Consider the following 57,562-nt stretch of genomic DNA (forward strand, 5'->3'; position numbering starts at 1 on the left):
CCATGAGAACTTTTTTGATGGAAGGGTGACCTATGATGCTTTGCTAGACATGTTGTCAATTGGGCAGCTGAACTTTCCAAACTATAGCTGTGGTAAACAGACTAACTTACTGGCTGTTCTCGAAGGGTCCGACTCTCAAAACTCCATCCAGATTTCAAACGTGTTGGGCATCTATAAAATCCCACAGGTAGGAATGGAGAGAGGTATAATAGCATTATGATATTGGCAGTCTTATTTTCAGCTACCCTCCTGTTGATCCCTAGCATCAAATTTGCCTTCTTTACGGCTGCCACAACCTTCAAGGAAATCACTGTTCCCACCAAAGGGTCCTTGCACTAGACCTTCCTCCTTCCTAAGACCTTCCCAATCTCATGTTGGGCTTAGAAATATTGAGGCTTTGATCTGAAATCAAACAAGATACAAATCTTCCTTCTCTTCCCAGGTCACTTATGCTTTTGTCTCTCATGTTCTGAATGATAAGAGGCATTTCCCTTTTTTCTATCGGATGGTCCCCAAAGAAGAAGCCCTGTACCCAGGGATTGTCAAGCTGCTCCAGCACTTCCGATGGACCTTGATTGGCCTCCTTGCACCAGACACCGACAATGGAGAGAGGTTCCTGAAGAGCTTGACACCCATGCTCATCAAGAGCGGAGTCTGTGTTGTCATCTCACAAAGCATCCAAGGACTGACTAAAAATGGAGTATACATGCCTCGTCTTCCATTCCGCAAGTGGAGGCAAGTGCATGTATTTGTGTACTACGGGGAAATGACTTATTTCTTAGATGGACTACTCATTATACAACAGTTTTTTGACATAGGGATGAAATCCATTGTTGGGAAAATCTTCATCACAACAGTTTTGTGGGATGTCGCCCTGGAGCTGATGTATAATTACATATCTTTCCAACACATCCATGGTATATTTTCCTTCTTCACTGAGACAAGTAAAGGGGCAAAATACGGTGATTTTCCACCCTTTTTCTCTGGTATTAAGAAGTTTTGGGAGGGTGCTTTTAATTGTTACTATTTAAAGCATGCATTCTCAGTGAAAGGCCGGACAAGATGCAGAGAGAGAGGGAAACTGGAGAGGCTTCCCCAAGATGATCTGGAAAGAATCCTCTCTCTAGACAGCTACAGGATCTACAACACTGTGCAAGCCGTGGCTCGTGCCTTAAATGCTGCATATTCATCTAGATCTAAGCAGAGGGGAACTGAGAGAATGGGACTTCAAAGGCTACAGCCATGGCAGGTATTTTCTTTCCCTTCATAGACATCACATCTGAGCATGACAATCAATGTAGTGTTGCAGATATTGAATATTGTGCAGTTTGAAACGATTGGAAGCATAAGAACTGGAAGCATTCATTTCCTTTTGGAAATGAATTATCATCCAGGCCCATAGAAATATTATTCACTCTTTACTCGCAGAACTCTTTATAACAGAATGAGAACATCATTCTGTCCAGCACTGGCTCGGGATCTCTCTCTTTTTCTCTTTTTCTCTCTTCCTCTCTCCCTCTCTCCCTCTCTCCCTCCCTCTCTCTCTCCTGCCTTTCAGCCTCCAGGCTGTTTGCTTTACCTTCAGGAGAGCTTCCTTTACATATTGACTCTATTGAGTTTTGGAGCCAAAGACAAAAAGGCAACTCCCTTCAAAAAGGAGATTTTGCAACCCAATACCTTCATCACTTGATCTAAGGTTACAACACTTGAATGCTAGCTAGCAGAGAAGAGCAACCAGTTAGTTAATCTTAATCTCAGCAAGAGCCCAGAGCCCTTTAGAAAAAAACTACTATGGAAAAAACCCAAAGTTTGCAAAACACATTATCCATTTTCCATTTTAAAGCTGCCTTAATACATTTACTGTTTTCATTTCTGTTTGCTTTTCTTACTCTTGCCTCATTGCACAGCTCCCCAAGCAACTGCTCCCATCATGTGCCCAATTCTCTTTTCCCCATAAATTGGAATTATTTTTGGCAGGGGAGATGACATTGATCAGGCTGTCTCTAATCTCTATTCGTTTCACACCCGCTTGACTCTGCTCTGGCTCTCTGCTCCCTCCACTCCCTCCACCAAGCTCCTGCCTTTCCCTGCTGAAGCCCATATTAGAGATTTCATTCAGTTTGCCGTGAAAGGAAAAACAAACCTAATTCACTCTTTCTGAAACAATCCAAGGGGGGAGCATCCTTCAAAAACATGCTTACTAGGAGAAAATCACACAGAAATGCTGAAGAATTCAGATGAGCTTTTTTTATTATTTAAAAAATCCTTCAGAAATGTGGAGAACTGAATTTAAGATTGGGGTCTGTGTGTGAGAGAGAAAACAGTATGAACCAAAAGTGACAAGATCCCTCCATTTCTATTTGAGTCTGCAACCATCCCTAAGCAAAGGGGAAGTGGATTGTCAGTATGCTTCTATTATTATTATTATTATTATTATTATTATTATTATATAATTGTAATTAAATTTTCAATCTAACAATTCCAAATAAACATTTTACAAACTCTAAAATATCCGATGACTTCCCTTCTTCTCTTTCCATGGTTCATTTTACATCTTATACACCCCTGTATATTTTGCTATAACCATTCAAATCAGTTTTCTCCTTTTACACCCATCAAACATTATTTACGGGATTGAATTTGTCTTAATGCTGCCACCGTTTTCAGCTGTATACTGTTATTTTCCATATATTCAATTGTAGGGATATCGCGGAGTGGGGAGTGGGGTCCGGAGGGAGCACACTTCCCCACCAGCAGGCAGCCACGGTCTGCCTGCACGCGTGACCTTGGGGTGCAGGGAAACCCCCCCCCCCAGACAAGCCACAGCTGTCTGGTACATCGTTCCACCTCTGCATGACCTTTCGCGATCTCAGCAGTTTGCGGTGTCCTGTCTGTAATCCTTTTCCATGAGACTTTTGTCTCCTACGTCATACACTGTGCAAGGGGAAAATGACGCTGTGGAACAGGTGCCAAAATAGCTTCGTACCACCCCACAATCTCGAGACGGAAGATGTGTAAAGGTCACAGCCCAAAAATGTATCTGCCTGGGTGCATATTTGTCTCAATAAAAAGAGGCTCCACAGGAATGGTGGTAGCTCGCTCGCTCGCTTCAGACCACCTGTGCGCAGCTCACATCATGATCAACACCTGTCTTGGGCCTTCACTTCATTCAATAAATGCTTTCCACTCTTCTTTCAATGTATCTTCTTCTTGCTCTCTTATTCTGTATGTTAAATCTGCAATTTCTGCATATTCCGTCCACTTAAGTTGCCAATCCTCTTTAGCTGGGACCTCGCTGACTTTCCATTTCTGGGATAGCAAAACAGGGGCCTATGCTTCCCTTTATTCTAAATGCTCTCATCTTTGCTTCTGTTCCAGCTCCACCCTTTCCTAGGAAACACCCAGTTCTACAATTCTTCCATGGACAGAGTGTATTTGGATGAGAACGGGGAGCTGGCAGCCGACTTGGACATTGTGAACTGGGTGGTGTTCCCCAATAAATCCGTCCTCAGAGTGAAGTTTGGGAGTATCGACAGACAGGGATCCCCAGACCTGAGGTGCACCATCGACCCGGAGGCCATTGTGTGGCCCAAGTGGCTCAATCAGGTGACGGGGAGTGGGAATGATGCCTGTCATTTTGCTGTCTTTTCTATGAGCTCTAACAAGTGCTCCCTGTTCTGTGGGCTGCTGCCCTCAGTTGCCTGTCAACTCCAGCACTGGGCCGTTGTTCCAGATAGTACCTACAGCTCCTCTGCTCAGCTGGGTGCCAAAGAAGGCTTCCTGCTAAACTGTGTGAATGGGGAAAGGGGGGGTTCCTTGCTTTTCGGTTGTTACATGAATTTTATTAGTAGTGAATAGCTCATGACCCATATACAGAACTTTATTTAATGGAGGTCCTTTGTTTTTTTCTGAATTTTATCATGAATCATTCATGTAATGGACAGTGATGGGAAATGCTGAGTTTCAAGCTATAGTCTAGATGCTACAGCAGATGGCAACATACTATGCCTCAAAGAACAATTCTCATTGACACTCTTCGTCTTTGTGCCTAGACCCTTCCTACTTCCAGGTGTGTGGAAAGCTGTCGCCCTGGATCCGTCAAGGTGATCCAGGAAGGGAAGCCTCTTTGCTGTTATGAATGTCTTCCCTGTGCAGAAGGGACCATCTCCACTCAGGAAGGTGGGTGACTCCAAGGGAAAGGCTTGCCTTGGGGAAGACAGAAGGGTTCAGTCAGGAATCTCTCAAAACCATTTCTGGGCAGGATCAGGCTGGTATGCTTCATGTGTGGGAGAGAACTGGGTGGTTCAAATCATCATCATCATCAATCTCTTTTTATGATTATAGTTTGTGATATTGTTCTAAAATGTATCATCATCATTATATATATATGTGTGTGTGTGTGTGTGTGTGTGTGTGTGTGTGTGTAGTAAGCTGATTGGGAAAGGAGGATATAAACATGTCAATCACTAAATGCCTGCCCACCCATTTCCCACTTCTTAGCCCTACTATTCATCCTTACTCCAAAAAATGCCTTTGGTCAAATGTGAAGGAGGGAGGTCTAAACCACGGAGCCTCTTGGTCTTGCTGATCGGAAGGTCAGCAGTTTGAAACGGGGCTGAGGTCCCGTTTCTCTGTCTCAGCTTCTTCCATCCTAGCAGTTTGAAAGCACACCAGTGCAAGTAGATGGATAGTTGTCACTGCAGTGGGAAGGTAAACGGTGTTTCCGTGCGCTCTGGCATTTGTCATGGTGCCCCTTTGCACCAGAAGCGGTTTAGTCATGCTGGCCACATGACCCAGAAAGCTGTCTGTGGACAAACACCAGCTCCCTTGGCCTGAAGCAAGATGAATGCTGCACCCCATAGTTGTCTTTGACTAGACTTAACTGTCCTGGGGTCCTTGAGGAGGGAGATTGTTATGGACCTAGGATAGATATTAGACTTCTGCACAGACCCCTGATTCTCCTTTTGGCCCTGGTATAGGGGGCTCCAAGCAGCCCAACCTGCCAGAGGCCAAGCTGGGAATCTCCAGCCCTGGAATCTGTCCCACATTTCTTCGGGGTAGAGCTAATGTTTAGAAAAACCTAATTAAATACCTGTAGTGATCTGTGGCTGTGCCAGACTGACTTGGTCTACAAGGATTCTAAATTTCAAATAGAAATAATAAATAATGAATATAAAATCCTATCCAAAATGTATAAGATATTGTTGGAATGGCATACAAAGGATGAAGAAGTTAAATCAGTTATGATGAAATGGGCCAGAGATATTGGACATAATATACAATTTAACGATTGGATAAAACTATGGAATGAAAGTATTAAATTTACTGCATGTACTGCATTAAAGGAAAATGTTATGAAAATGATATATAGATGGTATATTACACCAGTAAAACTTGCAAAAATGTAGAAAACATGTAAGAAGTGTTGGAAATGTAAAGAAAAAGATGGTATATTTTTTCATATGTGGTGGGAATGCAAGAAAGTGAAAAGCTTCTGGGAGTTGATATATAATGAGCTGAAAAAAATGTTGAAATATACATTTGTTAAGAAACCAGAGGCTTTTCTCTTAGGAATTAAAACAATTTTTTTTCCCCTTCCAGTAGCACCTTAAAGACCAACTAAGTTCTTGGTATGAGCTTTCGTGTGAATGCACACTTCTTTAGATACCAAAGTGTGCATGCACACGAAAGCTCATACCAAGAACTAACTTAGTTGGTCTTTAAGGTGCTACTGGAAGGGGAAAAAAATTTTGTTTTGACTATGGCAGACCAACACGGCTACCTATCTCTTAGGAATTGTTGGTAATGAAATAAATAGAAAGGACTACAAAATTTTCCAATATGCAGTGACAGCGGCAAGAATACTACTGGCCCAGAAATGGAAACAAGAACAAATACCAATGTTGGAGGAATGGAGAACGAAGCTGATGGACTATGCAGAACTTGATAAACTGACTGGGAAGATTAGATATCAACGAGACCAAAAATTGATTGAGGACTGGAGAAAATTAGCAGAATACTGGGAATGTATAAGTGATAACGGAATAACGTTAGTGGCATTTAAAGAAGCTCTGTAACAGAATAAGAAATATTGTAAAAAAGCAAAATATAAGAGGGGGGTAGGTATAAAGGCAATACTAAAATTTGGAAATGTGTATTTAAAAAAATTAGAATTTGAATGATTGGCAGAGAAGCCGAAGGAAGTCAAAAAATCGAAAAGTTTAATGCAAATTGTTAATGTGGTATAAATGTATGGAAAACTAATAAAATATATTTTTTTTTAAAAAAGACTTGGTCTACAACTGAATCCCTCCCCAGAGGCTAGATACTGCTCAGGGCTTGGCTGAATCCAGAGTAGTAGACATTACTCTTTCTCTCTCTCTTTTGCAGATGCAGACCATTGCAAAAAATGCCCAGAAAATCAGCATCCAAACATGAACCGAGATCAATGTGTGTTCAAGCATATCACCTTCCTAGCCTATGAAGAATCTCTGGGGGTTGTCCTACTTTCCCTTGCCCTCCTGGGGTCCTTAGCCACAAGCTTTGATTTAGGAATCTTTATTAAATACAACGAAACTCCCATAGTCAAAGCCAACAACCGGGACCTCTCCTACATCCTCCTCGTCTCCCTCCTGCTTTCCTTTTTGTCCTCCTTCCTGTTCATTGGGAGGCCAAGGAAAGGGACCTGCCTTCTCCGACAAACAGCCTTCAGCATCATCTTCTCTGTTGCTGTTTCTTCTGTCTTGGCAAAAACCATCACTGTGGTTCTGGCCTTCCTGGCCACCAAGCCAGGGAACTCAGTGAGGAGATGGCTGGGGAAGAGTCTGGCCAACTCCATTGTCATTTCCTGTTCCTGTGTCCAAGTTGTCATCTGCATGATCTGGCTGGGGATCTCACCACCATTCCCAGACTCTGACATGCACTCCCAGCCTGGGGAGATCATCCTGCAATGCAACGAAGGGTCTGTGGCCATGTTCTATGGTGCCCTTGGCTACATGGGCTTCCTGGCGGCCATCTGCTTCACGGTGGCTTTCCTAGCCAGGAATCTGCCTGGGGCCTTCAATGAAGCCAAGCTGATCACCTTCAGCATGCTGGTCTTCTGCAGTGTTTGGGTGTCCTTTGTGCCCACCTACCTGAGCACCAAGGGGAAGTACATGGTAGCCGTTCAGGTCTTCTCCATCTTGGCCTCCAGTGCTGGGCTTCTGGGCTGCATCTTCATTCCCAAATGCTACATTATTTTGCTGAGACCTGATCTGAACACAAAGGAGCACCTGACAGCAAAAACTAAAAATAGCATCTGATTCTTAAAATATTATTTTTCAAGAAGTTAGGGAAGTGAGATTCTTGAAAAATGATGTTTCAGTTTAAAAAATCGTTACCCTCGTTTGATCATGTAGAACCAACCAACTTAATGGAAGTAGTTATGAAATTTGGATCTGGCTGAAAATTTGTTAAAACTTTGGAAGATATAGATCACATAGATCACAGGGAATTCACATTACCAAAATTTTGGAATTATTCTTGGAAGGGAACAAGGATGTCCACTGTCCCTCCTGTTATTTCTCCCAGTGAATCTCCAGCCCCCGGCTCTCTCACTTCCTCATTCATCATCACCTCCTCTGCAGGTGCTGCTAAGTACCCTCTGTCTTTGAGCTCTTTGCTCTCCTACTTTTAAGGCTCGCTGGGTTCTGGGAGATGGTGGGTCTAGAATGCTTTCTAATGACATGTCAGCCAGGTGTTGCTCTGGCTCTCCCATGATTTCCCAACTTTCCCCCTCATCTGCCTCTGAGCCGTGACTTCCCTCAAACCCCTGTTGTAAATCTATACTGTCTTCTTCCTCTTCCTCCTCCCTGGGAGGGTCAGGATGGAGAGGTGGCCTCCCCCATTCCTCCCCGGCCCTTGGTCATCTTGGTCACTCTCCACCCCATACCTGCCAACTCATCAATCTCTTCCTTAATTTATGGTGCCCAGAACTGGACACCGTATTCCAGGTGTGGTCTGACCAAGGCGGAATAGAGTGGGACTATTACGTCCCTTGATCTGGACACTATACTTCTGTTGAAGCAGACTAAGATTTCACTTTTATAAACTTTATAGAACTGTTTAGAACTTTTACAGCTGCCTGGAACTTCCAAAACTGTGTTGGAGAATCACGGGAGGCGGGAGCCATCCGTACTCCAGGCACCAAGAAGCAATCAGGGTGCGTAGCGCAATCAAAGTGGTGCGGGAACTTTATGATCCTTGTGTTCAGGACCCTTGTGTTTCTGGGACCCATAGATGGCTGTGGGGACATGCAACAGACCACGCTTATAGAGAGTTTGCATGAAACCCACAAAAATGTTTAGCTCCACTGGGCCCTTAATTTTAAAAAAGGGGGGAGTTTCAGGGAGCATGTGGAAGATTGGGGGAAATCAAAACCCATTCCTCCTGATCAGAATTCATGAGTTGATGACCACTGTAAGCAGATGAAAACATTAGCAAGATTGCAATAACACTTGTAATGTAGCAATTGCTATGGAGAAAATGGAGTGATGTAAAATATGGACTATTGAACAGTATGCAGTTGAACCCATGGAGGGAAAGCTGCGAAGTCCAAAGATTTGGAGAGATCTTTAAATATAGATATGTATGGCTGTATTGTTATAATCTTATACTTGCAAAATCAAATAAAAACTATTAAAAGAAAAGAATTGAAGAGTTGGTTGTGTTGAGTGCTCACAGCCCATCCCAAGCAAAACATTCAGGTTCATTGGGCCCTTAATCCAAAATGGGGGCTGAAGGGGCCACACAGGTCAGGGGGACTTGAAACCCATTCCCTGTGACCAAGAACAAGAGGAAATTCACATAGGGGGTCCAAGCAACCCACCCTGAAAACAATATTAGGTTCATCCCTTTCTTAAACCAAAATAGGATTTCAGGGGCCACTTGGAAGTTTGGGGCGCTCTAACACAACCCTTGGGACTGCAGGGGGATGAGATGGTTGTGCACAACCTGCCACCCTCAAAAATATGTTTGTGGTGACATTTAAAACTAGCCCGTTTGGGGTGTCCTAAAAGCACGAGGGAAAGAAGGAAGAGCACAGCCACTTTTCATTTGTGATGTAGGCTTTTTGCTCTATCCCTCTCACTGTCTGCAGCTGTTTAGGGAATTGACAAGACAGGGGATATTTTATGCACCAGACTTTTCAGACTCAGTGCGAGAAATTATGAATCTCTGGAGAAATCCCTGGGAAAAATAAGAATATTTATGAGGCGGGGAAGCATCGCCCTGGCAACCTTCTGGAGTCTCTCTGTGGCTTGAGGAGCAGATGCAGAGCTGGAGAAAACATGTTTGCAAGAACACAGAGAAGCAGCTGCCCTGTTTGGACATGGGCCGGCATAGGGTGGAAAGGTCAGCTTGGATTTTAAATAGCAATGCACTTTTCGTTGGGATCAGGACCTATATATTCTTTTAGGATGTATGCAAATATATACACGCTCTACATAGAGTACCTACATCTGAGCCCTGTGAACTCATGAAACCCATTCCCTTTACAAGGAGATTCTTAATCTTATTATTTTTTATTTATTGAGTTTATATACTGTTGTATACATAGAGGTTTCAGGGGAGTTCACAGAAAAGATCACAACATATATAACCAGAATAAAAACAACAACCCAATAACACCCACCCCCCGAAAGGAGCCACATTTTAAAAGGGTATAGGATGTCAGTCAGGTCAACCAAAGGCCTGGTTAAAGAGGAAGGTTTTTACCCGGTGCCTAAAGGTGTACAATGAAGGCGCCAGGCAAACTTCCCTGGCAAGAGCATTCCACAGACAGGGAGCCACTGCAGAGAAGGCCCCGTTCTCGTGTTGCTGCCCTACAGACCTCTTGAGGAGGAGGCACACGAAGGAGGGCCTCAGAAGATGATCTCAGGGTCCCAGTAGGTTTATATGGGAAGAGGCGGTCCTTGAGGTATTGCAGTCCTGAGATCATTCTGACATGCTTGGATCTCCACATCCCCAAGGCCATCTTCCCCCTTACCAGACACATTCTCCACTAACAACCTTCCGCACCATCTGAATTATCACAGAAACTTTGCCTACTTGCACATTCTCTGAGGTTTACAAAGAACTCCAAGGATTTTCAGTCATCCCCACCAAACAGAACTTTATTTCTCCAATACAACACAACTTAAGTACAGGCAACTCGCCGTTTGGGTCATCGCACAGCAGCAGTCATGCAAAAGCCCATTTTGCCCCCCCTTGTCTTCTGGGTCCGAAAATGACGTGTGGGTTGCACACGCACGTCAATCTATCGCTCGCACGATGGTTTCCACCTCCATAAGAAAAAATTCTTGCTAAAATACTGAATTTCATAGCGTAAGTTAATACCTGCTTATCTCCCATACAGCCGTAACATATAATTCATCTCTAACAGCAACAGCTTGGAAGGAAAAGGAGGGGGGAATCAATGATGAAGTATTTAAATTACATCTTTAAATATTCCCTCATTGCGAGAAGTGAGGTTACAGGGAACCAGGCAGAGGGCCTTCTCGGTAGTGGCGCCTGCCCTGTGGAATGCCCTCCCTTCAGATGTGAAGGAAATAAGTAGCTATCTTATCTTTAAAAGACATCTGAAGCCAGCCCTGTTTAGGGAAGCTTTTAATATTTAACGCTGTATTGTTTTTAACACTCGATTGGAAGCTGCCCAGAGAGGCTGGGGAAACTCAGCCAGATGGGCGGGGTATAAATATTAATAATAATAATAATAATAATAATAATAATAATCAAAATTATGTATAAGTAAGGCATCTTTTCTATCTACACCGATGTCCCTATGATGAGCTTTCTACCTGAACAATCTTCCAAATTTTCTACGCTAACATCGTTCTGAAGATTTCTTCTTCTCTAGTAGGATTTCTGTTTATCACTGAAACTTTTTTCCATCCTTCGTGGGCTTAGTTCGTTCAGGGAATCATAGAGTCGGAAGGGCCTGGATGGTAATCTAGTCCAAACCCCTGCGATGGGAGAATCTTAACTAAAGCATTCATGACAGGTGGCTGTCCAACACTCCAAGGAAGGAGAGTCCACAATCTTCCAAGGTGAGGGAGTCCGTTCCACTGTCAAACATCTCTTACTGTCGGAAAGTTCTTCCTGACATTTAGTCAGAATCTCCTTCCTTGGAACTTGAATCCATTGGATCTGATCCTACCCTCCAGAGCAAGAGAAAACAAGCTTGCTCCATCTTCCATGGGACAGACTTTTAGATATTTAAGTTGCTCTATCACATCTCCTCTCAGTTTCCTCTTTTCCAGGCTACACATACCCAACTCCTTCAACCGTTCCTGAGACTTGTTTCCAGACCCTTCATCATCTTGGTCGGTCTCCTCTGCGCATACAATCTTCTTCAATTGTGGTGCCCAGAACTGGACACAGTATTCCATGTGACTGCTGACCGAGGCTAAATAGAGCAGTACTATTCAGCCTTGGTCAGACCACACCTAGAATATTGTGTCCAGTTCTGGGCACCACAATTTAAGAAAGCCTCTCCTCCTTACAGAGGGGAGGAGTTGTGAGCGGGAGCTGTTTCCCGTGTCGGCAGGGGGCGTTCCGGCCCCTGCCCAGCTGGCCCGGCTGCCACATCGCGCCCCCTGGTAGCCAACCAGTCAGGTGGAGGCTTGGGGGTGGGGTTTAGCCGCTCAAATGCTGCAGCGGCAATGCTTCCCTTTCATTGCGCTGCTGGTTTTCGTCAGATCAGCCACACACCATAGCTTGGTTCTTGACCTTGCTATGGACCTGTGGTTGGTTGCCTTGGTTGCCGAACTGGCTAATTGGCACCAGCCACTTGGTTTTTCTCCTACCTCGTAGCAAATCGTCACAACTTTTTGGATATTGGCGGTTAGGCATTGGAATATGTTTGCGAATTGGAGGGCAGGGTGTGGCCATCGCCTTCCTCTGCACTTTATGGGTAGTCCGCTAAAGGAATCTGGCGGTCGTGGATCCTGTCCGACGCCCTTGTGGTGGCTAGGGCCATGGCACGACCCCCGGTGACATCAGGGGGACCTTACAGTTGTATTTGCATCAACAGGCTCCTCCTACTGGTGGTTAACCCTTGTTAGACTCACCCCTTCCTGTTGTTTTATCCAATGCCTAAGCCAATACCTCTCACATGCTGTAATCAATAAAGTTGTGGCCTTTTTTAGTCCATTAACCTAATAAGGTGAAGGAAAGGATTGGACCCTGATTAATAAAATACACACGAGGCTTGGCCAGCAAGACTCTGGGAGGAAATGCCAATAATAATCTGCCACACCCTGGCCCAGGTCCCTTTTATTAACAGAAGAACTCTTAACACAGCTATTGTAAGAACCAATCAGATTTCCTCTGAGCATTTCAAAAAATCCCCCACGTGGGACAAAGTCAGATCAGAGAAATCCTTTTAACTACAAAGAAACTATTTCCTACTTGAGCATGCATATGTGGTTAAGCTAAATAAACAGGAACCAAGGAGGAATGCATTTAGAAAACCCAGAGATCATAAACCTATAGGAAAGAAAAATAGTATTTACCATCTCCTTGTGGACTCTCTTCCTGGCCCTTAAGATTTACCTAAAGATTAACAAAATCTACATCAAAGCTACTTTCTATCTTTATGTTCTGAGGATGCCCGGTGAAGCAACTGGTTTGTGTTTTAGCATGCTATACGTGACTGTCAGGCAGTGAGAAAATGGCAGAGGTGCAGAGGCTTGTGGGATTCGATCAGAAATCCTGTCAAATGGCTCAAGCCCAGTCAAAGCAATGCGTTCATTGCTGACACAATGACTTGCTACATTTTCCATAATTCCTCATAGCAATCCCACCTGACCACCACAATTAACTGCTGGAGTCATGTTGTGTGGGGGAGAGACACCACATCCTGACACTTTTATCAAGGTGCCTCCTGAGTAAGCTTAGTCGCCATGGAATAAGAGAAGAGGTCCTCTTGTGGATCAGGAATGGAAGTTGCAGGAAGCAGAAAATAGGTTTAAGTGGATAGTTCCTTCAAATGGGGGGCTGTGGTGCCAGATGGTCTTGACCAAAAGCTCGCAAGAACAATCTGGCCACATCATGTTGCACCAGCGAGATTCTGGACCAGACCCAAGGGCAGCCCCAGAAAGAGTGCATTGCAGCAGTCCAGCTCCAAGTTTTCCAGTGCTCCAGTGGTCAGGCTATTCCTGTTCACAAAGAGCCCTAGAGGACACGTGGGTCTCTAGTGACAAAGGCGTATCCAAGAGTACCCCCAAACTATGCATTTGCTACATAGGCTTAGGATCCAAGGCCATTATTGTTAAAATGAATTAACTGTAAGTAAAGAACCCTTTTTCTGTACCAGTCGGTCTCCTGAGTATTTTATTTTACCTTTTTAGTCATGCTAATGTGTGAATGAGACTGATTTTGAGTGGTGCCATGGCTGGCACAACCAAAGAAGTTGCCCCCCTGTGCCATGCAACATATGAGTGGGCCTCCCTGCCTCCACCTGCCGCCAGGTAGGAGAACAAAAGCCAGAGTTGTCTGAGTGGGTGGAGCTGGAAGCAGGATGGAAGTTGGACGCACAAAGACATACATGCTCTGTGCTGGATTCAAAGCAGTGACTAATGCAGTGCTGATGCTCCGTGGAGGATTAATGCGGTGAAGCCCTGCTATCTATGCTCAGGTTGCATACGCAGTGGTACCTCGGGTTAAGAGCTTAATTCGTTCCGGAGGTCCGTTCTTCACCTGAAAGTGTTCTTAACCTGAGACACCACTAATGGGGCCTCCCGCTGCTGCCGCCACGCGACTTCTGTTCTCATCCTGAAGCAAAGTTCTTAACACGAGGTAATATTTCTGGGTTAGCGGCTCCTCCTGGGCTCCTGCCTTGGAGGAGGAGAGAGCGGGGCTCCGCTTGTGCTCGGCTTGCCAAGGGTTAAAAGGCACAGAGCTGGGTTTCTAGAGAGGACAGGAAGTGGAGGCGTGGGGGGGGCAAGGTCCTCCGAGCAAAGCCCCTCCCTCGCCATTCCCGCCTGCAAGCGGAGGGGCTGCTTCCGTCTCCCTCTCTCTCTTGCAAGAGCTGCCTGGGGGTGAGTCTCGCCTCCCTCTCCCTCCGGGTGCAGTGGGGAGAAGGGGCTGCGGGGAGGATGCCTGGGGGGGCTGGTCAGATCGTGCCTGGGGGGCGCCAAATCGGGGGGGGGGGGTCTGGGAGGGGGGAGCCTGCAGAGAGAGCCCTGGAGTCTCGATCAATAGCTGAGGAGGAGGAGGAGGAGGAAGGGGGTTCTTCCTCTTGGCCAGCATCGCTACTGTGTCTTTTCTCCTGGCAGAAACTGCTACATTTTTAGCAGGGCGATGAGAGCCTGATCTCGGTGTGTTTTTCCATGAGTAGAATACAGTGGTACCTCGGGTTAAGTACTTAATTCGTTCCGGAGTTCCGTTCTTCACCTGAAACTGTTCTTAACCTGAAGCACCACTTTAGCTAATGGGGCCTCCCGCTGCTGCTGTGCCGCCGGAGCATGATTTCTGTTCTCATCCTGAAGCAAAGTTCTTAACCTGAGGTACTATTTCTGGGTTAGCGGAGTCTGTAACCAGAAGCATTTGTAACCTGAATCGTATGAAACCCGAGGTACCACAGTATGTCCTTTTATTTAAAATGCATCTCTGGGTTATTTGTGGGGCATAGGAATTTGTTCATTTTTCTTTCTTCAAAATATAGTCTGGCCCACCACTTGGTCTGAGGGACGGTGGACTGGCCCATGGCTGAAAAAGGTTGCTGACCCCTGGTCTATAGCTCTCCTTCTGGAGCCAGAGAGGATCGTCACTTTCCAGGGCACCATTTAAGATGTAGAGGTTTAGCCTGAAGGCTGTTCGAGCCAAGCAGATGCCTGCAAAGTTTGATTTCTGATCTTTGGAACAACGGGTGAGGAGGAATCCACTGGCTTCACGGTTGGGAGGAGACCATTTGTGCTGTGCATAAAGGGCATGATGATTAGGGCCCAATCTGGCATGGAGGTCCCCTCCTAAAACTCCAGATGCCTTTGGGTTAAGCAAAATAAGGTCAGTGGTATAAATTTCCCTTTCAACCCACAAGTTTCAGATCTGATATTTCTGCCTCATTGGGGTCACATCAGCGTAAATTACCAACAGGGCCTGGTGGCTGAATTGTATCAACACTGCCCTGGCTTATGACTTGAATGAGGGGAGAGGGCTTGAAATGGCACGTAGGGTAGTGGAGACTAAGACCCCCAGGCCCCCTTTCGCTCTTCCACGCTTTACCCCTAGATCTGCCCCAGTTGAGAATGAATGAAATCCGTTGAGTAACAGCTCATCCGCTGTCCATTTTTCCAGGATCATTATGACGCAATTGTGGGAGAGAAAGTCTTTAAAACAAGGATCTCTGCTGGATGCAGACCACCCGGCCACATTCCAGGATAAAAGCTAGGTCAGTTGATTGTCACTCAGTTGCATTGTGGGTAATTTTTGCAGGAGCAAGAGCTTCGCATTGGTTTGAGATGGTTGTAACTGCGTCTCCTTCTGTGACGAGAGAGAAGGTGCTGTACCATCATGTTCCTGCTCCTCTGTTCTAGCGAGGAGACTGGGAGAATCAGTGCAGTGTGGTCAGCAAAATGTGAATTCCAGGCAAGCAGGGCTGTCATCTCTTCAGCAGGGGAGACTTCCTTTCACTTGTCCGAGGAGAGGAGAGGGGAACTGTTTCTCCTGTGAATCCGGTTCCCTCAGGGCCAGGTGGGACTTCAGAGATGGGGAGGCACATGGGGCTCTATATCCAGGTTGGGCTTCTTCAAGTGCTTGTCAGAGGTTCCTTTTGCTTGCAGGGCAGATGCTTTGGGGAATCGGCTACTTGGGGTTGTAAAGATTCCTTGTATACTACTGGTATACACAGAATATTCTGAAGAGTCACTCTCTGCATCACTTCCACTATTATTAGTAAAGTACTAGGGTGATCCTGCTGGGAGTACAAGATTCCCGATGGCTCCGCTCACCAGGGTCATAGGAACGTGCAAGCCCACTCACTGCAACAAGGTGTTGATCCAGCGAGTGAGAAGTACATTTTTGCTAATTTAACCAGGGACAAATACCACCTATACATCATTTTCATGTAGTTCTCCTTCAGTAAAGTACATGCAGAAAAATTCAACTCTATGATAATAATAATAATTTATTATTTCTACCCTGCCCATCTGTCTGGGTTTCCCCATCCACTCTGGGCGGCTTACAACAGAATATTAAAATACAATTATCTATTAAACATTAAAAGCTTCCCTAAACAGGGCTGCCTTCAGATGTCTTCTAAAAGTCTGGTAGTTGTTTTTCTCTTTGACATCTGGTGGGAGAGCATTCCACAGAGCAGGTGCCATTACCGAGAAGGCCCTCTGCCTGGTTCCCTGTAACTTGGCTTCTGGCAGGGAGGGAACCCCCAGAAGGCCCTCGACCTCAGTGTCTGGGCAGAACAACGGGGGTGGAGACGCTCCTTCAGGTATACTGGGCTGAGGCCGTTTAGGGCTTTAAAGGTCAACAACAACACTTTGAAGTGTGCTCGGAAATGTACTGTGAGCCAGTGTAGGTCTTTCAAGACCAGTTTTATGTGGTCTCGGTGGCCTAACTTCCAAATCTAACTTCCAAAGCCTTTCTAAGTCCATCCTTAATTTATTATTTCCCACATCCTTTGCCCATTTTATCATAACGCATTTAACCTGGTCCTCTTTAGTGTCCCATTCCAAAAGCAGATCGTTCATTTTTGACAGCAGTTTTGTACTACCTTCTACTATTCCTCTCTGAAATCTTGACACTTGATAACTAAATCTTTTCTTTTTATGATTTTTAAAAGTTTCGTTTAGTTGTAAATATTGTAACCAGTCTATTACATTTTCTCTTACTTCTTCAAAGTCCTTTAATTTTAATTGGTTGCCAGTTTCTGTTAACAGCTCTTTATGTGTTGGCCAATTTATCCTCATATGTACTTTTTTCAAAAATATTGCTTCTAATGGGGAAAGTCACCATGCTGTTTTCTTTTCAAATAAATCTTTATATTTCCCCCCAAACTTTGAGAATTGAGTTTCTTATTATGACTATGAAACCTTTTATGATCTTTTGCCTTATGATACCATAGATAAGCATGCCTGGGGTTGCAGTCTTCAGGCTTGGGGACAAGATGGTGACTGGTTTTTGCACCAGGTTCTATCCATAAGCCCCTCTGAGTTCAATGGGATCTACTCTCAGGTCTGTACTGTGCAGACCATGCCGGCCTTACGAAGTGGGGAGAGGAGTAAACAGAGGAAATTGGAACCACTGGAAAGGTTTATAAATGGGGTTTCTGTTGGGAAGGGGCTGCCCCATTTGTGCTTTTCCAGGGGCAGGAGAATCCAGTGAGAGCCAGTGTGGGGTAGTGGTTAAGAGCGGTAGACTCGTAATCTGGTGAACCAGGTTCGCGTCTCCGCTCCTCCACATGCAGCTACTGGGTGACCTTGGGCTAGTCACACTTCTCTGAAGTCTCTCAGCCCCACTCACCTCACAGAGTGTTTGTTGTGGGGGAGGAAGGCAAGGAGAATGTTAGCCGCTTTGAGACTTCTTCGGGTAGTGATAAAGCGGGATATCAAATCCAAAGTCTTCATCTTCTCTTCTTCTCCCCTGCAGGGCCGCTGAGGCTCCCTTTGTTTCTTCCTCTCTCCCAGGACCCTGCAGCTTGTGGTGGCTCCTTGACTCCTCAGGAAGGGTAAAAGAGATGGATCCTGCAAAGCTAGCGAGGATGGAAGGGGGAAGATGGACGGTTGACCTGGTCAGGTTGTCTCCTGCATCCCTCCCCACAACGTCTGAGTGTTCCTCTCTAGGGCTCTCAGAGAGATCTGGTGAGTTCCAGGGGAGGGGAGATGGGGACATGGAGGGATGGAGCCAGAGAGGTATTGGGGCTTGCTCAGCCTGGGGGTGGGGGGAGGCAGGCAGGCGGGTGGAGATTGAGAAGGTGAGCACCTCTTTGGGCTCCACCACCTGCCTGCCTGCGCCTTAGCCATCTGCAGGGGATTTGAGCTAGGAATACATGACAGCTCCCCGGCCACCACGATGTATTGGCAGCTCAAAAGGTCTAATACCGGTGCCGTGATCTGAATGCCCTACCAATGTCAAAAAACTTACCGCTCCATCACACAGCAGTAGAAGCAACGACTCTTTAAAGTAATGTGATGCTGCTTTGCAGTTTGAATGCAGATGGGGCCTATGCTGTGTGTCGCCCTTTTCTTTTTGGAATTATTTTTTATTTCCTTTTAAAAACAAGGAACATATGAATAATAAATGATACAAACATGTAGACCGGGTCTTCTCATGTTATTTGTATATCTCAAAACTAGCAGAATAAATTTGCAGGAATGGCTATAACATATGGTTCATCATTAATGGTCAGTGTATGAGTTCTGGGTTCATGAATTGGTTTAAACTGAAACACAAAAACGGGAAGCAGGAGAGAACAGAGAGCATTCAACACCACATAGCTGGTTGTCTATTCAGGAGCTCTTCGTGGTTGTTGTACTTAGATTAAGATTAAGGAGAGCCAGTGTGGCGCAGTGGTTAAGTGCGGTGGACTCGTAATCTGGTGAACCGGGTTCGCATGTCCACTCCTCCACATGCAGCTGCTATTAATGTTAGTTTCTGAGGTAAAACGTGTCACTTTACAACTCTGCACCTGTCTTTCTGGATTATTCGTGGTTTTCGTGGGACCCAAACCCATTTTCTGTAGTATTTATATGTGTGGAGGTTGCCCTGGGTTGTTTGACCCTTGAAAAACATAGCTTTTTTTTTCTCCTAGAAAAGACTCCACAAGATTCTCTGTTGAGAGTTTAAACAGAACACATTACATTACTTGATATACTAAAACACGTTTACATGTGCTTATATCTAATATATCTATATCTATATATATTCTTTATTGATTTACATTATTTCTACATTTATCCCATTCGTTATTCTAGATAATAAGCTACACTCAAAAAACCAAAATAATTCAACATCAAATAATGCTGCTACATGAGGTATGAAGAGTGAATTACAAGTGCTTCTATATATATGGGACTTTACAGACTTTTTCTGAGTCCCATAGCAGCATAAAACAGGCAGCAGGTGCTCTCACGGAAAATCTCTCACTCGGCAGTTGAGAACAGACCTAACTGAAAAAACGGCCTTCTGGAGTGACAGTCACCCTTTCCGTAGCGAAGTTGAGGTAATTTCTGTCAGGTTTGGGTTTCTGTTTTAGCCTCTACCCGTTTTTTAAAGAGAAGACCAATGTTAGAGTTGCAGTGGATTTCATGATTGTGGCAACAAAAATCCATCCTAGAAAAGAGCCAGAATTTCTGAACCTCTGGTTCTCAAAAATACGTCTGTGAATGCTGGTTGACAAAGGCCATGACCTCTGTAGAAAGACCTCACATCTTCTGTTCTTCTAGTGTGGTGTAGTGGTTAAGAGCGATGGACTCGTAATCTGGTGAACTGGGTTCGATTCCCTGCTCCTCCACATGCAGCTGCTGGGTGACCTTGGACTAGTCACACTTCCTTGAAGTCTCTCAGCCCCACTCACCTCACAGAGTGTTTGTTGTGGGGGAGGAAGGAAAAGGAGAATGTTAGCTGCTTTGAGACTCCTTCAGGTAGTGATAAAGCAGGATATCAAATCCAAACTCTTCTCTTCTTCTCTTTCACAAATGTTCATTAGCATTGTTTAATAACTGGGGGCTCCATTTCTTCCTGAGGATCTAATTAGTTTCTGTCTTTGTTGTAGGTGGTGATGAATTAGAAATGCAGAATGGGGGAGACCATGACAAAATCCACACAGTGGAAAAGCCATATCAAAATTGGGAGTATGGAGAGAGCTCCAGTCAGAGTTCCCGTTCCCCCCCAAGAACTCACAGTGAGAAGAAAGGCTATCAGTGCTCAGAATGTGGGAAGAGCTTCAGTCAGAGCACCCATTTCACTTCTCATCACAGAATTCATACAGGAGAGAAACCCTATCAGTGCTTGGAATGTGGAAAGAGGTTTCGTCAGAGTGGGGCTCTCACTTCCCACAAAAGAATTCATACAGGAGAGAAACCCTATCAGTGCTTGGAATGTGGAAAGAGCTTCAATCACAGCACCCATCTCACTTCCCACAAAAGAATTCATACAGGAGAGAAACCCTATCAGTGCTTTGAATGTGGAAAGAGCTTCAGTCAGAGCATCCATCTCATGTCCCATCAAATAACTCATACAGGGGAGAAACCCTATCAGTGCTTGGAATGTGGAAAGAGCTTCAGTCAGAGTGGGGGTCTCACTTCCCACAAAAGAATTCATACTGAAGAGAAACCCTATCAGTGCGTGGAATGTGGGAAGAGCTTCAGTCGGAAGGACAGTCTTGCTTCCCATCAAAGAATTCATACAGGAGAGAAACCCTATCAGTGCTTGGAATGTGGAAAGAGCTTCAGTCACAGCACCCATCTCACTTCCCACAAAAGAATTCATACAGGAGAGAAACCCTATCAGTGCTTTGAATGTGGAAAGAGCTTCAGTCAGAGCATCCATCTCATGTCCCATCAAATAATTCATACAGGGGAGAAACCCTATCAGTGCTTTGAATGTGGAAAGAGCTTCAGTCAGAGCGCCCATCTCACTTCCCATCACAGAATTCATACAGGGGAGAAACCCTACCAGTGCTTGGAATGTGGAAAGAGCTTCAGTCGGAAGGACAGTCTTGCTTCCCATCAAAGAATTCATACAGGGGTGAAACCCTACCAGTGCTTGGAATGTGGAAAGCACTTCAGTCAGAGAACCCATCTCATTTCCCATCAAATAATTTGTACAGGTGTGAAACCCTATCAATGCTTGGAATGTGGAAAGAGCTTCCGTCACAGCGATAGTCTCACTTCCCATGAAAGAATTCATACAGGGGAGAAACCATATCAGTGCTTGGAATGTGGGAAGAGCTTCAGAAAGAGGGCAGGTCTTACCCGCCATCAAAGAACTCATACAGTGGTACCTTAGGTTAAGAACTTAATTAGTTCTGGAGGTCGATTCTTAACCTGAAATTTAGCTAAATAATCATTAAATTTCTTCCATTCTTTGTGGTGTTCCTCCTTCTGGTCACGGACGGCTAGCTCCATAAAATCCATCATCTTCATCTGCCATTCTTCTACTGTTGGTAATTCTTGAGTTTTCCACTTTTTAGCTAACAAAATACAAGCCGCAGTTGTGGCATACAAAAATAGATTAACATCTTTCTTGGTCAATTCCAACCTGAAACTCTTCTTAACCTGAAGCACCACTTTAGCTAACAAGGCCTCCCGCTGCTGCCACGCTGCTCCCTCACAATTTCTGTTCTCACCCTGAAGCAAAGTTCTTAACCTGAGGTACTATTTCTGGGTTAGCGGAGTCTGTAACCTGAAGCGTCTGTAACCTGAGGTACCACTGTACAGGGCATGAAGCGTAATAGAAATGTGGAAACAGCTTCTCTTCCAAGAGGCGTCTAGCTTCCCATGAAGAAATTCATGTGATTGAGCAGGTGGTTGCTGAAGAACTTCAGGCATGCCTGGAGGATGGGGACCATTTGGATCCCTTCCAATCGGGAATCAGGCCTCATATTGGGACTGAAACTGCCTTGGTTGTGCTGGTCGATGATCTCCGGCACGCTAGGGACAAAGGTGAAAGCTGTTTCCTGGTTCTGCTGGAGCTCTCAGTGGCCTTTGACACCATCGACCACGACATCCTTCTGGACCGTCAAGAGGAGCTGGGAGCTGAGGGTTATACAGTGGATCCACTCCTTCCTCCTGGGCCGTGTTCAGAAAGCGGTGGTGGGGGATGAGTGTTCAGACCCCTGGGCTCTCACTTGTGGGGTGCCTCAGGGTTCCATCCTCTCCCTCATGCTTTTTAACATCTACATGAAGCTCCTGGGAGAGATCATCAGGGGGTTTGGACTGGGTGTCCATCAATATGCGGATGATACCCTGCTCTAACTCTCTTTTAAATCGAAACCAGTGAAAGCGGTGAAGGTCCTGTGTGAGTGTCTGGAGGCATTTGGAGGATAGATGGCAGGTAATTGATTGTGGTTGAATCCTGACAAGACAGAAGTGCTGTTCTTGGGTGACAGGGGGCGGGCTGGTGTTGAGGACTCGCTTGGGCTACTGCAACACATTCTATGTGGGGCTACCTTTGAAGGTGACCTGGAAACTACAACTAATCCAGAATGCGGCAGCTAGACTGGTGACTGGGAGTAGCTGCCGAGACCACATAACACCGGTCCTGAAAGACCTACATTGGCTCCCAGTACGTTTCTGGACACAATTCCAGTGTTGGTGCTCATCTTTAAAGCCCTTAACCACCTTGGCCCAGTATACCTGAAGGAGTGTCTCCACCCCCATCCCTATGTCTGGACACTGAGGTCCAACACCAAGGGTCTTCTGCTGGCTCCCTCCCTGCGGGAAGTGAAGTTACAGGGCCTTCTCGATAGTGGCACCCGCCCTGTGGAATGCCCTCCTACCAGATGTCAAAGAAATAAACAACTGTCTGACTTTGAGAAGACATCTCAAGGGAGCCCTGTTAGGGAAGCTTTTAATATGTGATGAATTATTGTATTTTAATATTTTGCTGGAAGCCACCCAGAGTGGCTGGAGAAACCCAGCCAGACGGACGGGGTATAAATCAATTATTGTTATTGTTTTAAGGACTTTCCCATGCAATATGGGAATCCACATCCATCTGAAGTTCAGGAGCAGTTGGACAATCCCCAGATTCTGGGGATCTACTTTTGTGGTCATCTGGTAGAAAAAGGGGAACTGGGTTTTATCATGAATAGTAGGAACAGTGTATCCATAACTTGCCCAGGACGCAAAGGAAGAGGTGAGTGCTTTGCTGTGGTTCCAGGACAAATCTCAGACAATTGACCAACTACAGTCCCACACACAAAGAACACAAAGAACAAGACAAAATGCTGACCGTGGAGAACGGGAGGAGGTCTTCCAGGAATGCCTCCAGACTCTCAATATTTTGTGGGACTGAATCACATCCCAGAATATTAGACTAGGGACTCAGCTACATTACTCAAAAAACTGTGTTTTGAATGCATTGTAAACAAGCAACATGGTTTTTAAAAGCAGTGGTGGGGTGGCATAGGGCATCTGACACCAGTCTTGAGTGCACCTGCTTCCAGGTTCCATCCCACCCTCACCTTTGGGAGAGTCCAAAAAGGAAAGAATGAAAAGCCCATGGCAGAGACACAACTCCGTCTTAACACCGAACCAGCCATACCTGTGGGATTTTGTAGATGCTTGACACAGGTGACACATATCTAGAAATATCAGCTTAAGCATCTTCAAGAACAGCCAACAGGTTATTCCTCTTCCGACAGTCATAGTTTGGAATGTCTGCGTGCCCAGTAGAGAGCAGGTCTAGCAGGGCATCAGAAGTCATCCTTGCATTAGAATAATGGTCATAGATGACATAGCCGAGGGTGACATTGGGTAAGAGCCTGGGGTCCTGATTGATTTCAGGCAGCCAGGAAGGACAGGACATTCCAGAATTTCCCACGATAGCCACTGGAATGAAAAAGTGCCCTACATTGAATGAAAACGTTTCTAATTCTTTCTGCATCTAAACTCTCAGCTGTTTCCAGCACAGAAAATAAAACGAGTCCACCCTGAGATGCTTAAATACCTTCCATTAGCGTCCTGTAGGAGAGAGGAAAGGCCCATCAGACTCACTGACGGTGGACTGACACCATAGTGAAACTGTGACCACAACTTTCACCATCATGAACATTTCATGAGATTGCGTTTCAGCTGTGTTTACAGTCAGCTGCATTATTTACCCCCTTGTAGGTTTGGATTTTTAAATGCCACTTTGCACAATCATAGCATTCTCAATTGCAGCATACTCATTTTCTTTTTTATATATATAAATATTTATTAGATTTTCCAATTTTATACAAACACAAAAAGAAAAAGAAAAAGAAAAATATTAAAAACAAGTCAATTTCAGTAACAATTTTTCAATAACATGTTTCTTTGACTTCCTCATACCTCCCCTTCTTGTTTTCTAGTTCAAATTGTTAATCCAGCAAATCCTAATCTCTTTACATTCCTTTTAACTAATATTAATATTTTCCAATCAACTTTTTAAAATTTTATGACTTAAACAATTTTAATCCCAGATTATCTTTATCATAACAGCTAGAGACCACATAAATTCAATCCAGCATCTTTTCAAAGTTCATTAATTTTATAGTATTTCTGTAAATAGTCCTTGAATTTCTTCCAATCTTCTTCTGCCGACTCTTCTCCCTGGTCGCGGATTCTGCCGGTCATTTCTGCCAGTCCCATACAGTCAATCAACTTCATCTGCCATTCTTCCAGAGTGGGTAGATCTTGAGTCTTGCAGCATACTCATTTTCAGTCAGGACTTAAGCATCAGCTGCTACTGCACCTTCAACTGATATGCACCCAAGTTCATGGTCCTGGCATATGGGGGCAACTGGAACCTATCAAATCAGAGTGTGCCTCCAGAGAGTCAATATTTTGCAGGAGGGATTCCAGCGCATGGCAGAACTTTGTTTTCCTGCAGTTAAAGATTTCTGCCATAGTGCAAGAAAGGCCCCTTTTAAAAATGGTTTGCAATTTTGAAAGTTACACAAAAATCCACAGAAAAGTGTAGAATGATTAAATGATTAGGGGGAAGGCATGTGAACCCCTCTTATGCAAATCTGGGTGGATATTCCAAGGAATATTCACTGTTGTATAATCTCCCAGCCCACAAATCACAACTCTAGCGGGTGCAGAATGCTGCAGTGAGGCTCCTCACAGGGTCTCTTGCATGGGAGCATATTCACCCAGTGCTTTTCCAGCTGCACTGGCTCCCGGTGGAGTACAGGGTCAGATTTAAGGTGCTGCTTTTGACCTTTAAAGCCCTTCACGGCCTAGGACCCTCGTACCTACGGGACCGCCTCTCCCGGTATGCCCCACGGAGGACCTTAAGGTCCATAAATAGCAACACCCTAGAGGTCCCAGGCCCTAAGGAAGTTAGATTAGCCTCAACCAGAGCCAGGGCTTTTTCAACACTGGCTCCGGCCTGGTGAGACCAGGGCCCTGCAGGATCTGATTTCTTTCCACAGGGTGTGTAAGACAGAGTTGTTCTGCCTGGCCTTTGGCTTGGAGTCAATTTGATTCCCGTCCCCTCTTTCTTTTTCCTTTCTCCTCCTGTGATGAGGCTGCATTTTAATGTTTTAATGTTTTATTTCAATCTTGTTTTTAAGTTATATTCATTCAGCTTGTTTTTATTATTGCTTGTTAGCTGCCCTGAGCCCAGCCTTGGCTGCGGAGGGCGGGGTACAAATAAAATTATTATTGTTGTTGTTGTTGCTGTTGTTGTTATAGAGCACAACATAATCAAGTAAATCAGGATGAATGCTGAATCAGCAGGGTGTCTGGAGAAGCCTTGAATCAGGGGGAGAGCATATTTTTTTGGTTGACTGATTCATTGACTGAATCAGAAGCAGGATGTACCTCACGTTCCTCTCAAAAATGGGGTCCATTTTAGTGGACCCAAAGGAGAACTTTGGACAAATCCCTTGAGTTTTCATGAGAAGTAACGGAAAGGGGAAGGGGGAAGAGTGATGTTGTGTCAGGCGTGGAGATTCTCCTCTCCCTTTGGTAACATCACAGATAAGAATTAACAAGCAATTGATATATTTATATTCCTTTTATTACAGCATCATGTTGCAAGCAGAAATACACAGCTCTCTGCAAGGAGGGCAGTTGGCTGCTCTAAATCCTCCTTCCGACTTCCGTAGCATTTTGGTGCCAATGGGAAGTTCCTCCCTCCCTCTGACTTCTTTGCTCTCTGATATGTTCAGACCTCTGAGTCTGTGGTGAGGGGGGTTCCCCACACTCTCAAGTGACATCTCAACTAGCTGCCCCCTCCCTTCGGGTTCCCTTGTCATTATCTCGTACCTGGGCCACTCCTCCCTTAGCTGTTCTGCTTCTGTCTCTCTCTCTACTTCTGAACACGCTGTGAACAAGGGTGTGTGTGTGACTTTTCCCCTCCATCTCTCCATCGGAGAGGAAACTGGTCTGCCATAGAATGCATTCCCCTGTCCTCATCTTCAGACTATTCCTTGACATGTTGTGATCATTTGGGTTGCCCTTTTTGTAAATTTTGATGTGTTATGGGGTGCTGCAAGGTATTATTCTCTCCCCAGTGCTATTTAAGATCTATACGCTATTTAAAATATATATGAAGTCATGGGGTGCGGTCCTGAGGAGTTTTGGAGCAAGGGGCCACCAGTATGCCGATAACACACAGCTCTAGGGACATGGGTGGCACTGTGACCTACTGAGCTTCTTGGGCTTGCTTGTCGGAAGGTTGGCGGTTCGAATCCATGTGACAGTAGCCAGCTGCCATTGCTCTGTCCCAGCTCCTGCCAACCTAGCAGTTTGATGCTTTTTTTAAAAAAAAAATGTTTGATTTTAAAACATAAATAAACATACAACAAAAAGCAATACAAGATTCAAATGCCGAAATTACGCTGAATTTCCTGACTTCCCCTCATCCCTTCCATGGGTCCTAGTGGTAATATTTACACCTGCAAATCAAGACTGTCCAAATTTTGTCTTTCCAAATTGTCCATACTTTCCATTAATTTACAAGTGTGTGTAAAATCCTGCTAATGTTTTAACCTGCTTACAATGGTCTTGCTTTCTGAGCTTCCCAGTTAATTTTGCCATTTCAGCATAGTCCATCAACTTGGTTTGCCATTCTTCTCTGGTCAGAGTTGTTTCTTCCATCTCTGGGCTAGTAGCATCCCTGCGGCTGTTGTCGCATACATAAACAATCTTTTCTGGTCCTTTGGTATCTCAGTAACTGTAATTCCTAATAAGATGGCTTCTGGTTTTTTAAACAATAGTTATTTTAAACATTTTTTCTAATTCATTATATATCATCTCCCGTAATTTTTTAGTTACTTTATAGCCAAGTGGGGGGAGAATGTGGGAATTTTCCAATGTTATCCTGATGACAGTGAAGAGACTGAGGATAAACAACAGCAAAGGCCCACACCCACTAATGAAGGTTCTGATTCTGAATCTGAAACTGAATCGGATGATTCAGAGGATTTCAAGAGTGCTACGGCCTCTATGCGACCCTCTGAAGGCTCTGATCGAGAATTGGAGGAACCACTGTTCACTATAGGCCACTTTTCTCCTAAGAAAGAAGAGGAGAGTATTGAAGACTTATGACTAATTCGTGAAAGAGCCACGAAAGGTAGACCTCCAAAGAGATTTGCTGATGAATTTACACATCCACCACATATGAGAAAAGGTACCTTCTTTTTCTTTACATTTCCAGCAGGTATTTGATATGGGATGATTTATGGGAAGCTTTGCGTGCCCCCGGAGTCCACACGCTTCCCCTGCGGTGCTCTGCTCCAAAGGGCTCCTCACAGCTTGCTTCAGCAGAGTGCATACGCAGCGTAGAAACAGAAGCTGTTGCCATGTGTGCGTAACAAATCAGGCTTAACGCACGGTGTCCTCCTTATCTTACAAATCGCTTTATTCTCGTAGCAAAACAACAAATCATAACTTTCCTGGTGACAGAGCACACATCTTGCTCCTCTCCCGGTACGGAGCAACACACACTCTGAGAGACAGAGTAGAACACTCCCCTCAGTATTCTAAACCACGCCTCAGAATGTGAGACGTCACTCAGAACTTCTTAACCCTGTAAGTTCTGACTCTCTCCATACCCCCTCTCGTATCATATTCTGAGAGGACCTCTGAGTGTTCAACACTTTCTCCACTGCCTTTCGCTCCTTCCTGGCATCATTGTCAGGCACCTGTTGAACCTCCTCACAAATCTCAGGTTCGCACTGTGCGAGACCAACCCACGCATTTGTGACCTGAAACCTCTCAGGTGGAATTCCCTTTGTTGCCCGAGATGACCGCCTGGGCACAAACTGGGGTGCTTCTTCTGACCCACTGGGGCCAGCAAGTGCGTCTTCTTCATCAGACGACTCCCCCTCTGACTTGAACCGTCTGTGAGCTTTCTCCTTTATGCTAACAGGAGATGAGGGCTCACTCTTGGACACTCTTTTAACAACCTGTGGAGACGCCCTACCCTGGTGCTGACCCTGATCATAGATCTGGTCCCCATCACCTGGCTCTCCCTCCTCCTCAGATTCAGACAGACAATCTGAGTGAACGTCAGGGCTCGCTTTGCGCCTTGCCCTACTATCCTGTTGCTCATAGAATTCAGCATGTTTACTGATCAGAAGCTTGGTCTGATCACCTTCTGGACATGCAAATCTCCACCCCTTTGTCGCAGGTTCATACCCACAGAAGATCATTTCCTGGTACCTTGGGCCACCCTCTTGCTGCTGAAACTTTGGTACAGGCACCATGGCTCTGCAACCAAACGAACGGAAGAAATGCACCTGCGGTCTCTGTCCGTTGAGCAAGAAATACGGGGTGTCACCTACCACTGAATTGTAGCACCTGTTCATCGTGAAATTGGCCGTCTTTACCACCTCCCCCCAAAAACTTTGAGGCAAACCAGAGTCACACAGTAGAATCTCTGATGCTTGAACCAGAGCTTTACTCCTCAGCTCTGCCACGCCACTCTCCTGAGGAGAAGTCACCTTGTGACGTATCCCTCTCTGGCGAAAGAACCTCTTTAGAGCAGACCCAGTGACCTCTGAACCTCGGTCACACTTGAACCCTTGCACCTTGGTGGAGAACCTTAGTTCCACCTCTGCAACCCAATCCTTGATCAGTTGTGTTGCGTCCTCCTTCGTTCTCAGCGTGAACGCCCATGAGTTTTGCGTAAAATCATCTGTCAGCGTCAGCAGAAACCTGGCCTTGCCCAGACTTGGCTGTGGCATGGGACCAAAAAGGTCTGCGTGCACAAGCTCAAAAGGCTTTGTGGTTACTCTCTCCACCCTGGGATAACTGTATCCCTTATTCTTGGCTTTCCTGCAAGCCCTGCAATTTAGAAGTTCACCACATTCTCTTACCTTGCACCCTTTGGTGCACTCTGATAACATCTGAATGTCTTCACAGGGGCCATGTGACATTGTCTTGTGCCACACGCAAGCACATGAAACATGAGTGTGAATGGTGGCCTTGCCAGCATTCCCTTCACCCTCCAGAGATGTTTCCAGAACAAAGAGGTTGTTCTGATTTCTCTCAACACGTACTAGCTGCTTCCCCCCTCTGGAAATTGTACAGACATTCTTCTCAAAACAAACCATATACCCCTCCTGTAAGAGACAAGGTACAGATAAAAGACAATGCTTTATCCCTGGCGACACGTAGACTTCCAGCTACGCCTGTAAAACAGAAACAAACACATTTCCCACATTGGTTACATGTCTCTGTGACCCATCAGCAAAACACACTGATCTCCCAGCTGAAACAGCCCTGCAGTTCCTTATCTTGACACCAGGTGTCTCAGACACGATATGTTTATTTGCAGCAGAGTCTACGACCCAACGCAGCACTCTGTCCTTCGTTGTTGCCTTAGCAACAGACTTCCCGCTGCCCCCGTCCTTGGGGCCTTTGCAGGTGTCCTCTAACACTGCCATTGAAGCAGATAGGTGATAAACGCCGTCTTCCCCCTCTGGTCGTTTCTGCGTCTTCCCACGCCTGCCTCCTCTGCTGGACTGGTTGCCATGGAAACCTGGCTGGTTCCCATGGGAAGCGACCTTGGAAACATCCTGCCCTGTCTCCCTTGCTCTCTGTGGGCAGCAGCTGTGCAGATGGTCAGGGGAATTGCAAACAAAGCAACGACGAGTGGAAAACTTTACAAACTGGCCTTTGGTCTTCTTTGCCCCCCCCAACCTTGCCAGCAGCCCTTCTTGAGGCTTTTCTGCAACTGGGGACGTGGCTTTTGGCTTCCAGCTCCTGCCAAACAGCCTGGGCACTCTCAAGACCCTTGGAGTGGCCTATCTGGCCTGCACCCCCACTCCTGGGTGCACAGCTTCCAAACACAGTCCCAGCCCCCACTGGGCTTTCTGGGCGTCCTTCAGCCCCTTCTGGGCTTGGTGCTCCCTCTGGGCAGCTTCCGGCCCCCTCTGGTCTGGCTCCCACTGTGGCCTGAACTGCCGTCTTCAGTGCCTGCCACGCGACCCAGGGCTCCTTCCCGTCCACCTCTTCAAAAAGGACTGAGTACAGTTCATGGCTGTCTGCCATCTTCTCCCCGGGGCCCAGCTTACTTACGAACAGTAGTAGCTTCTTCTCGCACCCGGTTCAAGCGCAGATCCTCCCAGCGAGCTCCCTGCCTTAAAGCTTAGGCACAGCTCCAGCTGGCTCCAGCCTTTCTCCAGCGTCTCTTCAGCTGGCCGCAGCACACACCGGCACGAACGCAGCTTGCTTCACAGCGTTGCTGATAACTCCATAACCTATGGGATGATTTATTGGAAGCTTTGCGTGCCCCCGGAGTCCACACGCTTCCCCTGCGGTGCTCTGCTCCAAAGGGCTCCTCACAGCTTGCTTCAGCAGAGTGCATACGCAGCGTAGAAACAGAAGCTGTTGCCATGTGTGCGTAACAAATTAGGCTTAATGCACGGTGTCCTCCTTATCTTACAAATCGCTTTATTCTCGTAGCAAAACAACAAATCATAACTTTCCTGGTGACAGAGCACACATCTTGCTCCTCTCCCGGTACGGAGCAACACACACTCTGAGAGACAGAGTAGAACACTCCCCTCAGTATTCTAAACCACGCCTCAGAATGTGAGACGTCACTCAGAACTTCTTAACCCTGTAAGTTCTGACTCTCTCCATATTTGAACTCGTTCTATTTGGAGCCAAATACCACCAGTACATCATTTTCATATAATTTTATGTCAGTGAACAAGGTTCCATAAATTTCAAATCTGTTTTCCATAACCTCTCCCAATCTGCCATTTGTATATTGTGTCCCAAGTCCCAAGCTCTGGCTTCCATCACGGTGTCCCATCGCGCCAGAAGCGGTTTAGTCATGTTGGCCACATGACCTGGAAAGTTGTCTGTGGATAAACACCCGATCGCTCGGCCTGATAGCGAGATGAGCGCCACTCCCCATAGTCGCATTTGACGAGACTGAACCATCCAGGGGTCTTTACACCTTTACATTAACACACAGCTCTATTTCTCCATAACAGGAGAGTCTCTGAAGGCTTGTTACCAGTGTCTGGATGCAGCAGTGGACTCCATAAGGTCCAATAAACTGTGTTCAAATCCTGGAAAGTCCACTTACCTTTAATGGTCAGGCGGCGTTGCGCCCAACCAAGTCCATGCCCGCAATTTGGTGCCCTGCTGGGGAGGGTTGCAGCCTGCCTGCGGATTGACCAATTGTGCCAGGCTTAGGTGCAGGCATTCCGAAGGTGGTGGGCCCAACTGGCCAATAGTCATTGCTTGGCCCCGCTCCCTGGGGGGATAACTTGGGGCCTGCCCAGGCCTCCTCCCCAGTTTGTCATTGGATCTCCCACCCTCCATCCCCTTTTTCATGTGTCTTATTTTCATACTAAGACCTTCCTATGAACATTGTCAGCCACCATATTTGGGGCCTGGTGTCGGAACTCCGCACGACCGAGCTACTCCTCCTTGTACGTTCTTCATCATCTCCGACGGTGATTAACGACCTAAGCCTTTGATGAGGCTCCAGGCACGTTCCCATTCCGCAGAGTATACAAACATCCGCAGAAGGACGAGAAATATATGAGCTACATTGCTACGTTTTATTTCTAACTACGCAGGACAGAAAAGAATACACTTCTGCTCTCTGTGAAGGCAGAGAACCAACTGGAACAAAGAAACAGGAAAACAGTAATAATAACATCCTTCTCCCATGAGACTTCCAACAGTCTGGAATGTAAACGGAGTCTTGTGACTCCAAAAACTGCACAGCGTCATAAACAGAAATCTAACACCTGGCAGAAATTTTTCTATTTGGCAACTTGGCCCTGGCCATTTGATTTTTGCCTTCCTCATAGCATTCCTCACAACTTTGTGAGGTTAGGCATTGGGTAAGCCTTAGTCTTGGCTGGAGGGGAGGTTACAGCCTCTGTCTGCCGTTTTTTGGTTAAGGGTAACCTATCAAAGGGATCTGTAAGGAGTTGCTTCTGTCCGGATGCCCAGGCGGGGGCTAGGGCCATAGCACTCCTCCAACAGGGACCCCTCGGTGGTTACCCCTACTTGATGAAGGTCATGGGGGGCAGGTGTGGATTACCCTTAGATGCACTCCCAGCAGGTGGACTGCGGTGGAATAAATGGCTATACGCAATGCCGATGCCAAACCATTCACATCTGTAATCGATAGAGTTGTGGCTTATTTGGACCCAATGTTATGCTGTTGTCTTGTCTGGTTTTTCATCACTTAGGGAGTGACAGGAACACAGGAGCTTGACACACAATTTGTGGGCTCTTTGGATAATTCCCACTTCCAGGTGGAGTTGCACTTCCTCTAAAGGAGCAAGTGCATAGTTTGGGGGTACTCTTGGATACACCTTTCTCACTAGAGACCCACGTGTCCTCTATGGCTGTTTGTCACCACTGGAGTAATGGAAAACTTGGAGCTGGACTACTGCAATGCACTCTTTCTGGGGCTGCCCTTGGGTCTGGTGCAGAATCTTTAGTTGGTGCCAAATGATGTAGCCAGATTGTCCTTGCGAGATTTTGGTCAAGAACATCTGGCACCACCCCCACCCCCCATTTGAAGGACTATCCACTTAAACCTATTTTCTGCTTCCTGCAATTTCCATTCCTGATCCACCAGAGGACCTCTTCTCTTATTCCATGACTACTAAGCTTACTCAGGAGGCACCTTGTGGAACGCTTTGTTGGAAGTCCAAGTGTTGGTTTGTCTGTTTCTTTATTAAATTTGTACACCGCCCTTCACCCGATGATTTCAGGGTGGTTCACAGCATAAAAATACAGGATAAGACTAAAAAGTATATAATAAAAACAAGAACAAAAACAAAACAAGAAACCTACAAAAAAATCTGAATCGCTTCTGTCTTTACGTGCAATTTCAGTTCCCTTGTTCACCTCTCAAATTCATCAGAATAGCCCTATCCTGTGTTTGCATCAGTGGGGGGGGGGGATTCTGCCAGAGTTCACGTAGAATAGTTCAGGTAACTTCTAACTCTTAATCTTGGTACTTTCCACCAATCTTTGGCATTTGCATCTCACAGTTTGGAGGCAGATCTTGGAGTTTTCATAAACATGTTTTTCTTCAGCCCAGCAGTTGCAGGTGGAGCTGCATAAAGTGTCTAGGAACTTGCAGAGGTGGTACTACTTCTCCATATAATTATCAAAATGATAGTGTGTGTGGTTTTTTTGCTTCCAAAGATCACATTTGAGTCCACTAAGCATGGTGTTATGGATCTGAGGCAGAAAGGTCTGGCAGATATATCCCTCCTGAGCCACCCAAAACTTGGGGGGGGGGCTGAGATTTAGGACAGATGATACCTGCACCAGAATGAGGTTGGCCTGACTTCTCTCCACTTCAGATGTGATCCCTCTGCAGGGCTCCGTTAGTAAGAAGAAAGTTACTGCATCTTGCAAGGACCACAACAAAAGACTTCTAATTCTTTGTAAGGGAGGTGCTCGTTCCTGGGAGGAAAAAGATGGTCCTCATTCTACTGCTTCTACTGCCTTATGGGGACTGTGGGAAACTGAAGACAAAATGCCTCTTGTCTTTGGAAAGGGATGAGATAGATTCACCTAATTATTTCAGGCCAGGAGACCACCTCATCAGTGGGGTCATCTCTGCCACAAACACTATGTTTCATCCTCATATCTTTAGCCAATGTCCTTCCACCAGCTTTTATTGGTAAGACCTTTTGTGGGGATGGAGTTCCTGGTGTTCCACTTGCTACCATTTCCATGAGATCCAACTCATCTCCAGTTACTTTCAGGGGCCTTTCTCATGATCTGGTACCTGCCTTTAAGAACATAAGGAGATCCCACTGGCAGATAAATTTGGGGGTGATGAGGCTCTCAGCGGCTACCAGTCACAATGGCTATGTTCTCCATTCACTGTCACAGGCACTATGCCTCTGGGTACCAGTAACTGAGAATCTCAAGTAGGGGAAGAGTTCTTGTGCTTCTCAGTTTTCCATGTGCATCTGGTTGGCCGCCTTGAGAATGCTGGAACGGATGAGCCTTGGGGCTGATTCTGCAGGATTTTTCTGAAAAATTATGGTAGGAGAAGGGTGTCTGTTTGCCTTAGGTTTAATATACAAGGGGGAAATATCTACTTTCTCAAAGTGGAATTATGATAGTGCTTTCTGGATCTTTTAATCACTGTCTTAGATCCATAATAATAGTAATAATAATAATAATAATAATAATAATAATAATAATAATAATTTATACCCCACCCACCTGGCTAGGTTTCCCCAGCCACTCTGGGCAGCTTCCAACAAAATATTAAAATACAGTGGTCTGTTAAACATTAAAAGCTTCCCTAAACATGGCTGGTAACACAGATGGAGCTGGTAAGCAGCTGCCCTGGACACAGAATTGACCTGCGCCTCCATGGACAGCTGTGAGTCCAAAATGTCTCCTAGGCTGTGCACCTGGTCCTTCAGGGGCACAGTTACCCCATTCAGGACCAAGGAGTCCTCCACACCTGCCTGCCTCCTGTCCCCCCTAAACAGTACTTCTGTCTTGTCAGGATTCAACCTCAATCTGTTAGCCGCCATCCTCCTCAAACCGCCTCCAGACACTCACACAGGACCTTCACTGCCTTCACTGGTTCTGATTTGAAAGAGAGATAGAGCTGAATATTAGAGGTAGAACAGAAATATTACTTGGTCAGTACTGGCATGTATATAATTTCTCCCCCCAGGAAAGGATCCACAAAGTACTGGCAGCTCCTCTCCTTCTTGTATGCCATTCAAGCGATCAACCAGAATCAAAAGCTGTTACCCAACATCACCCTGGGCTACAGCATCCATGAGAACTTTTTTAATGGAAGGGTGACCTATGATGCTTTGCTAGACATGCTGTCCATTGGGCAGCTGAACTTTCCAAACTACAGCTGTGGTAAACAGACTAACTTACTGGCTGTTCTCGAAGGGTCCGACTCTCAAAACTCCATCCAGATTTCAAACGTGTTGGGCATCTATAAAATCCCACAGGTAGGAATGGAGAGAGGTATAATAGCATTATGATATCGGCTGTTTTATTTTCAGCTACCCTCCTGTTTATCCCTAGCATCAAATTTGCCTTCTTTCCGGCTGCCACAACCTTCAAGGAAATCACTGTTCCCACCAAAGGGTCCTTGCACTAGACCTTCAAGGAAATCACTGTTCCCACCAAAGGGTCCTTGCACTAGACCTTCCTCCTGCCTAAGACTACCCAATCTCATGTTGGGCTTAGAAATATTTAGGCTTTGATCTGAAATCAAACAAGATACAAATCTTCCTTCTCTTCCCAGGTCACTTATGCTTTTGTCTCTCATGTTCTGAATGATAAGAGGCATTTCCCTTTTTTCTACCGGATGCTCCCCAAAGAAGAAGCCCTGTACCCAGGGATTGTCAAGCTGCTCCAGCACTTCCGATGGACCTTGATTGGCCTCCTTGCACCAGACACTGACAATGGAGAGAGGTTCCTGAAGAGCTTGACACCCGTGCTCATCAAGAGCGGTGTCTGTGTTGTCATCTCACAAAGCATCCAAAGATTGAATACAAATGGAGTATACATACCTCGTCTTCCATTCCGCAAGTGGAGGCAAGTGCATGTATTTGTTTACTACGGGGAAAGGACTTATTTCTTAAATGGACTACAAATTATACAACAGTTTTTTGACATATTGATGAAATTCATTGTTGGGAAAATCTTCATCACAACAGTTTTGTGGGATGTCGCCCTGGAGCTGATGTATAATGACATATCTTTCCAACACATCCATGGTATATTTTCCTTCTTCACTGAGACAAGTAAAGAGACAAAATACGGTGATTTTCCACCCTTTTTCTTTGGTATTAAGAAGTTTTGGGAGGATGCTTTTAATTGCTCCTATTTAAAGCATGCATTCTCAGTGAAAGGCCAGACAAGATGCAGAGAGAGAGGGAAACTGGAGAGGCTTCCCCAAGATGATCTGGAAAGAATCCTCTCTCTAGACAGCTACAGGATCTACAACACTCTGCAAGCCGTGGCTCATGCCTTAAATGCTGCATATTCATCTAGATCTAAGCAGAGGGGAACTGAGAGAATGGGACTTCAAAGGCTACAGCCATGGCAGGTAGTTTCTTTCCCTTCATAGACATCTCAACTGAGCATGACAGTCGATTGTAGTGTTGCAGATATTGAATATTGCGCAGTTTGAAACGATTGGAAGCATTCATTTCCTTTTGGAGACGAATTATTGTCCAGGCCCATAGAAATATTATTCACTTTTTACTGACAGAACTCTTTATAACAGAATGAAAACATCATTCTTTCCAGCACTGGCTCGGGATCTCTCTCTCTCTCTCTCTCTCTCTCCTGCCTTTCAGCCTCCAGGCTGTTTGCTTTACCTTCAGGAGAGCTTCCTTTACATATTGACTCTATTGAGTTTTGGAGCCAAAGACTAAAAGGCAACTCCTTTCAAAAAGGAGATATTGCAATCCAATACCTTTGTCACATGATCTAAGGTTACAGCACTCACGTTAGCTAGCAGAGAACAACAACCAGTTAGTTAATCTTAATCTCAGCAAGAGCCTGGAGCCCTTCAGAAAAAAAAAATACTATGGAAAGAAGCCAAAGTTTGCAAAACACATTAGCCATTTTCCATTTTCAACCTTCCTTAATACATATACATTTTTCATTTCTGTTTGCTATTCTTATTCTTGCCTCATTGCACAGCCCCCCGAACAACTGCTCCCATCATGTGCCCAATTCTCCTTTTCCCGCAAGTTGGAATTAATTTTGGCAGGGGAGATGACATTGACCAGGCTGTCTCTAGTCTCTATTCCTTTGACACCCGCTTGACTCTGTTCTGCTCCCTCCACCAAGCTCCTGACTTTCCCTGCTGAAGCCCATATTGGAGATTTCATTCAGTTTGCCTTGAAAGGAAAAACAAACCTAATTTCTGAAACAATCCAAGGGGGCAGCATCCTTCAAAAACATGCTTACTAGGAGAAAATCACACAGAAATGCTGAAGAATTGTGATGAGTTTCTATTATTATTTTAAAAATGGTTCAGAAATGTGGAGAACTGAATTTAAGATTGGGGTTTGTGTGAGAGAGAAAAGAATATGAACCAAAAGTGACAAGATCCCTCCATTTCTATTTGAGTCTGCAACCAGCTCTAAGCAAAGGGGAAGTGGATTGTCAGTATGCTTCCATTATTATTATTATTATTATTATTATTATTAGATAATTTTAATTAAATTTTCAATCTAACAATTCCAAATAAACATTTTACAAATATCCAATGACTTCCCTTCTTCTCTTTCCTTGGTCCATTTTACATCTTATACACCCCTGCATATTTTACTATAACCATTCAAATCAGTTTTCTACTTTTACATCCATTAAACATTATTTACGTGGTTGAATTTCTCATAATGCTGTCACCATTTTCAGCTGTATACTGCTTTTTCCATATATTCAATAAATGTTTTCCACTCTTCTTTCAATGTATCTTCTTCTTGCTCTCTTATTCTGTATGTTAAATCTGCATGTTCTCCATATTCTGTCCACTTAAGTTGCCAATCCTCTTTAGCTGGGACCTCGCTGACTTTCCATTTCTGGGATAGCAAAACAGGGGCCTATGCTTCCCTTTATTCTAAATGCTCTCATCTTTGCTTCTGTTCCAGCTCCACCCTTTCCTAGGAAACACCCAGTTCTACAATTCTTCCATGGACAGAGTGTATTTGGATGAGAACGGGGAGCTGGCAGCCAACTTGGACATTGTGAACTGGGTGGTGTTCCCCAATAAATCCGTCCTCAGAGTGAAGTTTGGGAGTATCGACAGACAGGGATCCCCAGACCTGAAGTGCACCATCGACCAGGAGGCCATTGTGTGGCCCAAGTGGCTCAATCAGGTGACGGGGAATGGGAATCATGCCTGTCATTTTGCTCTCTTTTCTATGAGCTCTAATAAGTGCTCCCTGTTCTGTGGGCTGCTGCCCTCTGTTGCCTGTCAACTCCAGCACTGGGCCGTTGTTCCAGATAGTTCCTACAGCTCCTCTGCTCAGCTGGGTGCCAAAGAAGGCTTCCTGCTAAACTGTGTGTTTGGGGAAAGGGGGGCTCCTTGCTTTTCTCTTGTTACATGAATTTTATCGGTAGTGAATAGCTCATGGCCCATATACAGAACTTTATTTAATGGAGGTCCTTTGTTTTTTCTGAATTTAATCATGAATAATTCATGTAATGGACAGTGATGGGAAATGCTGAGTTTCAAGCTATAGTCCAGATGCTACAGCAGATGACAACATACTATGCCTTAAAGAACAATTCTCATTGACGCTCTTCGTCTCTGTGCCTAGACCCTTCCTACTTCCAGGTGTGTGGAAAGCTGTCGCCCTGGATCCGTCAAGGTGATTCAGGAAGGGAAGCCTCTTTGCTGTTATGTATGTCTTCCCTGTGCAGAAGGGACCATCTCCACTCAGGAAGGTGGGTGACTCCAATGGAAAGGCTGGCCTTGGGGAAGAGAGAAGGGTTCAGTCAGGAATCTCTCAAAACCAATTCTCCCTCGGCCTGAAGCGAGATGAACACTGCACCCCATAGTTGCCTTTGACTAGACTTAACTGTCCCGGGGTCCTTAAGGAGGGAGATTGTTATGGACCTAGGGTGGATATTAAACTTCTGCACAGACCCCTGATCCTCCTTTTGGCCCTGGTATAGGGGGCTCCAAGCAGCCCAACCTGCCAGAGGCCAAGCTGGGGATCTCTAGCCCTGGAATCCATTCCAAATTTCTTTGGGATAGAGCTCATTAAATACCTGTAGTGATCTGTGGCTGTCCCAGACTGACTTGGTCGACAACTGAATCTCTCCCAAGAGGCGGGATATTGCTCAGGGCTTGGCTGAATCCAGAGTAGTAGACATTACTCTTTCTCTCTCTCTTTTGCAGATGCAGACCATTGCAAAAAATGCCCAGAAAATCAGCATCCAAACATGAACCGAGATCAATGTGTGTTCAAGCATATCACCTTCCTAGCCTACGAAGAATCTCTGGGGGTTGTCCTACTTTCCCTTGCCCTCCTGGGGTCCTTAGCCACAAGCTTTGATTTAGGAATCTTTATTAAATACAACGAAACTCCCATAGTCAAAGCCAACAACCGGGACCTCTCCTACATCCTCCTCGTCTCCCTCCTGCTTTCCTTTTTGTCCTCCTTCCTGTTCATTGGGAGGCCAAGGAAAGGGACCTGCCTTCTCCGACAAACAGCCTTCAGCATCATCTTCTCTGTTGCTGTTTCTTCTGTGTTGGCAAAAACCATCACTGTGGTTCTGGCCTTCCTGGCCACCAAGCCAGGGAACTCAGTGAGGAGATGGCTGGGGAAGAGTCTGGCCAACTCCATTGTCATTTCTTGTTCCTGTGTCCAAGTTGTCATCTGCATGATCTGGCTGGGGATCTCACCACCATTCCCAGACTCTGACATGCACTCCCAGCCTGGGGAGATCATCCTGCAATGCAATGAAGGGTCTGTGGCCATGTTCTATGGTGCCCTTGGCTACATGGGCTGCCTGGCGGCCATCTGCTTCACGGTGGCTTTCCTAGCCAGGAAGCTGCCTGGGGCCTTCAATGAAGCCAAGCTGATCACCTTCAGCATGCTGGTCTTCTGCAGTGTTTGGGTGTCCTTTGTTCCCACCTACCTGAGCACCAAAGGGAAATACATGGTAGCCGTTCAGGTTTTCTCCATCTTGGCCTCCAGTGCTGGGCTTCTGGGCTGCATCTTCATTCCCAAATGCTACATTATTTTGCTGAGACCTGATCTGAACACAAAGGAGCACCTGACAGCAAAAACTAAAAATAGCATCTGATTCTTAAAATATTATTTTTCAAGAAGGTAGGGAAGTGAGATTCTTGAAAAATGATTCAGTTACAGATAGGTAGCTGTGTTGGTCTGCCATAGTCAAAACAAAAAAAAAATTTCCTTCCAGTAGCACCTTAAAGACCAACTAAGTTAGTTCTTGGTATGAGCTTTCGTGTGCATGCACACTTCTTCAGATACACTGAAACAGAAGTTGCCAGATCCTTCTATATAGTGAGAAGGTGGGGAGGGGTATTACTCAGAAGGGTGGTGGGAATGGGTGACTGGCAGATAGCTGTGATGAGCCTGTTGACGACTCTTAACGACTGCAATAGGTCTTACAGGAAAAAGCAAGGGGTGAGAAGGTGAAAAATGGCTTTGTCATGTATAATGAGATAAGAATCCAATGTCTTTGTTCAGACCAGGTCTCTCCATGGTTTTAAGTTTGGTAATGAGTTGCAATTCAGCAGCTTCTCTTTCCAGTCTATTTTTTTGAAAAATGATGTTTCAGTTTAAAAAACCGTTACCCTCATTTGATCATGTAGAACCAACCAACTTAATGGAAGTAGTTATGAAATTTGTATTTGGTTGAAAATTTGTTAATACTTTGGAAGATATAGATCACATAGATCACGGGGAATTCACATTACCAACATTTTGTAATTAGTCGTGGAACGGAACAAGGATGTCCACTGTCACTCCTGTTATTTCTCCAAGTGAATCTCCAGCCCCGGGCTCTCTCACTTCCTCATTCATCATCACCTCCTCTGCAGGTGCTGCTAAGTACCCTCTGTCTTTGAGCTCTTTGCTCTCCTACTTTTAAGGCTCGCTGGGTTCTGGGAGATGGTGTGTCTAGAATGGTTTCTAATGACATGTCAGCCAGGTGTTGCTCTGGCTCTCTCATGATTTCCCAACTTTCCCCCTCATCTGCCTCTGAACTGTGACTTCCCTCAAAGCCCTGTTGTAAATCTATACTGTCTTCTTCCTCTTCCTCCTCCCTGGGAGGGTCAGGATGGAGAGGTGGCCTCCCCCATTCCTCCCTGGCCCTTGGTCATCTTGGTCACTCTCCACCCCATACCTGCCAACTCATCAATCTCTTCCTTAATTTATGGTGCCCAGAACTGGACACAGTATTCCAGGTGTGGTCTGACCAAGGCGGAATAGAGTGGGACTATTACGTCCCTTGATCTGGACACTATACTTCTGTTGAAGCAGACTAAGATTTCAACATTATTTATATTAGAGTTAAAATTTGTTATCTTTCCCCCCTAATTGTATAATTAAAAAAAACACACCTTTCAATGCTGTATTTTAAAATGTTGTGAGCCATGAAGGGACCTTACAGTGAGGGCTGGTAATCAATATTATTATTTAATATATTAAAAAGTTGCTGCATCACACTCATGTTGACTCATCTTAAGCTTCTAGTGTAATAAGCCACTTGTCCTATATTTAGGCCTCTGCTTATTCTCTTCAGCCTCAGCAAAGGTGTTGTTAACATTTTGCTCCTTCAGACCATATACACAGGGACCTAGGTCCACATTTGGCCAGAAACCTACCCGCTCAACTGTCATCTCTAAACCCCCCACCTCCCCCTGTTTCATTTCACTTCCTCAGAAGAATCCTCGAATGTTTCCACTGAATGTAGTAAGAAGGGAGTGTATTATGGAGGGGGGAGCTCCAGGCGGACATTTCCACAGTGGTGGGAATGTTTTGGCGGTTTTTTTATTAAAAATTTGATGATTTACAAAAGTGTGCAATGTCTCTCGTATTTTTTTTTCATGTAACATTTTTACAATTCAGTTTCATTTGTTGAGACATTAGGAAGAAAAGGGGGAGGGGGGAGGGAGGGAAGATGATTGGGGGTGTGGTTGGGTGGCGATGTTTCTATTTTACTTACTATATGTAGGGTTTGGTGTCAGCATTGCTTGTGCAGGTTCTTTGCAGTTCACTTGCGTTCCTTTGGTGGCGAGAGAGGTTGGGGTTGGCCTAGGGTGTGGTTGTTCATTTGTGGTTGGCTGTGGTGGTCTTTGTTTTCATGGGTGAGTGGGGTGGGTGGGTGTTTTGGATCAGGTTGGCCATATTGATTTGTATGCTGTAGGTGGGTTTTTGTCATTGTCTTGTTGGGCTGTGTGTGTGATAAGATAAAGGGGAGCCATACAGGGGTGAAGGTGTCTTCTTCTATTTGTCCCCATGTCAGTTTCAGTTTATTGGTTAATTTTTCTAGTAGGGCTGTTTCCCATACTATTTGGTACCATTGGTCCATGTGTACTCTTGACAGGTCTCTCCAGCGGTGGGAATGTTTTGGGAAAGCGAATGACAATGAAACAGAGGATGAGGAGGAAGAAGAGGAAAGGAAAGGGTGAAGGCTTGTTGCTTGGGGAGGGGGGTAGATAAAAGAGTGAAGGACAAGGCAGTTCTGGGCAGCCTGGGCAACTGTTGCTTAGGTGGACCGGAAAGCAAAGAAAATCTCCTTTGCTACAGTTAGGGAGAGCAAAAGGAGAGCAAAAAAAGAGAAGGGAGGGCTAGCCAGTAAGAAGAGTGGGAGCTGCCCTTTTTGCTGCATATAACAAAAAAAAATAGAGTATGCACTAGAGTTATAACTTTTTGACTTCAAAAACAAACTAACAAACAAACCCCACTCCCTGTATTATAATAGGATGAACTTTTGCTTAGAAATACTGAAAAGGAGATTAATTCTTCTCAGTTGTGAAAAAAGGTCACCCCGAAGTGTAAAGTTGGAATCACTGTATCTGTAACATTACTACTCATAAGTATTAGCACTTTTTAAAACTTTATGGAACTGTTTAGAACTTTTACAGCTGCCTGGAACTTCCAAAACTGTATTGGAGAATCACGGGAGGCGGGAGCCATCCGTACTGCAGACACCAAGAAGCAATCAGGGTGCGTAGCGCAATCAAAGTGGTGCGGGAACTTTATGATCCTTGTGTTCAGGACTCTTGTGTTTCTGGGACCCATAGATGGCTGTGGGGACATGCAACAGACCACGTTTATAGAGAGTTTGCATGAAACCCACAAAAATGGTTAGCTCCATTGGGCCCTTAACTTTAGAAAAGGGGGGAGATTCAGGGAGCATGTGGAAGATTGGGGGAAATCAAAACCCATTCCTCCTGATCAGAATTCATGAGTTGATGACCACTGTAAGCCGATGAAAACATTAGCAAGATTGCAATAACACTTGTAATGTAGCAGTTGCTATGGAGAAAATGGAGTGATGTAAAATATGGACTATTGAACAGTATGCAGTTGAACCCATGGAGGGGAAGGTGAGAAGTCCAAAGATTTGGAGAGATCTTTAAATATAGATATGTATGGTTGTGGGACGCGGGTGGCGCTGTGGGTAAAACCTCAGCGCCTAGGGCTTGCCGATCGCATGGTCGGCGGTTCGAATCCCCGCGGCAGGGTGAGCCCCCGTCTTTCGGTCCCAGCTCCTGCCCACCTAGCAGTTTGAAAGCACCCCTAAGTACAAATAGATAAACAGGTACCACTTTCTAGCAGGAAGGTAAACGGCGTTTCCGTGTGCTGCGCTGGTGCCGGCTCGCCAGAGCAGCTTTGTGAATCTGGCCACGTGACCTGAAAGTTTCTCCGGACAGCGCTGGCCCCCGGCCTAGTAAGTGAGATGGGCGCACAACCCTAGAGTCGGACACAACTGGCCCGTACGGGCAGGGGTACCTTTACTTTTATGTATGGTTGTATTGTATTGGAGATCTTTAAATATAGATATGTATGGTTGTATTGTTATAATCTTATACTTGCAAAATCAAATAAAAACTATTAAAAGAAAAGAATTGATGAGTTGGTTGTATTGAGTGCTCACAGCCCATCCCAAGCAAAACATTCAGGTTCATTGGGCCCTTAATCCAAAATGGGGGCTGAAGGGGCCACATAGGGCAGGGGGACTTGAAACCCATTCCTTGTGATCAAGAACAACAGGAAACTCACATAGGGGGTTCAAGCAACCCACCCCGAAAACAATATTTAGCTTCATCCCTCTCTTAAACCAAAATAGGATTTCAGGGGCCACCTGGAAGGTTGGGGCGCTCTAACACATCCCTTGGGATTGCGGGGGGATGAGATGGTTGTGCACAACCTGCCACCCTCAAAAATATGTTTGTGGTGACATTTAAAACTAGCCCGTTTGGGGTGTCCTAAAAGCACGAGGGAAAGAAGGAAGAGCACAGCCACTTTTCATTTGTGATGTAGGCTTTTTGCTCTATCCCTCTCACTGTCTGCAGCTGTTTAGGGAATTGACAAGACAGGGGATATTTTATGCACCAGACTTTTCAGACTCAGGGCGAGAAATTATGAATCTCTGGAGAAATCCCTGGGAAAAATAAGAATTTTTATTAGGCGGGGAAGCATCGCCCTGGCAACCTTCTGGAGTCTCTCTGTGGCTTGAGGAGCAGATGCAGAGCTGGAGAAAACATGTTTGCAAGAACACAGAGAAGCAGCTGCCCTGTTTTGACATGGGCCAGCATAGGGTGGAAAGGTCAGCTTGGACTTTAGATAGCAATGCACCTTCGTTGGGGTCAGGACCAATATATTCTTTTAGGATGTATGCAAATATATACACGCTCTACATAGAGTACCTACGTCTGAACACTGTGAACTCATGAAACCCACTCCCTTTACAAGAATATTCTTATTCTTATTATTTTTTATTTATTGAGTTTACCGGTATATACTGTTGTATACATAGAGGTTTCAGGGGAGTTCACAGAAAAGATCACAACATATATAACCAGAATAAAAACAACAACCCAATAACACCCACCCCTCGAAAGGAGCCACATTTTAAAAGGGTATAGGATGTCAGTCAGGTCAACCAAAGGCCTGGTTAAAGAGGAAGGTTTTTGCCCGGTGCCTAAAGGTGTATAATGAAGGCGCCAGGCGAACTTCCCTGGCAAGAGCATTCCACAGACAGGGAGCCACTGCAGAGAAGGCCCCGTTCTCATGTTGCCGCCCTACGGACCTCTCGAGGAGGAGGCACACGAAGGAGGGCCTCAGAAGATGATCTCAGGGTCCCGGTAGGTTTATATGGGAAGAGGCCGTCCTTGAGGTATAGCGGTCCTGAGATCACGCTGACATGCTTGGATCTCCACATCCCCAAGGCCATCTTCCCCCTTACCAGACACATTCTCCACTAACTGAACCATCTGAATTATCACAGCTTTGCCTCCTTGTGCATTCTCTGAGGTTTACAAAGAACTCCAAGCATTTGCAGTCATCCCCACCAAACAGAACTTTATTTCTGCAATACAAAACAACTTAAATACAGGCAACTCGCCGTTTGCACGGGGGTTGCGTTCTGGGTCATCGCACAGCAGCAGTCACGCAAAAGCCCATTTCAGGGGGCCCGATGCCTCAGATCAAGGCAATGCCCCAAAGTGACCCCATTACCCCCACTTTCTCAGCCGGAATTCCCTCCTCCCGTGGATGCCTTTTCCTTTCCTTCCAGTCCTTCCTTGGAGCTGCGAGAGAGAGAGCAAATTGTGCGGGGAGGGGGGCGGTGCGCAACTTTGCAAGTAATAATAATAATAATAATAATAATAATAATTTATTTATACCCCGCCCATCTGGCTGAGTTTCCCCAACAACTCTGGACGGCTACCAATCAAGTGTTAAAAACAGTACAGCATTACATATTAAAAACTTCCCTGAACAGGGCTGCCTTAAGATGTCTTCTGAATGTCAGGTAGTTGTTTATCTCTTGGACATCTGATGGGAGGGCATTCCACTACATGTCTGGTTCCCTGTAGCCTCGCTTCTCGCAATGAGGGAACCGCCAGAAGGCCGTCAGCGCTGGATCTCAGTGTCCGGGCTGAACGATGGGGGTGGAGACGCTCCTTCAGGTATACAGGACCAAGGCCGTTTAGGGTTTTAAAGGTCAGCACCAACACTTTGAATCATGCTCGGAAACGTACTGGGAGCCAATGCAGATCTCTCAGAACCGGTGTTATGTGGTCCCAGCAGCCACTCCCAGTCACCAGTCTAGCTGCCGCATTCTGGATTAATTGCAGTTTCCGGGTCACCTTCAAAGGTAGCCCCACATAGAATGTGTTGCAGTAGTCGAAGCGGGAGATAACTAGAGCATGCACCACTCTGGCGAGACAGTCCGCGGGCAGGTAGGGTTTTAGCCTGTGTACCAGGTGGAGCTGGTAGACAGCTGCCCTGGACACAGAGTTAACCTGCGCCTCCATGGACAGTTGTGAGTCCAAAATGACTCCCAGGCTGCGCACCTGGTCCTTCAGGGGCACAGTTACCCCATTCAGGACCAGGGAATCCCCCACACCCACCCGCTCCCTGTCCCCCAAAAACAGTACTTCTGTCTTGTCAGGATTCAACCTCAATCTGTTAGCCGCCATCCATCCTCCAACCGCCTCCAGGCACTCACACAGGACCTTCACCGCCTTCACTGGTTCTGATTTAAAGGAGAGGTAGAGCTGGGTGTCATCTGCATACTGATGAACACCCAGTGCAAATACCCTGATGATCTCTCCCAGTGGCTTCATATAGATATTAAAACGCATGGAGGAGAGGACGGAACCCTGAGGCTCCCCACAAGTGAGAGCCCAGGGGTCTGAACACTCATCCCCCACCACCACTTTCTGGACATGGCCCAGGAGAAAGGAGCGGAACCACCGTATAACAGTGCCCCCAGCTCCCAGCCCCTCTAGACGGTCCAGAAGGATGGTCGATGGTGTCAAAGGCCGCTGAGAGATCCAGCAGAACAAGGAAACAGCTCTCACTTTTGTCCCTAGCCCGCCAGAGTTCATCAACCAGCGCAACCAAGGCAGTTTCAGTCCCAATATGAGGCGTGAATCCCGATTGGAAGGGATCCAAATGGTCCGCATCCTCCAGGCGTGCTTGGAATTGTTCGGCAACCACCCATTCAATCACCTTGCCCAAGAATGGTAGATTTGAGACTGGGCGATAGTTAGCCAAATTGGCTGGGTCTAAAGATGTTTTTTTAAGAAGCGGTTTAATGACCACCTCTTTCAGTGGGTCTGTGAAGGTTCCCTCACAGATGGAAGCATTCACCACCCTGCAGCGCCCATCGCCCAGCCTTTCCGGCTCACTTTTATCAGCCAGGATGGGCAAGCATCAAGGAGACAGGTGGTCAGTTTCACTTGTCCAAGCAGCCTGTCCACATCCTCGGAGGTAAAAGATTGGAATTGATCCCATGTAACAGGACCAGACAGAACTCTAGTACTCTCCCGCCCTGGCCCTGCTCCCACGGTGGAGCGGCCCCTTGTAAGGTCGTGTCGGCATGGCTGTAAATATCCCCCAGGACAACCAAGCTAGGTGTCTCCAGGAGCATATCCGCCACAACCTGAAGCAGCTCGGGCAGGGAAACCTTGGTGCAGCGGGGAGGTCGGTACACCAAAAGGAATCCTGTACTGCCCCTATTGCCCAACTTCCAGATCATGCACTCAGAAAACTGGGTCTTCCCAATAGGACGCCTGGTGCAGACTAATGACTTCCTAAAAATCACTGCAACCCCCCCCCCCCGCCCACATGACCTGAGTTGCTGTGCGTAAGAGAAACCTGGTGGGCAAGCAGCGGCAAGGACAGGCCCATCTGCTTCATCCAAACAGGTCTCTGTCACACATGCCAGGTCAAATCCTCCATCCACAATCAGGTCGTGGATGGCAATGGTTTTATGCATCATTGACCTGGCATTGCACAGCAACACTTTCAGGTCCTGTGGGTTTCCCTTGCTGATTCCAGTATCCTTCCGGTCAGGACCAGACCTGGAGGCAGGGATAGTACTCAAACAACGACTAAACCTGCCTCCTCGGTAATGACATGGTCTGGTCCTCCAAATCCTATGCCCGGACCCTCCGCCACTTGGCACCCACCTGACTGTGCGAGGGAGTGAAGCCTCCCCTTTGTGTTAAAATGCACCTCGCCTCCTACACTGTGCCGTTTGCAGCCCGCTGCGCCCCCCAAATCTGATCCGTTGGAGAAAAAGACGGGGAATGGGCGGAGGTGGTGGGGTTAAGGGTGGGTTGGGGGCGTGAAATGTCTCTTCCCAGTCCTCTCTAGACATCGGCCTCTCTTTCTTTAACCCTTATTGTCCAGGAGCTTTTCAACAAAGCACCCAGGAGACGGGGAAGGAAGCCAAAGTGGGAGTGGAAAGGTGGGCACACGGGTGTTCATTGCGATATTGGGAATGTAAGCTGGCAACTTTGATTTGGGAGTTTGAAACCTCCCCCCTCCCCCATGCATTTCTTTGTGTTGTTCCCCCCCTCCCCATCGTTTCTTTTTTCCTTTCATTCGTTTTTATTACTAAGGTATAATTTCATGTAATGCGTAGCCGCCAGATTGTGACAACAATCTCAAAGCGGTGGAGAGGGGGGGAAAAGATAAAATTATCACTAAGGAAAATTAAGAGCCATCATAGAATCATAGATTTGTAGAGTTGAAATTATTAAATTATATATATGTGTGTGTGTGTGCTATTATATATAAATATTTTTTATTATTTAGATATGTAACAAATTATATAAATAATAAAATTGTTGGTATCTAAAGAAGTGTGGATGTGCACGAAAGCCCAGAACAAACTTAGTTGGTCAATAAAGTGCTACTGGACCATTTTTTTAAAAAGTTTTTTATTTATTTTGACTGCGTCACACCAACACGGCTACCTACCTGAAAATAAAATTGTTGTTCTTAAATCTACAGAACGAACACTCAATTCTTTTCAGGCCTGTGAGTCAAAGCAGACAATACCACATCCAGTGTTTTTCTGGGGGGACTCCGAAACGTTTTGTGAATTCAAAGTTTGGCCTCATTGAGGGGCAGTATTTCAATACGAGTAGGAAAATCGAGTCCTCCTAAACATTTTTTAAGAAAGAAAAGCACTGACCATACTGATCTTGATTATTCCATGTTCTGATGCAGTAAAGCACAGATGTGGAGCCTCAGACCAAAGGGCCTCCAAGCCTCCCCATCTGGCCCTCAGAGCTGTCTGTAGACCACACACCCCTCCTTAGCCAATCCTGCCACCGGCCCACAACAGTTGCTGGGGGGCTGGCAAAGTTGTTGAGCTATTTTTGCGGGGGGTGGGGTTGATGCTTTTGAGCTTTTTAAGGAAATTCGCCCAAAAAATCAGCACTTCCGACATGGGTTGCCATGAACGGGAAATCATGGGTGTATGGCACCCCTAGAAGTAGTTTAATGAACTCACAATGTTCTGAAATAATGATTCCATGGTGTTTGTTCACACACAAACACATTCACATATATCATAAAATAATACATTGGTCCCCAATTTTATGAAAGTGCTTTGTCCGTTAATGGCCACGTCGACACCAGGGAGACACTTCTGTGAGATCCCAAAAACATGTTTTTCTTCTGCTCTGCACCTGCGCCACTGGAATGTTGCCAAGGCGATGCTTCTTTCCCTTATAATTATTCTTAATTCTTAGCAAAGCTCCAGGGATTCAGCCAGTGATTGCCTGTGAAAGCAATCAACTAAGCATTAAGCACAATGGCAAGGTGAGCTAATTTCTTGCACTGTTATCTGAAAAGTTTTGTGCATAAAATATTCCCAGGGCTACGGAGAGCCTGTCTTGTCCATTCCCTGGTGCCCTGATTGAGCATGATGTTGTTTGAGCATCTGAGGTTCACCCTCTGAAGGGTCTATTACAACATACACCTTCTCATCTGCTTTCGGAAGTGCTGTTAACTCTGAGCAGCTTTTCTTTTCTTAACACCAACTTAGCACCTGGGCTCCAGCCTTGTAACATTTTCATGCAGCTTTTCAGCTTCTCTTTGGATGAGCAATTTTCTCTGTTTTCAGCATCAACTGTTGTGATTCCATCCCCAAATCTCGCTCCCCTTTCTTTAATGGACACTTATCAATCCCCTTTCTGAACCCGCCCCCCCGAACCTTAAATATCTTTTTACACAAGCAATATTTTCATTCTGGTTTTAAACGTCTGTCCCAGCTCCTCCTACATGCCCAACTTCCAGGCATTATGACACTGTAGTCATGGCTTCCTCGGAGAGCCAGTGTGGTGTAGTGGTTAAGGGCGGTGGACTCGTAATCTGGTGAACCGGGTTCGATTCCCTGCTCCTCCACATGCAGCTTCTGGGTGACCTTGGGCCAGTCACACTTCTCTGAAGTCTCTCAGCCCCACTCACCTCACAGAGTGTTTGTTGTGGGGTAGGAAGGGAAAGGAGAATGTTAGCCGCTTTGAGACTCCTTTGGGTAGTGATAAAGCGGGATATCAAATCCAAATCCATACAATATTTGTTCCAAAATGACTTAAACAGTATCAGCTGGTGAGAAAAATAATGTATACTTTTGTGATTTTTTTTAAATTAAGTTTTCCAAAAGTTCACACACACATTTCAATACATAATAAAATATTCCCCCCGACTTCCCACCCCCTTTTCCATAGTGCTTGTTTCTCTCCCTGTGCTGTATCCTCTCTTCTGTCTCTTAAACCTTAACAAAACTACTATAATCTTCAATCCCTTCTGTTGCTTGTGGTTCAAATCCTGCTCACGTGTTCACCATATAACATTTCCTTAAATAATCCGAAAACGGTTTCCATTCTTCCACAAAACCTTTGTCAATAGAAAAGTAGAGTATACATCATACATCACAAACAAAAAATTGACCAGTACCTTCCCTCCTTTCCACAGGAAGTCCTGACCCTTCTTAGGGTCACTCTCCTTTAGGCTTGCCCAGTCTGGAAGTAGCATTATTATCAATTTATGATGGGGTGGAAGGTTCGCAGGCTAGGAAGGACTTGCTCACAAATTTATTGACAGTTGCACAAATTATGATAGCTAGGAAGTGGAAGGGGCGAGCAGAATATAAAATGGAAGAATGGTATAAAGAGGTGTGGGATATATCTATTAATGATAAATTAATGTGTGCCATTAAGGTAAGACAGGGAATATGCAGGAGGAATAATTTTGAGAAGATATGGAGGGTGTGTGTAACCACCACCCCCCAAGTTGCTGGGCATTGCCATTCAAATGGTGCGCATGCATGTGGTCTGTTATGCGTGTCAGGGCTTGCGTGCCCCTGCCCCCCCCCCGCTTTCCCCTCTCTCTGCACCTCCCTCCCCACTTTTACTTTATGCTATTTGTCCTGAATGTTTGAGCTGAGGGAGTTGGACCCGTGGGGATCCCTTCCAACTCTTATGATTCTAGGATTCTATGCTTTGCGTGAACCCCATGACCTTACCACCGAGCCATGGCGCACAGGCAGGTCTGCAAGAAGTGATGCAAACCACCCCTATAAATAAAAATTCCACCTCTCATTTTTTTCCCCTACCCAGACCCTCCTCCCATTGCACCCACCTGATCGTGAATGGAGACAGCCCTGCTCCTTTGCGTCAATGCACACACTGCAATATGAATTTTTTGAGAAAGACTGTGCGTGTGGCGGGGCGGGGGAGCAGAAAGGGGGAGAGAAGTGTCTATTTCCAGGCCTCTCTAGGCATCTGGCCTCCCTTTCTTTAACCCTTGAGAGGGACTTATGCCCAAAACCAATGCCCCCAAACAGTCTCCCTCCAGAGGTGGCAGACTCTCCTTCCTTGGAGTATTTTAAGCAGAGGTTGGATGGCCATCTGTCAGGGATGCTTTAGCTGAGATTCCTGCATTGCGGGGGGAGGGGCTGGACTGGATGACCCTCAGGGGGTCCGTCCTGATTCTATGTGCAGAGAGGGAAAAGACAGGTGTGCTGGTGTTAATTGCGTTTATTCCGTTTTCTGTGCTGTGTTTTTCTTCCTTTCCTTCAAATTTTTCATCTGAAGAAAATTATTAATAAACCAAGTTACGACGAAAGATCAAGAGACTAAAGAAATATGATTACAACAGGCTGAAAACAGCATAGAGTTGGTGCCGGTCATATCATGACCTAACCTGGGGAGAAAACAGCAAAGACCTGATGAAGAGAGCACAGCAGATGTTATATTTTCTGAGAATCCTCCGGAAAAATAATCTCTCAAAGGACCTGTTGATGGCATTTTACCATTGTACTGTTGAGAGTGTTATTAACTTATGGTCTGTATGTGTGGTTTGGGAGCTGCACGGTCAGGGAAAAACAATGCTGTCCAGGGTTGTAAAGACTGTGGAGAGAATAACTGGGTGCACTCTTCCCACCTTGGATCAAATCTATGCTTCCAGGTGCCATAAGAAAGCTGCAGAGATAGTGCAGGATAGTGCGCAACCCGGAAATGATCTCTTTCAGTATCTGCCTTCTGGAAGAAGGTACAGGGTTATAAAGAAAGAGAAAGAAAGAGTTTGGATTTGATATCCCGCCTTTCACTCCCCTTCAGGAGTCTCAAAGCGGCTAACATTCTCCTTTCCCTTCCTCCCCCACAACAAACACTCTGTGAGGTGAGTGGGGCTGAGAGACTTCAGAGAAGTGTGACTAGCCCAAGGTCACCCAGCAGCGGCATGTGGAGGAGCAGAGACACGAACCCGGTTCCCCAGATTACATGACTACCGCTCTTAACCACTACACCACACTGGCTCTCTGGCACACAAAGACTAGGACTAGCCGCCTGAGAAACAGTTTCTATTCAAATTAGATTTTGGTTTTAAATGCAGTGTAAGGCACAGTGGAAGGGACACGGGTGGCGCTGTGGGTTAAACCACAGAGCCTAGGACTTGCTGATCAGAAGGTTGGCGGTTCGAATCCCCGCAACAGGGTAAGCTCCTGTTGCTCGGTCCCTGCTCCTGCCAACTTAGAAGTTCAAAAGCACATCAAAGTGCAAGTAGATAAATAGGTACCACTCCGGCGGGAAAGTAAACGGCGTTTCCGTACGCTGCTCTGGTTCGCCAGAAGCGGCTTAGTCATGCTGACCCCATGACCCGGAAGCTGTACGCCGGCTCCCTCGGCCAATAAAGCGAGGTGAGTGCCGCAACCCGAGTTGGCCACGACTGGACCTAATGGTCAGGGGTTCCTTTACCTTTTTAAGGTACAGTAGTACCTCGGGTTAAGTACTTAATTCGTTCTGGAGGTCTGTTCTTAACATGAAACTGTTCTTAACCTGAAGCACCGCTTTAGCTAATGGGGCCTCCTGCTGCCACCGCGCCGCCGGAGCACAATTTCTGTTCTCATCCTGAAGCAAAGTTCTTAACCCAAGGTACTATTTCTGGGTTAGCGGAGTCTGTAACCTGAGGTACTACTGTAGTCTCTATGGGAGTATATTGTATTTAATTATGGGGTATCAGAATTTTTAGGGGGCTAACCAGCCTGGGATAGCAGCCTTGTTGGTTTCTGAATGTCTGATGTTTGGTTTTTTTTCAATTTCGTTGTTCTGTATGGGACAATGATAAATAAAGATTATCGTTATCAGCCGGAAAATATCGAAATGTAAAGAGAAAGATTTTTTTTATAATGTGGTGGTCTTGTAAGCTTAAGGTTTACTGGGAAATGATATATAATGACGTCATCCGGCACCCCAGGCCCAAAGGCCATTACTCGGGTTCAAACGCTCTCGGCCACGAAGCTCTCCCGGCCCTAACCCACCTCACAGGGTTGTCGCCAGGACGAGATAGGGTCCCACTATGTTATGGGCCATTCTGAGCTCCTCGGAGGAAGAGCCGGATGAAAATAAACTGATTTACAACGTACTGTTTCCCCGGCTCGCTTTCTTCTGAGGGAAAGGGGCAGCCCCGTTACCTCAGCGTCGCTCCCCCACCCTCAAGACGAACTTACTCGGCTCTGTCCTTCCCACCTCCGGCGTTTAGCCGCCGCCTCTTTGCCATCTGCTTCTTCGGCTTAACAAACCCCTCACGATTACCTCCGCCCGCCAAACGGTCCGCTCAGCTTTGAACCAGCCAATCAGCTGCCGCCTTCTCGTGCGCCAAAGCCAATCACCGCCCTAGCGGTGCCGCGCGCCGCGTTGGCGGCTGCGCAGAGCGCCAACAGCGATAGTCAACAGAAGCCCCCTGGCGCTCCTCGTCTCCTGTTCCGATCGCGCCTGCCTTAAGTTGTGCGCTATCAGCTGCAGCAGAAGAGGCGGGGTTTCCGTGTGACGAAAGCGGTCAAAGAAGAACAACTTCCGGGTCTGAACGAAGCTTACATCCGGGTTTTGCCCTTTCTTTGAATTCCCGTCTGTTCCAGGCGTGCTGGGATTTTTGCAGAACTTAGTTGTGAATTGACTGGAAAAAGCAGGCGCACAAGTCGGATTTCCCAGGTGGAAGACTTCAGATTTTACTCATGAGCTCTCCTTAATTTGCGATGCACCCAGAGCTATCTCTTCATCTGCACAGGGAAGAATGCAGCCTTATTATCCGTCTGTTCAATCAGTAGTAGTAGTAGTAGTAGTAGTAGTAGTAATAATAATAATAATAATAATAATAATAATAATTTATTATTTATACCCCACCCATCTGGCTGGGTTTCCCCAGCCACTCTGGGCGGCTTCCAACCGAATATTAAAAACAACACAGTGTCAGACATTAAAAACTTCCCTAAACAGGGCTGCCTTCAGTTGTCTTTTAAAAGTAAAATAGTTTATTGCCTTGACATTTATTGCCACAAAGAGCACTCTATCATGAGATATTTGGGTCGTTGCAATGATTTTGACAGAGAAATGAGGCGCTGGCGAGGCTTAAAGAAAGAGTATCAAGAAAACAGAGCCAGGAACCAAGCACACGCAGAACAGATAAGAGGAAAAATGAGAGCTTCAGAACCATAGATACAGCTGAGGACTGGGCAACATAAGGATGGCCAGAGGAGTATGTTGTCTCATGTCTTCTGGGTACCTAAATAAAGAAAACTGTTTAAATCCAAAACATTTGCAATAAAAATGGCAGCGATGTTGGCAAAAAAAGAAAGAAAAGGAAATGATATACAGTGGTACCTCAGGATGCGAACGGGATCCGTTCCGGAGCCCAGTTCACATCCAGAAGCAAACATAACTAGCGACAGCACATTTGCACACACACGCGTCGCTTTTTGCCGCTTCTGCGCATGCGCGTGACATCATTTTGAGCATCTGCGCATGCGCAAACGGCAAAACCCGGAAGTAACGCACTCCATTACTTCCTGGTTGCCACGGAGCGCAACTCGAACGCGCTCAACATGAAGCATATTCAACCCGAGGTATGACTGTATAATGAAATGAAAAGGATGTTTAAAATAACGTTGGTAAAAAACCCCCACAAAAACCAGAAACCTTTCTTCTGGAAATTATAGGGATAGAACTACCTAAAATGTAATTTATTCACGTATGTGACTACAGCGGCAAGAATGTTACTAGCCCAAAAATGGAAAGAAAAAGAAGTCCCAGCAAAGGAAGCATGGATACAAAAACTTATGGAATATGCAGAAATGACGAAACTTACCAGAAGAATAAGAAATCAAGATAACAACCTTTTTATAAAAGAATGGAAATGGATTATTGAATATTTACAGATAAATTGTAAACAGATAAAAACATTAGCAGGATTGTTGTAATAACCTGCAGTTTCATAAGAGTATATATTTAAAGCAGACAATTAAATGAGCAAATTAAATGAATTTGGATAGGCAGAAGATATAAAAAATGAATTTAAGGGACTGCAGGAAGAGGGGGAAGGAAGTCAAGTTTTAAAATGTCAAAATGAATATAAAATCAGTGAAATGTATATATCTGAAAAGTATAAATAAAATTGATGATGATGATGATGATGATGATGATGAAAATAATATCATCCCACTCTTGCATTTCCAAATCAAGGAATTTGGAAACCTTCCGGGGAAGAGGTCATCTCAGGGTTAAAACAATAGATTCCAGGTGGTATGAGAGAGAGAGAGAGAGAGAGACAACACCCTCTTCCCAAAAGTACATGGAGTTCAGCACTAACACCCACCCACCCCACAAACACACACACCTTTTCTGGAGGAAGAGGAAACCTATGAAAGGCAGGCGATACAAAGGTTTGCCACCAGAGGGCCAAGTGGCCTCAGTGGCTGGGAATGCCTTTGGCCAGCTTTACATAGCAGGGCTAAGGGGGTGAAGCAAGCTTTTAGGTGGGGTGGGAGTTATGTGCTTTAAATGTGCGTCAGATGCACTTCGATGCATAGTGTGGGTCTGCAAGAGAGCCAGCAACAATTTGCTTAGCTTGAAAGAGAGTAAAAGAGTAAAAACATCTTTGCTGCGCTCTTTTTGGTACCTCCCAAAAAGGTGTTTGCAAGTCTATACAAGCGTGTTTCATTTTTTTAGCTACCTCTTGAATATTTTGAATGTCTGGTTGTAACTATTTTTTTATCCATAATTCTAATGCTTCCTTTTATATTTTTGTAGAGCACTTGCGATCAAAACTCCCAATTTTTAAAGGTGAACAGGTCAAATCGGTAATGATACACTGGGCAACAGATTTGGAACATAGCATCCAGGTGGCAGATTGGGAAAGGTTATGGAAAACAAACCTGAAATTCATGTCCTGTTGTACTTTGAAAGAGAATTATATGAAAATGATGTACCAGTGGTATTTGACTCCTACTAAGCTGGTGGGTGGTGCTGTGGGTTAAACCATAGAGCGTAGGGTTTGCCGATCAGAAAGTCAGCGGTTCGAATCCCCGCGACGTGGTGAGTTCCCATTGCTCAGTCCCTGCTCCTGCCAACCTAGCAGTTCGAAAGCACGTCAAAGTGTTGTAGATAAATAGGTGGGAAGGTAAACGGCGTTTCCATGCACTGCTCTGGTTCGCCAGAAGCGGCTTAGTCATGCTGGCCACATGACCCGGAAGCTGTACGCCGGCTCCCTCGGCCAGTAAAGCAAGATGAGCACCGCAACCCCAGAGTCAGGGGTCCCTTTACCTTTCAGCTGGCAAAAATGTACAAGACAAGTACAAATACCTGCTGGAAATTTAAAGAAAAAAAGGTACCTTTTATCATATGTGGTGGACCTGTAAGGTGGTAAAAGCTTTCTGGGAGATGATATACAATGAAATGGGGAAAAAATGTTTAAAATAACTTTTGTTAAAAAACCAGAAGCGTTTTATTAGGAATTACAGGTACCGACATCCCAAAGGACCAGAAAAAGACTTTTTATGTATGCAACTACAGCCGCCCAGATGCTACTAGCCCAGAGATGAAAAGACGACAAAGTTCTTACTAAAAAAGAATGGCAAACCAAGCTGTGCAAAAATGGCAAAGTTGACTGGAAAACTCAGGAACCAAGAAGACAGAAACTTTACAACATAATGGGAAAAAATTGTAAGTTATTTAAGAGACCACTGTTAAGGAGATGGAAATACAGTAGTACCTCGGGTTAAGTACTTAATTGTTCTGGAGGTCCATTCTTAATCTGAAACTGTTCTTAACCTGAAGCACCACTTTAGCTAATGGGGCCTCTTCCTGTTGCTGCGCCGCCGGAGCACGATTTCTGTTCTTATCCTGAAGCAAAGTTCTTAACCCAAGATACTATTTCTGGGTTAGTGGAGTCTGTAACCTGAAGCGTCTATAACCTGAAGCGTATGTAACCCGGGTACCACTGTATTGGCAGGATTTTCACTTGCAGTGTAAAAATCACCATGGAAAAAACGGATTGATATAATAGTTTTGGAAGACGATGCAGTTTTAAATGCTTAAAATGGGACTCCATGGAGGGGGTGGGGAGTCCTGAGAG

At 45.6% G+C, this 57,562-nt stretch overlaps 3 protein-coding genes across 3 annotated transcripts; all 3 read left to right on the plus strand.

Moving 5' to 3' along the window:
* Positions 1-505: 505 nt before the first annotated feature.
* LOC310758161 (vomeronasal type-2 receptor 26-like) lies at positions 506-7,301 on the plus strand (the record flags this gene model as incomplete). Its single annotated transcript, XM_083604091.1, has 4 exons — positions 506-1,249; positions 3,379-3,606; positions 4,053-4,179; positions 6,391-7,301. 4 exons carry the CDS (start codon positions 506-508, stop codon positions 7,299-7,301), a joined length of 2,010 nt encoding a protein of 669 aa, XP_083460217.1.
* Positions 7,302-17,106: 9,805 nt separating this feature from the next.
* LOC310756953 (uncharacterized protein) lies at positions 17,107-21,038 on the plus strand. Its single transcript, XM_083601936.1, has 3 exons — positions 17,107-17,226; positions 17,679-17,852; positions 19,766-21,038. Exons 2-3 carry the CDS (start codon positions 17,729-17,731, stop codon positions 20,998-21,000), a joined length of 1,359 nt encoding a protein of 452 aa, XP_083458062.1. The 5' UTR covers positions 17,107-17,226; positions 17,679-17,728; the 3' UTR covers positions 21,001-21,038.
* Positions 21,039-35,487: 14,449 nt separating this feature from the next.
* LOC310758072 (vomeronasal type-2 receptor 26-like) lies at positions 35,488-39,986 on the plus strand (the record flags this gene model as incomplete). Its single annotated transcript, XM_083604010.1, has 5 exons — positions 35,488-35,634; positions 35,977-36,231; positions 37,790-38,017; positions 38,462-38,588; positions 39,046-39,986. 5 exons carry the CDS (start codon positions 35,488-35,490, stop codon positions 39,954-39,956), a joined length of 1,668 nt encoding a protein of 555 aa, XP_083460136.1. The 3' UTR covers positions 39,957-39,986.
* Between the last annotated feature and the right edge of the window lie 17,576 nt (positions 39,987-57,562).

This window comes from Podarcis filfolensis (genome assembly GCF_964270895.1).
Source record: "Podarcis filfolensis genome assembly, chromosome: 2".
NCBI classification, from domain to species: Eukaryota; Metazoa; Chordata; class Lepidosauria; order Squamata; family Lacertidae; genus Podarcis; species Podarcis filfolensis.

Bases quoted from the DNA above. Each gene is read 5' to 3' on its own strand.
- LOC310756953 (XM_083601936.1), top strand. From the start codon at position 17,729: ATGGATCCTGCAAAGCTAGCGAGGATGGAAGGGGGAAGATGGACGGTT. The intron at 17,853-19,765 runs GTGAGTTCCAGG...TCTTTGTTGTAG, and splicing joins AGGGCTCTCAGAGAGATCTG to GTGGTGATGAATTAGAAATG.